The sequence below is a fragment of the Heterodontus francisci genome, chromosome 2 (genome assembly GCF_036365525.1).
Source record: "Heterodontus francisci isolate sHetFra1 chromosome 2, sHetFra1.hap1, whole genome shotgun sequence".
In the NCBI taxonomy this organism is placed as follows: domain Eukaryota; kingdom Metazoa; phylum Chordata; class Chondrichthyes; order Heterodontiformes; family Heterodontidae; genus Heterodontus; species Heterodontus francisci.
In genome coordinates this window covers 74,311,819-74,383,907 of record NC_090372.1, presented here as the reverse complement: position 1 = coordinate 74,383,907, position 72,089 = coordinate 74,311,819, and positions in this window count along the sequence as shown.

The window sequence follows — 72,089 nt, the reverse complement described above, 5'->3', positions numbered from 1 at the left end:
GCGTTGATTTTGAGGCGTCCTCGAGCTTTCCCTCTGCTTTCAGCAGCACCTACCTCTCCCAGTGGGGCTGCTGGCTGGCTGGTCTTGCATGCCCTCACATTGGGTCTCCTGCATCCATGTCCTGCCCACCGTCCTTACTTGGAGTGCAATTGTGGATGCACCTCTGATCTGTGTGGGGTCAGGACCTGCAAATGGTCCTGAAGCCTGAAAATTTTCAGAGCTGGTAAGATTCTGCCTGTTATCTCCTCTGTAAGAAGAAGGAAGCCTCTTCTATACAACGCAATCCCTGAGTTTAACATCAAATGGGTGACAGAAGGGTAAGTTGGAAGCTGGTTGCAGAAGGAAACAGGCTCAGAGTATTAGAACTCACAGATTTTATTATCATGCTGCTAGTCCATATCCCGCCAATAGGCCAGCCTCCAACCTAAGGTCGGTATAAAGGGTTCTGGGAGGGATTTGCAGGAGAAAGCCCAGGGATCTACCTTTTTAAAAAAGGACCGCGTCAGCTCAGGAGCCAGAGTGAAAATCACAGTCAGCAGGATCCGGATGACTTGCCAATGAGTAAGTAAACTGGGGCAAGGTGAGAGAGAGAGAGAGAGAGTGGAAGGAAGGAAGGAAGACTTGCATTTATATAATGCCTTTCACAACCACCGAACGTCTCAAAGTTCTTTACAGCCAATGAAGTACTTTTGAATTATGATCACTATTATAATGTAGGAAATGCGGCAGACAATTTGCATATAGGAAGCTCCAACAAACATCAATGTGATAATGACCATACAATCTTTTTTAGTGATGGTGATTGAGGGATAAATATTGGCCAGAACACTTCTTCAAAATGGTGCTATGGGATCTTTTACTTCCAGGTAAGAGGGGTGAACATTACACCTTGTGATTAAGGAGACAGAGAAAGTGGGTGGTAGTTATATCTGTGTGGTGCTTCGTAGGGCTGTCAGAATGACAGTGTAAGTGTTTAATCACTAATCTGGCACTAACAAGAATCTATTAACCTTGTCATCTCTGACAGCAGTGTCCCCAGCTGCTCCATGGGGAGCAAACAGTTTAAAGGTGGAGATGCCCCCTCTGGTGGCTTGCCTTTGGCAGCCATTGTGTGCCAATGTTTTCTGGAGGAAGGTACAGTGAACAAGGATAAGGCTAGCAGATGAGGAGTGTGTGCCAAGTGGCATGAGTAGCTGAACTAAGATATGAGGGTATGTTAAAGTGGAGGAAGGGATGTTAGGGTTGTGCATGTAAGTCATTCTCAGCAGGGAAGGCCACCAGCCACCCGGTTATCACTTCACTGCATGTGTATGACAGTGGAGAGGCAGGGTCCAGCAATCCATCAGATTTCTCTGCATTCCACTGCTACTATCACTGATCACAGGATAGTGCCTAGGGCAACAGCAGAATGTCTATCAATGCCCTTTTTGGAATAAGAGGACCCAGTGGTGAATCTCTCTCTCTTCTGGGCCCACAAGCTTACCTTTTTAGGTACTGGATCAGTCTGAAGCCGAAAAAAAGTTAAATCCTCAGATCTTTGGAATTCCTCTGTCCTCTTTAAGTGGCTTTCTCTTCCTTCTGGTTCTGAAGAAGATGTTCTTCCTTTCTTGGCAGCGTAGATCCTACTGGGAGCCCACCTTGAATGGTTAATGACCCTCAGCATGTTCAGGGCAGTAGACGTAAGTCCTGTCCTGATATCCTCCAGCAGGAGGATAGATGTCCAGCCCTCACTGTCAGCATGCTGTTTCACCAAAGAAAACGTCACACTTGAACAAAACCTTGTACTCACTTGATAACCATCTAATGGCAACAATAAATTTCAAGCTAAATGTATAATGAGGTTTATAACATGAGCACATCCAGTACAGATCACTGGATAGTGATCAGGAGCAGGAACCCTGACCAATTTTCTTCTCCCTAACCCAAGAAGGCTAATACAACACTCTCATTACCATAATAATAAAAGCAAAATACTGCGGATGCTAGAAATCAGGTCTGGCAGCATCCGTGGAGAGAGAAGCAGAGTTAACGTTTCGGGTCAGTGACCCTTCTTCAGAACTGCACCCCAGTTGAAATCAGTTAGTTTAGCAATAACTAGGAATAAAACCAGAATCTTCCGATCTACATGTTTTAGATAAACACTGAACTAAAAACTCACTAAGCTACAACAACTTGTATTTATATAGCACCTTTAACGTAAGATAATGTCCCAAGGTGCTTTGCAGGAACGTTATAAAGCAAAATTAGATACCGAGCCACAATGTTAGGCCAGGTAGCCAAAAGCCTGGTCAAAGAGGTGTCTTAAAGAAGGAAAGAGAGATAGAGAGGCAGAGAGGTTTAAGGAGGGAATTCCAGAGCTTAGGGCCTTGGCAGCTGAAGGCACAGCCACCAATGGAGGAGCAATTAAAATGAGGAATCCTTGGAGGCCAAGATTAGATGAGTGCAAATATCTTGGATATATAGATGGAGCTCTGTACACTTATTAAAATCTGGCTTAATACATGAGCTGCCATTTCTTTTTAAACATCACGGGGCAGAAAATCGCTCGCTGAGCGCTGCTTCAAGCACAACGCAAACTACGTTGATTCCCTGGGGGTCAAAGCATCGTGAGATGCTAGCTGCATGGCCCATGCAGGTTTCTTCCATGATATTAATAAGGAACGCTATGCAGGTCATGCAGGTACCAGCCGACAGCCCTGTATGTCCCCAGAGAATTAACGTAAATCTGCATAGCAATGTGAATGAATTTCTTCCCCCAGGTAACCAACAGGCAATGTGTTCCAGCATCTTCTGTTTTTATTTCAATTTTCCAATATGAATGTTTTTTCTTTTCATCCCTACCCGCTCAGAATGGTCACATGTTTAGTTAAAACATTATTATAATTATGTCAATAAAGCCAATGCATCCAGTAACACCAGTATCATCATAGAATCATTTTTATATTGCTCGCTAATCAAGCTGTAAATGAGTAACAAATATTTTAACGCCACCAACATGCTCACTCATTAAAACAGCAAATACATGATATGTGCAGTCGGTTGATCAGCATTTGAAAGGGAATGAAAGGTTAACATTTTGGGTGGGACAGTTAAGCAGAACATCATGATAAAAGATTCTGAATCTAATAGTACTCATAAACTATGAGGCATGTGTAAATGGAAATTTTTAACATACCACTCATTTTTTGGAGGGGGAGGGCAAGAAGGTAGGGTGCAATGAAGAACATATGGTCTGTCTTTTCAGCACCTCCTCTGAAATGATCTCCCTGAAACACACACCTCTGTCGCTGAGAATATTCACAAGCTGCCTTTGATGGCCATGATAGGCTGCATGCAGGGATATTTTGGTGTCATCCGGCATCCATCCTTAAGGAACTGCCTCCCATGGTGATGATTGTTCTAGCACTCCAAGTCATGGAGGAATTTTTAACTCCCAAGAATGGTTGGATTGCTAGCATGTGTTGGGGGGTAAAATTAATGAATTCTCAATTGGGACTGCAAACCAGCTCCAATGCACCCACTTTTGGGTTTAACAGAGGCACGTTAGGAAGGTGGCGAATCAGGGATTTATTATTGCAGGCAGGCGCTAGTTAGTGGTGCAATTAGTGTCCTTAAGAGATGTTGATGACGTCTTTGTGAAATGATTTTAACTTCACTCTAAATTTAACATGTACAGCGCGGGTTTCTTGGGGCTTAGGAAACCGACCAGTAAGGCAGGCGGGATTGAACCTGGTATTCAAACTTGTCATTGCCCCATTTGAATTAAAGCTCACTTATTGCAGCTGCTGTCTCAGTTCCCTCTGGCAACAATTTGGCAGGGAGTGCTTTCTGATACAGCTTTTTTTTCAATCTTGGAGTCTTTCAAACTGACAAGAGCAGGAAAGGTGGGGGGCGGGGGCGGGGGCAGGGTTGTTGGATGCTTTTGACAGCAAGGAAAAAGTAGCATAATGGTTATATTACTGGACTAGAAATCCAGAGGCCTGGACTAATGATCCAGACACGATGAGTTCAAATCCCACCATGGCAGTTTGGGAATTTAAATTCAGTTAATTAAATAAATCTGGAATTAAAAAACTAGTATCAGTAATGATGACCATGATACTACCAGGTTGTTGTAAAAACCCATCTACTTTCCTAATGTGCTTGAGGGAAGGAAACCTGCCTGGCCTACATGTGACTCCAGACCCACAGCAATGTGATTGATGCTTAACTGCTCTCTGAAATGGCTGAGCAAGTCACATCGTTGTATCAAAATGTATTATTGCAGTAGAAAAATAAAATTGGATAGACCACCCAGCATTGACCTAGGCAGCAGATATGACGTGCCAAAATTGGGAGACCTGCCCCATAGACTAGTCAAGCCTGACATAGTCATAATTGTGGAATGATACTTTTCAGCAAACCTCCCAGACTCCTCCATCATCATCCCCTAACAGGACACACCAACCAGAGGTGACAGCACAGTGGTAAATAGCGGGGAGGAAATTGCCCTTGAAATCCTCAGCATTGACTCCGGACCCCATGAATTCTCATGACAGCAGGGAAACGTCCTTCTGACCACCACCTACCACATTCCTTAGCCGATGAATGAGTACATGCTGAATACCACTTGGAAGAAGTGCTGAGGGTGGCAAGGACACAGAATGTACTTTGGATAGGGGACTTCAATATCCATCACCAAGAATGGCTTGGTAGCACCACTACTGATCACATTGGTCAATTCCTGAAGGACATCACTGCCAGGCTGGGCCTGCACAGGTGGTGAGAGAGGCAACACAAGGGGAAAATCTACTTGGCCTCGATCTCACCAATCTACCTGTTGCAGATGCAACTGTCCATGACAGTATTGGTAGGAGTGACCACCTTGTAGAGACAAAGTCCCATGAATGAATTTAAAAAATCAGAAGAGGAAGACCATCACTAACCACAGCAGTGGCGATGTGCTGTGGTATGATCAGCACGTGCACAGAAAAGAGGTGCAAAGGAAGAGCTGAGGTCGCAGCAGGCACTGTCTATGTCATACGTTTTTTTTATTCACTTATGGGATATGGGTATTGTCAGCAAGGCCAGCATTTATTGCCTATCCTTAATTTCCCTTGAGAAGGTGGTAGTGAGCTGCCTTCTTGAATTGCTGCAGTCCTTGAGGTGAAGGTACTCCACAGTGCTGTTCGGAGGGAGTTTTAGATGTTTGAACCAGTGATGATGAAGGTTCAATGATATATTTCCAAGTCAGGGTGCTGTGTGACTTGGAGAAGAACTTGGAGCTGGTGAAGTTCCTATGCGCCTGCTGCCCTTGTCCTTCTAGGGGTTAGAAGTCACGGGTTTGGAAGGTGCTGTTGAAGAAGCCTTGGCGAGTTGCTGCAGTGCATCTTGTAGATAGCATACACTGCTGCCATTGTGTGCCGGTGGTGGTGGGAATGAAGATTTAAGGTGGTGGATAAGGTACTAATCAATCAGATTGTTTTGTCCTGGATGGTGTTGAGCTTCTTAAGTGTTGTTGGAGCTGCAATCATCCAAGCAAGTGGAAAGTAATCCATCACACTCCTGACTTGTGCCTTCTGAAGGTGGACAGGTTTTGGGGAGTCAGGAAGTGAGTTACTCACCACAGAATTCCCAGCTCCTGGTCAACTGTAATGGCTAGGATGTTGACGGTGAGCAATTTGATAATGGTGATGTTACTGGATGTCAAGGGGAGGTGGTTAGACTCTCTCGTTGGAGATGGTCATTGCCTGGAACTTGTGTGGTGCGAATGTTACTTGCCTCCTATCAGTCAAAGCCTGAACTTTGACCATGTCTTACAATATGTGGCACAGACTGCAAATAGAACTGAACACTGTGCATTCATCAGCGAACATTCCCTTTTGTTTTGCAATGCTCCCTCCCCGTGTGGCGGAGGCAACACCTGCCGCTGGTTAGATCCCAGCAGCGGCGGTAACAGTCCCTTAAATGGCCATTAATAGGCCACTTAAGGGCCTCAACTGGTCTCTGGGTGGGAAGGCCATCGTCGGCCTATCCTGCCCCCGGCAAGATCGCTTGGCAAAGGTGTGGCTATGGGTCCTCCACCCCCACCACCTGGCGTGATTCTATGGGCCCCTCTGCCTCCGACCTTGCCTCAGGGGGGCCTATAAATTCCAGCCCAGAGTGTTAATGGCAGAATAATAAACAGCTCTGTCTGAAAGCAAAAACATGAAAAACAAGTTTAAGACTGGCACATGGTAAAAAAAATCAGAATTGTAGTCATGGTCTGAAGTTGTTGAACTCAATGTTGAGCCCAGAGGGCTGCAGAGTGCCTAATTGGAAGATGAGGTGCTGTTTCGCGAGCTTGCGTTGAGCTTCACTGGAACGCTGCAGCAGGTTGAGCACAGAAATGTGGGTGTGAGAGCAAGGTGGTGAATTAAAATGGCAAGCAACCAGAAAAATTGGGATCATGCTTGTGGACTGAGCCGAGGTGTTCGCAAAGCAGTCATCCAATCTGCATTTGGTCTCCCCAATGTAGAGGCGACCACATTGTGAGCAGAGAATACAGTATACTAAATTGAAAGAAGCACAAGTAAATCACAGCTTCACCTGGATGGAGTATTTGGGGTCTTGGATGGTGAGGAGAGAGGAGGTAAAAGGGCTGGTGTTACACCTCCTGTGATTGCATGGGATGGTGCCATGGGAAGGGGATGAAGTGTGGGGGGTGATGGAGAAGTGGAGCAGGGTGTCATGGAGGGAACAGTCCCTTCGGAATGCTGACAGGGGAGGGGAAGGGAAGATGCTTTGGTGGTGGCATCACGCTGGAGGTGGCGGAAATGACGGAGGATGATCCTTTGGATGTGGAGGCTGGTGGGGTGGAAAGTGAGGACAAGGGGAACCCTGTCACGGTTCTGGGAGGGAGGGAAAGGGGTGAGGGCAGAAGTGTGGGAACTGGGTCGGACACGGTTGAGGGCCCTATCATCCACAGTGGGGAGGGAATTCTCAGTTGAGGAAAAAGGAAGACATGTCAGAAGGATTGTTGTGGAAAGTTGCATCATCAGAACAGATGTGACAGAGACAGAGAAACTGGGAGAATGGAATAGAATCCTTACAGGAGGCAGGGTGTGCAAAAGTCTAGTCGAGGAAGCTGTGGGAGTCGGTGCACTTATAATGTATATTAGTTGACAGCCTAACCCCAGAGATGGAGACAGAGAAGTCGAGGATGGGAAGGGAAGTGTTGTAGATAGACCATGTAATGGTGAGAGAAGGGTGGAAATTGGAAGTGAAGTTGATGAAGTTTTCCAGTTCGGGATGAGAACAGGAAACGGCACGGATACTGTCATGAATATACTGGAAAAAGAGTTGGGGGAGGAGGCCTGAGTAGGACTGGAACAAGGAATGTTTGGCATACCCCACTAAAAGACAGGCATAACTAGGACCCATGCGGGTACCCATAGCAACACCTTTTATTTGAAGGAAGTGAGTGGAGTTGAAGGAGAAGTTGTTCAATGTGAGAAAAAGTTCAGCCAGGCAGAGGAGGGTGGTGGTGGTGGATGGGGACTGGTTGGGCCTCTGTTCAAGGAAGAAGAGGAGAGCCCTCAAATTGTCTGGTGAAGGATGGAGGTTTAGAGAGATTGGACATCCGTAGTGAAGAGGATGTGGTTAGGGCCAGGAAACTGGAAATTGTTGAAATGGTGTTGGGCATCAGAAGAGTCACAGCTGTAGGTGGAAAGAGACTGGACAAGGAGAGAAAAAGTAGTGTCAAGATAGGAAGAAATAAGTTTATTGGGACAGGAACAGGCTGAAACGATGGGTCTACCAGGACAGTCCTGTTTGTGATTTTGGGAAGATAGACGGAGGCTGTCTGGGGTTGTGGGAGAGTGAGGTGGGAAGCTGTGGAGGGAAGATCTTCAGAGGAGATGAGGTCAGTGACAGCCCTGGAGACAGTCACTTGATGTTTGGTGGTGAGGTCATGGGTGGCTGCTTACATTGCTGCCCAGGATACCCCAATATCACGTAGGTCCCACTGGCAAAGCCAGCATTTATTGTACGTTCCCAATTTGCTTTGAGAAGGTGGGCCATGATTTTATGCTTGTGACGGATCTTGAAGTCCGGAAAAAGCAAAGCCAAGATCTCCGCGTTGCCTCTTCTTCAGAAGGCCTGCGAAAATCTAGTGCCAATCAGGCCCTTAAGTGGACAGCAGCGGGCCTTCCACAGTATCAGGGACCCCAACGCCAGATGACCCACCCTTGGAGAGTTGCCAGCCAATCAGAGGCTAGCAGGAGGCTGCTGCCGGAGGAGCACTTACCAGAGGCCCAGGAGCAGCACTAGACCCAGGCCACAGGTAGGTCAGGGTGGGAGGGGTCTCACGGGCTGGGGGGTCACGGGGGAGGGGGGTGTAGGGGCAGTCGCTAACAAGGGCAAGGGGGTGGCTGTCAGCGGGCCCACTCCCCTTTCGGATGTTGGGTCCCTCATTCAGGCAATAAGTACCTTTTAACGAAGGCCTCCCCACCCACCCAGAGCCGGGAAGCAGCCCGCACAGTTTTTCATGCCAAACTTCCCGTGTAGCGACAGGGTTGCATGGCTAATTGTGGCAGCAGCAGGATGGGGCCCTTAATTGGGGATTAATTTCCCAGTTAAGGGCCTCAATTGGCAACGGGGCAGGAAGGCTGTTCACATGGCCTTCCTGTCCCGGACTAAGATTTTGCAGAGGCGGGAAGGTGGCAGGAATCACCGTGCACACCACCCCACCCCACACCCCCGCAACCCGCCTCACCACACCATCCCACCCGATTTTATGCTCTCTCTGCCTCCAAACCCACTGCGGGGGAGAGCATAAAATTCCATCTGTGGTGTTGAGCCACCTTCTTGAATACAACTAAATGGCTTGTTAGGTCATTTCAGATGGCAGTTTAGAGTGAAACACATTGTTGTGGTTCTGGATTTACTTATACAACAGACTGGGTAAGGAAGGCAGAGTCTCTCTTCTAAAGGCATTAGGGAACCAGATGGGTTTTTACGAAAATCCAGTAGTTTTATGGTCACCAGTACTGATACTAACCTTTTATTCGAGAGTTACATAATTAATTGAATTTAAATCCCCAACTATCGTGGTGGGATTTGAACGCATGTCAATGGATCAATAGTCCAGATACTGAATTATTACTCCAGTAACAGAATCACTATGCTGCGTCAGCCATGGCTCACTTGGTAGCAGTCTCACCTCTAAGTCACAAGGCTACGGGTTTGGGTCCCACTCTGGAACTTGAGCACAAAAATTAAGGCTGACACTCCAATGCATTATTAAGGTAGTGTTGCACTGCCGGAGATGCTGTCTTTCAGATGAGATATTAAACTGAGGCCCCATCTTCCCTCTCGGGTGGACGTAAAAGAACCCTTGCATTATTTCGAAGAAAAGAAGAGTTATCCCCAGTGTCCTGGCCAATATTTATCCCTCAATCAACATCACATTGTCTGGTCATTATCACATTGCTGTTTGTGGGAGCTTGCTGTGTGCAAATTGGCTGCCGCATTTCCTACATTTCAACAGTGACGACACTTCAAAAGTACTTAATTGACTGTAAAGCGCTTTGAGACGTCCAGTGGTCATTAAAGGCACTATATAAATGTAGTCTTTCATTTTTTTTTTAGTTATAACAAAAGGAAACCTAACAACATGACATTTTGTCAAACACCCATGTGCATAACCTTGTTGAATTACAAACACGATAACTTATGCTTCCTACCACTGCTATGTGCTGCATCACTTATGGCTTCCTATAGGTAGAGGCAAGCTATTCGGATCTGTGCCTGACTGCTTTTGACCTACATCTTCTGAAATTTGGAGCCCTTGAGGGCCCCACCAAAAAGGGCCCCACTCTCAACCATTGGGAGACAAGGCAGCATGTCAGGTACTGGTGAGGAGAAGGGGTAACCGGTGAGAAGCAGTAACTATCAATTCCATGCCCCCTTTCACCATCATCTCTCTCCAGGGCCAGCCCCATATCACTTCAACCACACAGCTGCAGACCAGCTTGGTGGAGATCCATGACTCATTGTAAGGTATCTGTCATCCTGTTTAAGAAGGTAGACATCCCTTGCACCACTGAAGTCATGGCCTGCATGGACTCATTTGAAAACCATGCTTGAAGCTCCTTGTACGAGGTCACTCTCTCCATGGCAGACATTCTCACAATTACTTGCAACAGCAATCCACAGCTAGACTCCTCTATCCTGTCTGTTATTGTGGAAAGTGTGTGGGGTAGGGCTCCCTCCCAATACTTTGCAAAGTTGCTGATGCACCTCTAGCATTCTCCTTCTCAACAATAGCCCCCAGAGTTCAGCATCTGCGCCAGCATTGGAAAGGATTGTGCCCTGGACGTGGAATCTGTGTCTGCTTGTGCTCGCTTGTAAATTGTGAATCACCAGGTGAAAACCCAACAAACTCTCAAACTAAATCCATTAAAGTGTGCATTTTTGTGCTGATGCATGGCTGTACATCTTGAGATGGTGTAACCTCAGAAGGAATGAGCTCCTCTGAGGAATTTTCCTAATGGATGTCCTGCGACACTTGCTCTACTCATGTAGGCCCTGGAGGACTATAGAAAGGGATTTGATTTAATCATGGCAAAGTCAAAATCTTGATAATCACCACACTTAAGGCTGAATTCTATGGGCCCCACTGAGATGGGTTCAGAGGTGGGGGGGCCCATAGAATTGTGATGGGAGGCGGAAGGGCCAGTCGCAACACAATTTTGTCAGGGGTGGGATAGGCCAACGACGCCCATCCCATCCCACCCAGAGTCCAATTGAGGCCCTTGTGGCCGTTTACCTCTTCCTGCTGCCGCTGGGATTTAACGAGGCAACCTCCTTGCAGGCTTGGCAGGGGGGTTGGGGGGGGGGGTGGCGGTTGTCTTTCTTTGTGGGCAATCTGTGGCCTACAGAGTGTCCCTGCTGGGAAAACCTGCAACTCCCTGAAACCCCCTCCCCCGGCAGTTAATTCTCACCCTCCCAACCCCCCCTCGCCGGGGCCTACTGGACTGGTCCCAGCAACTCAGCCTCACTTAACTTGGATCCGGGCTACAGCGCTGGGCCTGGGTTCAAGGCCACTTGTAGTACCAGCAGTGGCCACCACTCCTGGTGGCACTGCCAATACTGCTGAGCTGCCGGCCCTGTGATCCGCATCTTTAAAGGGATGAAGATCCCAGCACCATAGAATTGCTCTGGGGGGCTTCAGCTGGCCGAGGCAGGATACCACCGTCATTTTGGCATGGTGCCAGGAGCCCCACTGTGGGCACAAAATCCAGCCCTTAGTGTTCACATAGTTCAGTCACTGATGAAATATAGTGTGTAAGAAATATTTGTAATTCTGTCAGGAGTTGTCTGAGAGTTCCCTGTCTCGCCATCGCTAACTGTGAGGGACGCAGATGCAACACCTACTTCCAGGGCCTCCTCCTCTGTATCAGTTAACTGGACTATTTGGGATGCCCACCTCCAGTTCTCTCCCTCTCCCTTCCAGTTGAGCTCTCTTCTCCTACATGGGGCAGAAAAACAGACCTGAGAGTGAGTGAAGGTCAGGTATTCACTCAATGGATGCAGCACATTCAATAACGGTGACAATGGGACACTTGCATTATACTGCTTAACGATTGTGATTAATGGCAACAATGGATGATAAATGGAGAGGGGATGAAATGTATAAAAAGTAAAGGATGGATGCTGCTGAACAGTGAGTGAGTGCGAAGAGTGATGTGATGAAGAACACTTGGCAGGACAGTGAAAGTGGGGGTGGGGATTAAAGCACAGGATGTAGTTGAATCAGCAAATGTACTTACTTTTTCTGGCCTGGTTAGGTCATTAAACAGCTTCAAGATCCAAGACCAGGACACAATGCTGCTGCTGCTCACAAACACAGCCACCTCCAACCACAATGTCTTGGTGAGAGCAGAAGGTTTCGGTCATTGCTGAGGAAATGTATGTCCCTCCTCCTCCTAATTGCATCCAGCAGTAATTCCAGCGATTGGATCAGCTAGGTTTGTTTTCTTTAGAACAGAGGAGGCTGAGGGGTAATTTAATTCAGGTGTACAAAATTATGAGAGGCCTAGATAGAGTAGACAGGAAGGACCTGTTTCACCTAGTGGGGAGGTCAATGACCAGCGGGCACAGATTTAAGGTGATTGGTAGAAGGATTAGAGGGGACATGAGGAAAAACTTTTTCATCCAGAGGGTGGTGGGTGTCTGGAATTCACTGCCCAGATTGATGGTGGAGGCAGAAACCCTCAACTAATTTAAAAGGTACCTGGACCTGCATCTGAATTGCTGTAACCTGCAAGGTTACGGATTAGCTGCTGGAAGGTAGGATTAGAGTGGGCGGCTAGTTTTTTCAGCTGCCGCAGACACAATGGGCTGAATGGCCTCTTGCTGTGTCGTAACCTTTGTATGGCTCTATGCATCATTGGAGGTGGTGGTGTAGTGGTAACGTCACTGGACTAATAACCCAGAGACCCAGGCTACTGCTCTGGGGACATGGGTTCGAATCCCACCACAGTTGATGGTGAAATTTGAATTCAATTAATCTGGAAATTAAAAAGCTATTCTAATGGTGACCATGAAACCATTATTGTAAAAACCCATCTGGTTTCCTTCCCTAATGTCCTTTAGGGAAGGAAATCTGCTGTCCTTACCTGGTCTGGCCTACATGTGACTCCAGACCCGCAGCAATGTGGTTGACTCTTAAAATGTCCTCTGAAATAGCCTAGCAAGCCACTCAGTTCAAGGGCAATTAGGAATGGGCAATAAATGCTGGCCTAGCCAGCGATGCCCACATCCCACAAACAAATAAAAAAAAAATTTGGATGCTGCCTTTGCTCTATTTGCACTATCCATCTCCAACACGTCCAATTTCTATATGCGTACTGTTGAAATTGTGCCATGTGGGTGTGAATCATGCCCACTAAATTGAGTTGAGATTGCAGATTCCAACCTGCTGAGATGACTTCTGGGTTTCACCCGTGGAATTCCAACCCCCCTGCTCAGAAGTCATCTCCATATTAATATCAGGGCCATCATGTACCAGAATAATGACTACTGCTGTAAAATGCCTTGCCATGTATGTAAACACACAAAGTGTGGTAATAAAGTTGGTGAGCTGCAGGAGCATATAACCACCCAGGAGTATGATGTTGTGGCGATAACAGAGACCTGGGTCAAAAAAGGGCAGGACTAGGGACTAAATATTCCCAGATACAAGGTGTTCAGGAAAGAAAGGAGGAGGGATGGCAGTATTGTTTAAGGAAAATATTACAATGCTGGAGAGAGCAGATGCCACAGAGGGGATAAGCACAGAATCTATTTGGTTAGAGTTAAGAAATATTAGAGGTACCATTACACTACTGGGTGTATTCTACAAGCCAACAACTAATGTGAAAGATATAGAGTAGCAAACTTTCAGGGAAATTACAGAGAGGCGCAAAATAATGGAGGTTTTCAATCATCCTAATATAAATTGGGATAGTAATACTATAAAGGGCAGAGTGGAACATCTAACCAGTGGCAGGGAGGCCTCCGCCATGCGGTGAGGGCACTTTGTAAAATGAGGCGCCCTCCCTGCAGGCTTGGTGAGGGTCCCTCCTTCAAGGGCAATCTAATGCTCACAGAGGGCCCTGCCCGCCCACTGCCAGGGCTTTTCGGCCTGGCCCTGATGACCCCACCTCGCTTACCTGAGGTCCGGGGTTCCAGTGCTCGGCCTGTATCCAAGGCCTCTACAGTACCAGCATTGGCCACCACTCCCAGTGGCACTGCCAATTCTGCTGCGCTGCCAGCCCTGTGATTGGCTGTCAGCTCTTGGAGGTGGATCCCCGTCTTTCAAGGGACGGAGATCCCGGTACCGGAAACTTTGCCTCCAGAACAACGGAGGATCGCGCCTGGGAGGGGGCGCAAAAAGGCTGAGGCAGGGTTTCCCCCTGCCTGTTTGGCCTGGTGCCGGGAGCCCCGCATCCTCTGCAAAACCCAGTTCAAAGTGTGGTAGTTAACGTTCTCTGTAAGATGCGTGAGTGTGCAGCCATACAGCAATCAGGAATATGCTGCCCAGGGAACAAACAGGACACAGAGAAGCACCGTTCCCTTTAAGATACATGCATCTGTAGATGTGAATCAATCTTAAAGGGACTACGCAGTACAACAAGCTGGCTACAGACAGCAAACAAGAGTTAGAGGGAACATTGATGGTAGACGTTTGGAACTTTCTTCTGCAAATGGCAATTGGTGCTAGATCAATTGTAAATTTTAAACCTGTGATTCATAAATTTTTGTTTCCAAAGATAATAAGGAATATGGGGCAAAGGCAGGGAAATGGAATTAGATTGGAGATCCGCCACAATCTCATTGAATGGCAGAACAGGATCAAGGGTTAAATGGACTACTCCTGTTCCTATGTTCTGATAGTCCTGCAAAGATTTAACATTTTAGAGGACTGTGCCACTTTAAGTGTCAAAAGTACCCAGACACCCAATGACTACTGACCTCAGTTATGCTGTCCTGAGCATGCAAATCTATCGGAAGGAAGAGTTCGATCTTTTGGTCTTGCCTATAATTTGTGCAGCATAAATGCAGGCAGGAGTCAGCTGGGACTCTTTAACGACAGCACTGTCTATAATAGTATCATCAAGCAGGACATTGGCATAAATCATTTGGCACTTTGCAAAGTGTCACTACTGTCAGCCTTGCAGTGATGTGATCTTTAGTCTTTCAAATCTATAGACTGGCATTTGGATCAGCTAAGCACCTTGCACAATGCCTTGCATTTTAAAATCACTCCAGCGCATTCAAAAACCTGATTGTAAATATTTGCAAAGTGTTGACATTACATACTTCAACTATTCAAACATTTACTGTAACATATCAGTAAAGCAAACTTCCACTATGTTACTCACTAATAAGATTTATGTACCTCTTGTAAAAGTGTTTTTTCTTATTGACTATTGTGTACTCGGAAATTCATTTTAGAGCCATAGGGTTTAACCCCTTGAATACTGAAGCTCAAGTAGTTTAAAACCCCTTCAAATATTCCACAATTTCGATCAGAACAAATATATAAGTTACCATATTCTCTGAATAGATTATAAATAACAATCTTTAACATTTTGTATTTGTGAAATGATTATATAGGTTTGTCTGTTTTCTTCCTGGGTGCTTTTTTCAGTATTAGTTTAGTTTTGTTTAGTTTAGAGATACAGCACTGAAACAGGCCCTTCGGCCCACCGAGTCTGTGCCGACCATCAACCACCCATTAATACTAATCCTACACTAATTCCATATTCCTACCACATCCCCACCTGTCCCTATATTTCCCTACCACCTACCTATACTAGGGGCAATTTATAATGGCCAATTAACCGATCAACCTGCAAGTCTTTGGCATGTGGGAGGAAACCGAAGCACCCGGAGGAAACCCACGCAGACACAGGGAGAACTTGCAAACTCCACACAGGCAGTACCCAGAATTGAACCCGGGTTGCTGGAGCTGTGAGGCTGCGGTGCTAACCACTGCGCCACTGTGCCGCCCCTATTGTTATGTATTGTTATGTAACAAACCGGGGTTTGTTACATTTCCAGTGTGCAGTGCTTTGAGATGTTTCGACATTATAAGCTGTTACATAAATACAAGTATTATTATTTATTAACACTGAAACTGAAGCTCTGGCTGATTTATACGGAACAATGTTCAAATCATTTAGTTAACCTTTTATTTACAGCATAATGGGATTGTCCATTTATACATAATGACACTTAGGGGACAAGCAAATATATGAGAATTTGTGTGTCATTTGTAAAGCTCGCAATAAAGATGTTATTACAGAAGCAGAATACTTTGGATGCTGGAAATCATAACCAAAAAACCAAAAATGCTCGAAATACTCAGTAGGGCAGGCCGCATCTGCGGAGAAAGAGTTAACATTTCAGTTCAGTGATCTTTCGTCAGAATATATTATCAGTATTATGAACACAATTCTTTTATCAACTTGCACTTCCGAAAAATTATTGTAATCAATGCCAGAACTATATAAGAATGTGCACATTGCTTTCATGTAATTCTGCACCTTCAAAATTAGGTATGCATTGTGTTATCACACCTCTGGCATTGCACAGCTATTGTTCCAAATAAGAAATAGTCTTCTAACTTGTGTTATCAGCTCATCCCGATACAAAGCTGGTGGTTTTTCATGGCGAGGTAAGAAAAAGGTGCCTGTATATATGATCCACAATAATAGGTGGTTAGGGATGAATTACAGACATGTGTTCAGTCCCTTGTTGGCCAGGAGGCTCTATGTACACAGGTCCTGACTAACCAAAGAAAAATGCATATGGACATCAAGGAAGAAGTTGTAACATAGCAAAACAATCAAAAGGGGAAAAGTACATTCTATAATAGAGGTCACCTAACCCTATGATCAGAATTTTTAATTTAAACAACATAACTCAGTTAAGGTTTTATCTTGTTGTTTGTAAGACTGTCGTAGAACTATAGTGTTTAGAATTACTGTATGATTTTACTTAAAGCAGAAAATACTAGCACATGCATATATTTTCATTCTATCCATCAATTTTTTCATAACATATTCAAACTTAATTTTAGTCTTGCAATTCTTACTGGCTTGCTAAGAACTACTGCACTTCATTACAAAGTTAAAGGGATATTTACATTTGCAGCATTTTAACAAAATTTATGATACCACATCTCTCCTAACCCTTATTCTCTCTCAATCACAAATTTTGACTTCTCTACTGTTCCATATATTTCTCTTTTGTTATCTCATTCCCTTTTCTATATATTATTCTTTCCCACATTGGAATCTTTCATCATAAACTATTTATTTTCTGTTTCTTTTTGACTCATCCTCCCCTCGTTTCTTTTCCTCCCCTAAAGATGTCTGTCTTTATCCTTTCTCATTATCCACTGTCTTGGTTCCTTTGTTCTTTTTCTTTCTTTCCTAACTCATTTTCAATTTTATCCTTCTCAGCATTCCCTTGTACCTCTTTGACTAGAGTTCTTTTTATATCCTCATTCATTCTGTAACTCACACTTTAATCAGCAGCCATTTTATAAAAACATAAAACAGAGCAACCTTTTCACAAATTTTGCACCTTATCACCAAGCCAGCTGCACTCTTTTTTTCTTCTCTCTTTGTTCTTCTAACCCCACCTACTGCCTGAACCTCATGTCATTTGATCCCGGCTATGATTTGCTATAACCATATGTCCAGTTCAGGAATTGAGCAGTAGTGTTTGCAGACCTTGCACCATTTGTCAGTTTCACTGACTTCTGCCAAGAGGATGAGCATGTGACAAAACCTGCTTTTCTTCCCTCCACTTTAACTCCTCTTTCAAATCCTAGGAGTAAAATGGAAATGCCCAAAGGAATAGTCATGCTGCTTCAGGGAACATAGAGACACAGGAACAGGGGTCATTCAGCCCCTTCAGTCTGTTCCATCATTCTATTAGATCATGTCTGATCTGCACCTCAACTCCATTTATCCTCCTTTGCTCCATATTTCTTGATAGCCTTACCTAACAAAAATCTATCAATAAGTCTTAAAATTTTCATTGATCCAGCATCCACAGTATTTTGATGTTAGATTTCCACTACCCTTTGTGTGAAAATGTACTTCTTGATTTCACTCCCAAATGGCCTGGCTCTAATTTTAAGGTTACACCCTTTGGTTCCGAATTCCTCCACAAGAGGAAATAGTTGCTATTTATCTACCCTATCAGATCCCTTAATCATTTTAAACAACCTAAATGAGATCACCCCTTAATCTTCTAAACTCAAAGGGATACAAGCCAACTTCAGCAAACAGTCCTCATAATTTAACTCTTTAAGCTCTGGTATCATTCTGGTGATGTAACCAATACTTGTGGGAAAAGGACTCAGGAAAAATAATCTTGTAATGCATTGTAAAGCATAAAATCAGTAAGATGTAATACAGGAAGGGCAATGCAGATAAAGATTTCCGAAAAGGTGAAGCAATTTTTTGTGCTAATGCACTGAACAGGTGAAAAAGACATAATAGAAATAATTTGCATGAGGTTACCTTCATTTAGGAACTATGATGAAGTTCTTTCACACTCACTGCAAGGCTTACAAAAAGCATGATAACTTTGTCTCATTGAATTTGGTGCCTGTAAATCATACGTTTGGTCTGCTTGCCTAATTCAGTGAGTGCCATGATTGGATGTGTGGGCTCGATTATTAGAGAATACATGGAACTTGGAAAGGAAACTGAAAGAAGCTTTGTGCGTTTTTTTATTCATTCATGGGATGTGGGCATCGCTGGCTAGGCCAGCATTTATTGCCCATCCCTAATTACCCTTGAGAAGATGCTGGTGAGCTGCCTTCTTGAACCGCTGCAGTCCATGTGGGGTAGGGACACCCACAGTGCTGTCAGGAAGGGAGTTTCAGAATTTTGACCCAGCGACAGTGAAGGAATGGCGGGTGTGCGGCTTGGACGGGAACTTGCCGTTGTGTTCCCATGCATTTGCTGCCCTTGTCCTTCTAGGTGGCAGAGGTCGTGGGTTTGGAAGGTGCTGTCTAAGGAGCCTTGGTGCGTTGCTGTAGATGGCACATACTGCTGCCACTGGGCGTTGGTGGTGGAGGGAGTGAATGTTTATGGATGGGGTGCCAATCAAGCAGGCTGCTTTGTCCTGGATGGTGTCAAGCTTCTTGAGTGTTGTTGGAGCTGCACCCATCCAGGCAAGTGGAGAGTATTCCACTGCACTCCTGACTTGTGCCTTGTAGATCATGGACAGGCTTTGGGGAGTCAGGAGGTGAGTTACACGCCTCAGGATTTCTAGCCTCTGAACTGCTGTCTCTGAACGGACAGGGGGCATTCTGAAGGGGGAGGGTGAACAGCCAGAGGTTGTGGTACACATCGGTACCAATGACATAGGCAGGAAGAGTGATGAGGTCCTGCAGGGGGAGTTTAGGGAGTTAGGTATTAAGTTAAAAAACAGGACATCTAGGGTTGTAATCTCTGGATTACTCCCTGTGCCACGTGCCTGTGAGGCTAGAAATAGGAAGATAGTGCTACTAAACACATGGCTGAGCAGCTGGTGTAGAAGGGAGGGTTTCAGATATCTGGACCATTGGGCTCTCTTCAGGGACAGATGGGACCTGTACAAGAAGGACGGGTTGCATCTAACTGGAGGGGCACTAATATCCTGGCTGCAAGGTTTGCTAGCGTCACTCGGGAGGGTTTAAACTAGTGTGGCAGGGGGGTGGGAACCAGAGCAGGAGGACAGCTAGTGAAATAAATGTGGAGGACATAGTAACTAAGGCCAGTAGGACTAAGAGGAAGAGCAGGCAGGGAGATGTTGCTGAGCACAGCAGGGCTGGTGGTCTGAAGTGCATTTGTTTCAATGCGAGAAGTATAACAGGTAAGGCAGATGAACTTAGAGCTTGGATTAGTACTTGGAAATATGATGTTGTTGCTATTGAAGAGACTTGGTTGAGGGAAGGGCAGGATTGGCAACTAAATGTTCCAGGCTTTAGAAGCTTCAGGCGGGATAGAGGGGGATGTAAAAGGGGTGGGGGAGTTGCGTTACTGGTTGAGGAGAATATCACAGCTGTACTGCGGGAGGACACCTCAGAGGGGTCATGCAGCGAGGCAATATGGGTGGAGTTCAGGAATAGGAAGGGTGCAGTCACGATGTTGGGGGTTTACTACAGGCCTCCCAACAGCCAGCGGGAGGTAGAGGAGCAGATATGTAGACAGATTTTGGAAAGATGTAAAGGAAACAGGGTTGTAGTGGTGGGTGATTTTAACTTCCCCTGTATTGACTGGGATTCACTTTGTGCTAGGGGCTTGGATGGGGCAGAATTTGTGAGGAGCATCCAGGAGGGCTTCTTGAAACAGTATGTAGATAGTCCAACTAGGGATGGGGCCATTCTGGACCTGGTATTGGGGAATGAGCCCGGCCAGGTGGTCGAAGTTTCAGTGGGGGAACATTTCGGGAGCAGTGACCATAATTCCATAAGTTTTAAGGTACTTGTGGATAAGAATAAGAGTAGTCCTCGGGTGAAGGTGCTAAATTGGGGGAAGGCTAATTATAACAATATTAGGCAGGAACTGAAGAATTTAGATTGGGGGCGGCTGTTTGAGGGTAAATCAACATCTGACATGTGGGAGTCTTTAAAACGTCAGCTGATTAGAATCCAGGACCAGCATGTTCCTGTGAGGAAGAAAGACAAGTTTGGCAAGTTTCAGGAAGCTTGGATAACGCGGGATATTGTGAGCCTAGTCAAAAAGATAAAGGAAGCATTTGTAAGGGCTGGAAGGCTAGGAACAGACGAAGCACTTGAGGAATATAAAGACAGTAGGAAGGAACTTAAGCAAGGAGTTAGGAGGGCTAAAAGGGGTCATGAAAAGTCATTGGCAAACAGGATTAAGGAAAATCCCAAGACTTTTTATACGTCTATAAAGAGCAAGAGGGTAACCAGGGAAAGGGTTGACCCACTCAAGGACAGAGATGGGAATCTATGTGTGGAGCCAGAGGAAATGGGCGAGGTGCTAAATGAGTACTTTGCATCACTATTCACCAAAGAGAAAGACTTGGTGGATGATGAGTCTAGGGAAGGGAGTGCAGATAGTCTCAGTCATCTCATTATCAAAAAGGAGGCGGTGTTGGGTGTCTTGCAAAGCATTAAGGTAGATAAGTCCCCAGGGCCTGATGGGATCTACCCTAGAATACTGAGGGAGGCAAGGGAGGAAATTGCTGGGGCCTTGACAGAAATCTTTGCATCCTCATTGGCTACAGGTGAGGTCCCAGAGGACTGGAGAATAGCCAATGTTGTTCCTTTGTTTAAGAAGGGTGGCAAGGATAATCCAGGAAATTATAGGCCAGTGAGCCTTATGTCAGTGGTGGGGAAACTATTGGAGAGGATTCTTCGGGACAGGATTTACTCCCATTTGGAAACGAACGAACTTATTAGCGAGAGACAGCATGGTTTTGTGAAGGGGAGGTCGTGTCTTACTAATTTGATTGAGTTTTTTGAGGAAGTGATGAAGATGATTGATGAAGGAAGGGCAGTGGATGTTATCTATATGGACTTTAGTAAAGCCTTTGACCAGGTCCCGCATGGCAGACTAGTACAAAAGGTGAAGTCACACGGGATGAGAGGTGAGCTGGCAAGAATGATACAGAACTGGCTCGGTCATAGAAGACAGAGGGTATCAGTGGATGGGTGTTTTTCTGAATGGATGGATGTGACTAGTGGTGTTCCGCAGGGATCAGTGCTGGGACCTTTGCTGTTTGTAGTATATATAAATGATTTGGAGGAAAATGTAGCTGGTCTGGTTAGTAAGTTTGCGGACGACACAAAGGTTGGTGGAGTTGCGGATAATGATGAGGATTGTCAGAGGATACAGCAGGATATAGATCGGTTGGAGACTTGGGCGGAGAAATGGCAGATGGAGTTTAATCCGGACAAATGTGAGGTAATGCATTTTGGAAGGTCTAATGCAGGTGGGAGGTATACTGTAAATGGCAGAACCCTTAGGAGTATTGACAGGCAGAGAGATCTGGGCGTACAGGTCCACAGGTCACTGAAAGTGGCAACGCAGGTGGATAAGGTAGCCAAGAAGGCATAAGGCATGCTTGCCTTCATCGGTCGGGGCATAGAGTATAAAAATTGGCAAGTCATGTTGCAGCTGTACAGAACCTTAGTTAGGCCACACTTAGAATATTGCGTGCAATTCTGGTCGCCACACTACCAGAAGGACGTGGAGGCTTTGGAGAGGGTACAGAGGAGGTTTACCAGGATGTTGCCTGGTCTGGAGGGCATTAGCTATGAGGAGAGGTTGGAAAAACTCAGATTGTTTTCACTGGAACGACGGAGGTGGAGGGGCGACGTGATAGAGGTTTACAAAGTTATGAGTGGCATAGACAGAGTGGATAGTCAGAAGCTTTTTCCTAGGGTGGACATAGGTTTAAGGTGCGAGGGGCAAAGTTTAGAGGGGATGTGCGAGGGAAGTTTTTTACACAAAGGGTGGTGAGTGCCTGGAACTTGCTGCCAGGGGAGGTGGTGGAAGCAGATACGATAGCGACGTTTAAGAGACATCTTGACAAATACATGAATTGGAAGGGAATAGAGGGATATGGGCCCCGGAAGTGCAGAAGGTGTTAGTTTCGGCAGGCATCAAGATCGGCGCAGGCTTGGAGGGCCGAATGGCCTGTTCCTGTGCTGTACTGTTCTTTGTTCTTTGCTCTTGAAGCCACGGTATTTATATGGCTACTCCAGTTCAGTTTCTGGTCAAATGTAACCCCTGGGATGTTGATAGTTGACATTTAGCAATGGTAATGCCATTGAATGTCAAGAGGAGATGGTTAGATTCTCTCTTGTTGGAGATGGTCACTGCCTGGCACTTATGCGGCACGAATGTTACTTGCCACTTATCAACCCAAGCCTGGATATTGTCCAAGTCTTGCTGCATTTCTACACGGACTGCTTCAGTATCTGTGGAGTCACGAATGGTGCTGAACATTGTGCAATCATCAGCGAACATCCCCACTTCTGACCTTATGAATGAGGGAAGGTCATTGATGAAGCAGCTGAAGATGGTTGGGCCTAGGACACTACCCTGAGGAACTCCTGCAGTAATGTCCTGGAGCTGAGATGATTGACTTCCAACAACCACAACCATCTTCCTTTGCGCTGGGATTGACTCCAACCAGCGGAGAGTTTTCCAAAGATTTCCATTGACATCAGTCTTGCTAGGGTTCCTTGATGCCTAATTCAGTAAAGTGCTGCCTTGATGTCCAGGGCAGTCACTCTCACCTCACCTCTTGAGTTCAGCTCTTTTGTCCATGTTTGAACCAAGGCTGTAATGAGGTCAGGAGCAGCGTGACCCTGGTGGAACCCAAACTAAGCGTCATTGAGCAGGTTATTGCTAAGCAAGTGCCACTTGATTGCATTGTCGACGACACCTTCCATCACTTTACTGATGATTGAGAGTAGACTGATAGGGCGGTAATTGGCCAGGTTGGACTTGTCCTGCGTTTTATGTACAGGACATACCTGGGCAATTTTCCACATTGCTGGGGAAAACAGCTGACCTGGGGGTGTGTAAGGTCAGATAAGCTTATGCTGCTGTAGTGAGAACAGTGAACAGAACACTACAGCAGTCTTTAATAAAACAATTGTTAAATCTTTGTTAAAGTTAAAACTGGGATTTCAAGTGTGATTCATTTCAGCCTTAGATGTGACAGAGAGGTGTACTCCTGAATGCATGATTGAACTCAAAGGGGCAATCACTCCTATTGCTTTAAAGCTTTACAAAGTTGCTTCCTTCTCGCAATTGCAATGTAATAAATGATGCTGCACCTTTATTAAACTATAATTTTTCAAGTGAGTTCACCCCACTGCTTTTATTAAGAACATTATGAGGGAAGATCTTCAACAGCTGGCCACCCATAACCTTCCTCAATAAACTTTCAGATATGCCTTAAAATAGGCACCCAGCACTCCCGCCCAAGACCGGTGAGAGGCTGCTTAGTTATGCAAATTTAGGTCCTGTTCCTCTTTTAGGACCCCAAGTGCAACTTTCAAATAGTTATAGCCAGAGCATGAGAGGTACGTGCCATTTCTGTTTCTTTACACATTGAGAGGCTGAGCCAATCCTTAAAGGGACCTGTCTAAAACACTAGCTTTTGAGTGTATTTTAAAATATTTTTGTGAGGCCAGGAGAAGCAGGAATGTTCCACAGGACGCCACAGAAATCTTCTGGCCTGCTATCCACCTGTTCTCATGCTGCTCCCCTCCCTTGCCATCCACTGCCCCCCACTCTCCAACAGGCCTTACCTGTCTGCTGACTGTTTATCCGCCAGGCGAAACCAGCAAGCTGCAGCAGGGTGCCTGTTGGATGCTCACAACATGCCGACAGTACGTTAATGAGGCTCTTACCTGAAGCCCTGAACCTTCTGACTCAGAGGCGTGAATGCTACCACTAAACAAGAGTCTCACAGTTACAGGGATCAGAACAGAAACAGAAAATAGTGGGAACACTCAACAGGTCAGGCAATTTGTGTAAAGAAAACACAGGAGTTAACATTTCAGGTTGGATCCTGTGTCAAAACATTGGGATCGCAGTTGTATTTGGAACAGTTGACAAGGATTAAGAATGCTCTGTGGGGCATTTTCCATTGTACACACAACAGAAACTACATGCAGATGCAAACAGCAGCTTCTTCAGCTTTTTGATCTCAGGGGTTTAAAGATGTCCTCTTAAGCCAATTCTAAGGATTATACTGAATAACAAATAAATCACTGGCATTACACTGCGACTATTCCTTTTTATTTACTCATCTTTGAGTGCTGTTTGTTAATTACTGTGCATGGTCTGAGAAAATTAAATGTTCTGCAACAGTAAAGTAATGAACGTGCTTTATGAATTCTAAATAGCATATAGCAGAAAACAAGATCAGCCCTGTTCTTTTAACTGTCACTGCTCATTGATATGTAAAACAACACCACACCGCATTTATTTTAATCTTCTTGTTTTGTGATCTAAGCATGTCTTTTTACTCCAATGCATACAAAAGCTGTGAAATTCAAGCTGCTAAATTCTCTGGGGCTTCTGATCAGACAAGGAACATTAAAAGGAAACCATTTCCTAGAGAATGATTATTCCTCCTCGTGAGGAAAAACAGCAATCAGAATAGGTATTGATTCACATGCATATCGAAACATGCAAAAAGAAGAAAAAAAGATTGTAAGGTAAGACATATTCTGTAGAATTACACCCTGACTCATTACATGACCCTGTAATTTTTTATAATTTTGATCATGTTGGAGTCTGAATCGACCATCCCAGGTTCAAGTGTCACGGATTGGCTGTCAACAGATAAACCAGCAGCCTTTGCCAGACAGGCAGCCAAATGCCATATCGCTCAACAAGCACCCAGAACAGATTATCTGAACAACCACTTGCCCTCTGCTCACAAGTGCGGACCATTAACATGCGCAGATTTCACCAGTATACATGCTAATTCATATTGCCAAATGATTTCTGAGTTAAATTACTTTCTTGATTGAGAATATCATCAAGGAATATAAACAGCTATAAAGGAACAGCAACTTCATGGAAATGTAATTAGTAAACCTATTTCTTGCTTTGAAATACAAACACAATGATCAAAACAGATTTGAGGCAGATGTTCTGCTTTAGCTCCTGGGCAAAAAGCATTGTCTGGACAGTACACTAAAAAGAAAATGGAATGGATGATAGACAAGAAATTGCATGTCCACAATAGAGCCTGCTGGACTTTCTGAAAATTCAGGCTCTCTTATGAGCATGCATTGCTGAATTGTGAATCGAATATTTGAGGTGATCAGGTGCAAGTATAAACTAGAAATATTTATATATACATGTACATCATTAGGAGGAAGATGCCTGAGAAATCACAGGCAAAATGCATATGTAAGTAGAAGCGCAATTTGATTGTCACACTATGCTAGATGTTTGATGTAGGCTGTGTTTCAAGCTGTAAAAGAATATTTAGTACTATACTTACCTCATAGTCCTCTAGAAGCTTGGTGGTGCAACGCTCCATAATGCCACTCACTTTACTGTGGTTTTGTGAGCCTTGGCCAGGTTCATCTTCATTCCCAAAACCCCCAAATCTTAGCTGCACCTAACTCTGAACCCTCTGCATTTGTCAGCCCATAACCCTGGCCTGATTTTTTCTCCCACATTTGTCCTGATATGGGCCATGGCCTGCCGGCATAAAGTTTTGCCCTAATCCCTTCCCTCATTGACTTGCCACCCACGACATCCTGAAAAAGAAGCAGAACAAAAGAGAAGAAAACAGAGGAGAAACAGACAGACAGGAAAGGGAGACAGAAAGAGAAGCAGAGAGAGACCAACAGAAGGGAAGAGAAACATCGAGAGTGAAACAAAGAATAAAGAGGAAGAAAGGGACTGACCAGCACAAGAGAAGGAAGGGACTCACAGGAGTACAAAACAGAAGAGGGAGGTAGTGTAACAGGAAAAGACTGAGGGAACCAGATGAGACAGAGAAGCAAAAAGAGAGCAAAAATCGTCCAGAAAGACCCATCCGTGGCTCAGACAGGAAGTTAAGGAGAGTATTAGACTAAAAGAAGAGGCTTGCAATGTTGCCAAAAATAGTAGCAAGTTTGAGGATTAGGAGTGTTTTAGAAACCAGCAAAGGGCCACCAAAACGTTGATAAAAAGGGAAAAAAATAGAATGAGAGTATACTAGCCAGCAATATAAAAACAGATTGTAAAAACTTTTATAAGTACATAAAAAGGAAGAGAGTAGCTAAAGTAGACATTGGCCCCTTAGAGGCATAGACAGGAGAAATCATCATGGGGAATGAGGAAATGGCAGAGGCATTGAACAAATATTTTGTGTCTGTCTTCAGAAATAGTCAGTAACCTAGGGGCTAAAAAGAGTGAGGAAATTAAGAATTTTGATATCAGTGGAGATAAAGTATTGGAGAAACTTAAGGGACTAAAATCTGACAAGTCCCCGGGACCAGATGGCCTACATCCTAGGGTTCTAAAAGAGATAGTTGCAGAGACAGTGGATGCGCTGGCTATGATTTTCCAGAATTCCTTAGATTCAGGAATGGTCCCGTCAGATTGAAAGTTGGCAAATGTTATGGCTCTTTTCAAGAAAGGAGGTAGAGAGAAAACAGGGAACTACAAGCCAGTTAGTTAACATCAGTCATTGGGAAGATGCTGGAAACTATTATTAAGGAAGTCTTAACATTGCACTTGGAAAAGCATAGTATGATTAGAACAAGTCAACAAGATTTTACTAAAGGGAGATCCTGTTTGACAAATTTATTAGAGTGTTTTGAGGATGTAACTAATAGAGTAGATAAAGGGGAACCAGTAGATGTAGTATACCTGGATTTTCAAAAGGCATTTGATAAGGAGCCACATAAAAGATTAATAGGCAAGATAAAGGCTCATGGTGTTGGGGGTGATGTATTAGTATGGATAGAGGATTGGTTAACAGATAGGAAGCAGAGAATGAGCATAAATGGGATTTTTCAAGATGGAAGGCAGTGAATAGTAGGGTGCCACAAGGGTCAGTGCTGGCACCTCAGCTATTTACACATGAGGGGAGGCGGTGGCGTACTGGTATTGTCACTGGACTAGTAACCCAGAGACCCAGGTATTGCTCTGGGGACATGGGTTCGAATCCCACCACAGCAGAAGGTGGAATTTGAATTCAATTAATAAATCTGGAATTTAAAGCTAGTCTAATGATGGCCATGAAACCATTGTCGATTGTTGTAAAAACCCATCTGGTTCACTAATGTCCTTTAGGGAAGGAAATCTGCTGTCCTTACCTGGTCTGGCCTACATGTGACTCCAGATCCACAGCAATGTGGTTGACTCGTACATGCCCTCGAAATGGCCTAGCAAGCCACTCAGTTCAAGGGCAATTAGGGATGGGCAATAAATGCTGGCCTGGCCTGTGATGCCCACATCCCATGAATGAATTAAAAAAAACTCCATATTAATGACTTGGATGAAGAGACATAGAGTAATGTATCTAAGTTTGCTGATGATACAAAGCTTGGTGGAAAGGTAAGCTGCAGGGACGATGTGGAGAGGCTGCAAAGAGACAGGTTAAGTGAGTTGGCAACCAGATGACAGATGGATTATAATGTAGGGAAGTGTGAAGTGTTCACTTTGGTCATAAAAATAGAAAAGTAGAATTTTTTTATTTGGTATGAAACTGGTGTTGATGTTCAGAGAGACTTGGGGGTACTCGTACAAGGAACGCACAAAGTTAGCATGCAGGTGCAGCAGGCTATTAGGAAGGCAAATGACATGTTGCAAGGGGATTGGAGTACAGGAATAAAGAAGTCTTGCTAAAAATTGTACAGGGCTTTGGTGAGACCACATCTGGAATACCATGTGCAGTTTTGGTCTCCACATTTAAGAAAGGATATACTTGCATTGGAGGCAGTGCAGCGAAGACTTACTAAATTGGTCCCTGGGACGAGGGGTTGTCCTATGATGAGAGGCTGAGTAAATTAGGCCTATACTCTCTGGAGTTTCAGAAGAATGAGAGGCAATCTAATTGAGACATACAAGATTCTGAAAGGGCTTGATAGAGTAGAAGCTAAGAGATTGTTACCACTGGTCAGGGAATCTGTAACACAGGGACACAGTCTCAGGATAAGGGGCTGATCATTCAGGACTGAGATGAGGAGAAATGACTTCTCTCAAAGTGTTGTGAATCTTTGGAATTCTCTACCCCAGAGGGTTGTGGATGTTCCATCATTGAATACAGTTAAGGCTGGGATAGATAGACTTTTGGTTTCGCAGGGAATCAAGGGATATGGGGAGCAGGCAGGAAAGTGAAATTGAAGCCCAAGATTAGCCATGATGATATTGAATAGCGGAGCAGACTCGATGGGCCATACTTCTGCTCCTATTTCTTGTGTTCTTATATATATATTTACTTGGCATCAGGTGGCAGGACTGCATCACCAACACAGAAGTCCTCGAGGCGGCCAACTTCCCCAGCTTATACACACTGCTGAGTCAGCGGCGCTTGAGATGGCTTGACCATGTGAGCCGCATGGAAGATGGCAGGATCCCCAAGGACACAATTGTAGAGCGAGCTCGCCACTGGTATCAGACCTACTGGCCGTCCATGTCTCCACTTTAAAGACGTCTGCAAACGCGACATGAAGTCCTGTAACATTGATCACAAGTCGTGGGAGTCAGTTGCCAGCGATCGCCAGAGCTGGCGGGCAGCCATAAAGGCAGGGCTAAAGTGTGGCGAGTTGAAGAGACTTAGCAGTTGGCAGGAAAAAAGACAGAAGCGCAAGGGGAGAGCCAACTGTGTAACAGCCCCGACAACCAATTTTTTCTGCAGCACCTGTGGAAGAGTCTGTCACTCTAGAATTGGCCTTTATAGCCACTCCAGGCGCTGCTCCACAAACCACTGACCACCTCCAGGCGCTTATCTATTGTCTCCCGAGACAAGGAGGCCAAAGAAGATTTACTTTAAAATATATATGTGGATCATGCATTTCACTGAGAAATGTATGGAAACATTCCTTCAGGGATTCCTTTGTTAAAATATCTACAGGTAGCTGTGATGTTTTTACTGTGCTATTACATTGCAACCCGCCAGTAACTGACACTCCATAGGAATTTCCAGTTTAATTTTGATACTTGATTAATGTCTGATTAAAACTTTCATTTGAAACCAATTGCCCTCTGGCCTCCCAGACCAAGCCCATTTCTTTGCCCCATAGGTCATTTTTGCAGCATTATTGGTCTTTATTTGTGTCGCCAGCTCTGCTCCTTCATGCCCCAGGCCTTTGTTTCTTTGTCAGATGGACTTCCTGCTTATCACTGCTATGTCTCACAACTCAGCTCTTTCCCAGGTCCGACCTTCTTTCTTCAGTGTATTGATGACATTGATTGCAGCAGTGCAGATGTTTTTCTGGGCTCCAGCTCCACTGCAGAAATGTTTGATTCTGATCTGAAAACTGCACTTGACCATGACTCCCTGTCATGAATGCCATGGCGGATTAGATATTATTATATTAAATCTTGCATTTGGCAAGCATTTCCAGTTTTTCATACTTACTGCTATAGCATCAAGCTTTTGATACCACACATTCATCAGGAAATGTTGTTGATTCACCCAAAGTAAAACAATAGCAATCGAAAAGGTAAGGAACGTACAAATCAAAAGTTAGAAAAGTATCCAGAAAACTGTCACTGCAAAATGACTGATATCTTACAAAAACAGATAATTCTGAATGTTCAGACAGCCAAACTTACCAATAAAAAATAGTGCACCAGTCAAAACACTCGAAATGAATTTTGTCTGCTTTTTCTCTCTCATTTATTGGGACAAATGATCCAAAGGGGCCAATGGTAGTTTGGGCTCCAATCTCTCATGAGTCCTCTCTTGCATCAGTTCATTGGTAGTGCTCTTACCTCTGAGTCAGTAAATCATGCTTTCAAGCCCCACTCGAGACATTCAAGCATATGATCTAGGCTGACACTGCTGTGCAGTACTCAGGGAATGCTGCACTGTCAGAGGTGGCATCCTTTGTATGACAAAATTAGCCTGTTTGTTGCATTATTTGAAGAATAACAGAGCTTTCTCCTGCTGCTCTCGACAAAGAAAAGCTGCAGGACAAATTTCAAAAGTTTTATTCAGATAAAGTTAATTTGAAGTTTTTTTTAAATGAAGAGTTGGTGGCCCTGATAATGTTGTAAAGGAGGGCTCCATCTGGGGATGCAGATTGGGTACCCGAAGCCTGGAAGTGAAGTTAGTGGGGCAGATTCTCCGCTTTCATCGTGATTGAATCATTAAACCTTTTCTACCTGGTTTCTCATCTCCAAGCTGCGCAGTGGGTGCGATATGCACCCACATGATGTGATCTGAAGTCCACTACTGAAACAGCTAATGCAGAAATGGAATTTGGAGGAGCCAGGAGGAGTCTAGGTTGGATTCACAGGTCCGCAGGGAACAACTCTTCTTGAAAGAGGCTGCAGATGTCAGCAACCACCTGCCATGTCAATCAGAGCCTATGGAAGCATTGCTCTTCATATAAGACTAGAAAGCTGAGCCTCTGTCAGTACACCCTCTCACATGGGTAGTGCCTCTTGAGACCTCAACCTCTCTGTTGGTCTCCTCTGCTAAGCTGCACCTCTATCTGGTGCACCACACTCCAATTCTTCTCTCACTTAAGCACCTCTCCATCGTGTACCTCTCTCCTGTGCACCTCTCTCTTGTGCACATCTTTCTGGTGCACCTCTGTCTTGTGCACCTTTCATGTACTTCTCTCCTGCGTACTTCATTCCTGTGCATCTCTTTCATGAGCACCTCTCATCTGTGCACCTCACTCCTTTGCATTTCATTCCTGTGCACCCCTGTCTTGTGCACCTGTGTTTTGTGCATCTGTCTCCTGTGGACCTCATTGCTGTGCATCTCAGTCTTGTGCACCTTTCCCTTGTGCAGCTGTTGGTTCCACCACAGTAGGTTGCTGCTATGGATGGTGATTGACTTCCTTGACTGATGTAGTGTTGAAAACATTCATAATGCCTCCCATTCCAGTGGTGTCCATTTGAATGCCTCGAAGTTTCTCAAAAACCTCTCTTTTGGCAAGAATTCTCTGCAAAACATTTGCCAGAGGGATCTAACAAAGCAGCTGTTAAAACTGAGCCTCTGTTCAGATTGGGCAATCTGTACTTTAAAAATGACCACCAAGTTTTTTTTATTCGTTCATGGAATTTGATATTGTTGGCTAGGCCAGAATTTATTGCCCATTCCTAATTGTCCTTGAGAAGGTGGTGGTGAGCTGCCTTCTTGAATCGCTGCATTCCTAGTGGGGTAGGTACACCTACAGTGCTGTTAGGAAGGGAGTTCCAGGGAATTTGACCCAGCGACAGTGAAGGAATGGCGATATAGTTCCAAGTCAGGATGGTGTGTGGCTTGGATGGGAACTTGCAGGTGGTGGTGTTCCCATGCATTTGCTGCCCTTGTCCTTCTAGGTGGTAGAGATCGCGGGTTTGGAAGGTGCTGTCTAAGGAGCCTTGGTGTGTTTCTGCAGTGCATCTTGTAGATGGTACACACTGCTGCCACTGTGCGTCAGTGTTGAAGGCAGTGAATGTTTGTGGATGGGGTGCCAATCAAGCAGGCTGCTTTGTCCTGGATCGTGTCGAGCTTCTTGAGTGTTGTTGGAGTTGCACCCATCTAGGCAAGTGGAGAGTATTCCATCACACTCCTGACTTGTGCCTTGTAGATGGGGGACAGGCATTGGGGAATCAGGAGGTGAGTTACTTGCCGCAGGATTCCTAGCCTCTGACCTGCTCTTGTAGCTACGGTATTTATATGGCTACTCCAGTTCAGTTTCTGGTCAATGGTAACCCCCAGGATTTTGATAGTGGGGGATTCAGCAATGGTAATGCCATTAAACGTCAAGGGGAGATGGTTAGATTCTCTCTTGTTTGAGATGGTCATTGCCTGGCACTTGTGTGATTAGATTTTTTTAGATTAGAGATACAGCACTGAAACAGGCCCTTCGGCCCACCGAGTCTGTGCCGAACATCAACCACCCATTTTATACTAATCCTACACTAATCCCATATTCCTACCAAACATCCCCACCTGTCCCTATATTTCCCTACCACCTACCTATACCAGTGACAATTTATAATGGCCAATTTACCTATCAACCTGCAAGTCTTTTGGCTTGTGGGAGGAAACCGGAGCACCCGGAGAAAACCCACGCAGACACAGGGAGAACTTGCAAACTCCACACAGGCAGTACCCGGAATCGAACCCGGGTCCCTGGAGCTGTGAGGCTGCGGTGCTAACCACTGCGCCACTGTGTGTGATGTGAATGTTACTTGCCACTTCGCACCTCAAACTCACCTTCTTTTCACTAGTGAGTTTCCTGACCCCCATAAAACCTGTGCTGGGGGCGTCTAATTAAAATGCCTGTTTAATTCAATTGAAAATTCTCCCATTTCTATGTAATTTTGATGTTAAATGCTGTGTTATTTGCTGACTCACCTGTACTAAAAATCAAGCTGACTCCAGCGAGTAGCTTACACACACGCAGCCAGACCACCTCAGTTAAACCAGGAAGTGGGTGCGTTGCAGCCGGGTTGCAATTGGGCTTCAAATTTCCTGTATTTTTACTTCCCACCAGACCCCAACTCACCTGTTCTTGGGTATTACAATTTCCACCCCCACCATGTGTCTGTGTGTGTATATATTGTGCGTTTGTGGAGAGAGAAACCATTTAAATATGACTAACTGTACTGAATACACAGCTGTTGTAACTATTGTTTATGTTCCAAATATATACAACCTATTATTCATCTTTTCAGTTAAAATGTAAAATTCTATCACTAGGCATAACAATATTTCAATCTGTTTGTTTTTGAAAATTATTTTAATACAAACTGCACAATGAAGGTCCCAGGCTTTCAACTAAACATTTAAATAAAAATTATTCATTTTTTACTTCAAACAATGTTTCAGGCCAAAAGAGGGACAGAGGAAAATGCAGTGAGCTAAATATCTGTAGCCCTTTTGGTGCATTTCAGGCTGCCAAAGAATGCATGTGGCTGTAATCTGGGGACCCAAGGCCATGATTATGAAATTGATCAGAGAAGATAAAGAGAAAAGTATTTCTTTGTAATTTTTAAGGTGACCGAGCTACGGGCACAATAAAGAGTTGTTTCTGGAGGGGTTGGAAGCCCTTTGTTAGTATCCCTTGGTTGGCACACTTTCCCCACTGTTGTGGTCTCTCAGGGGCAGGATGGCACCCAAGATGAACCACTAATGAAACAACTTCTTTAAATCAAGGGAACTCCTCCAGACCATGCAAACTTTATCTGCCTGACAATGTGGAAAATTGCCCAGGTATGTACTGTCCATCAAAAGCAGGACAAATCCAAAACCGCAATTAACACCCCATTATGGAAGGGGTCGTCGACAAGTAGCACTTGTTCAGCAATAACCTGCCCACTGATGCTCAGTTTGGGTTCCGTCAGGGCACTCGGCTCCAGATCTCATTACAGCCTTAGTCCAACAATTCACAAAAGAGCCTAATTCCAGAGGTGAGGTGAGAGTGACTGCCCACATCATGGCAGCACTTGACCGAGTGTGGCATCAAGGAGACCTAGCAACATTGAAGTCAATGGGAATTGGGGGAAAATGCTCCGCTGGTTGAAGTCATACCAAGCACAAAGATGGTTGTTGTTGTTAGAGACCATCATCTCAGTCCCAGGACACCACTTCCGGAGTTCCTCAGGGTAGTGTCCTAGGCCCAACCATCTTCAGCTGCTCCATTATATGGTCAGAAGTGGGGATGTTCGCTGATGATTGCACAATGTTCAGTACCATTCAAAACTCCTCAGCTACTGAACAGTCAGGCCTGGGCTGATAACTGGCAAGTAACATTTGTGCTACACAAGTGCCAGGCAATGACTATCTCCAACAAGAAAAAATCTAACCATCTCCCCTTGACATTCAATGGCATTACCATTGCTGAATCCCCCACCATCAACATATTGGGAGTTACCATTAACCAGAAACTCAATTGGACCAGCCATATAAATACTGTGGCTACAAGAGCAGGTCAAAAGATGGGAATTCTGTGGCAAGTGACTCACCTCCTGACTCCCCAAAGCCTGTCCACCATCTACAAGGCACAAGTTAGGAATGTGATGGAATACTCTCCACTTGCCTGGATGAGTGCAGTTCCAACAACACTTAAGAAGCTTGACGTCATCCAAAACAAAGCAGCCCACTTGATCAGCATCCCATCCACCACCTTCAACATTCACTCTCTCCATCACCGGCACACAGTGGCAGCACTACGTACCATATACAAGATGCACTGCAGCAACTTCCCAAGCCTCCTTTGACAACATCTTCCAAACCGGTGACCACCTACCATCTAGAAGGAAATGGGCAGTAGACAATTAGGAACACCACCACCTGCAAGTTCCCTTCCAGGCACACATCATTCTACCTTGGAACTATATCACCGTTCCTTCACTGTCACTGGGTCAAAATCCTGGAAATCCCTCCCTAACAGCACTGTGGTTGTACCTACGCCACCTGGACTATGGTGGTTCAAGAAGGTGGCTCACCACCACCTTCTCAAGGGCAATTAGGGATGGGCAACAAATGCTGGCCTAGCCAGCGACACCCACATCCCATGGAAGAATTTTTAAAAATGAGTTAGTGACAGAATGTCCACCAGACCTTCATCAGCATGGATGCTGGCATCCACCCCTCCCATTTCACCCCAGAGTTTTTCTTCATCTTAATTTGAAATCTTTTCTCTTTTGCCAAAACAACAAACAAATTAATTGATGCTTCACAGGGAAACAGAGTAGCTCAGATCATCAGTGCTTTGTTGTTAGTTAGAAAATGTAATTATTCTAATTAATAACTGCAATTAGAGACAGAGGGTCAACTTTCATTTTTGGCACAGACAGATAACTAAAGGTTGCTGACCAGATGCCCGTTATACATTCCACCTGAATTTCCTGTTCATGATTTCAGGTGGCAGTCAATTCTGAAAATTGCTATTGAGTTAAAAGTTTGTAGCTAGCTACTTTTGCCCGTAAGAAACAGCATTTCATTACTTTTCATTCCTATTGCTTTTATACACACCTGTAGGTGAAAAAACTACGTGCCATTATACCTAGGGCTAATATCTGAAATGTTTCTCTGTCTGCTTTTTGAATGGAGGCATTAACATCTTTATTCAAATTGCAAGTGAGAAATTAAGCCTTGTATACTGGTATCCTGTGGAATAATTTCAAAACTGAAAATTAAACATTAATTTAACAGCTCTCACCTTTTCAGATGCTTCCAACATTTTCTGTATTTACTACATATTTCTAGCATTTTCCAGATTTTTATTATTTAGAATTATGCTAATAGTCAAAGAGTGAAGAATTAATATGATAGAGAGTTCATGGATTTATTATAGTAAAACAAATTAGTTTGTGACTCCCAATTAAGGTTACAATATTGGTTTTTTATGTTGTAACCTTTATTATTCAACCATGACAGCCAAATCACGCAAACATCTTACTTTCTCCTCTCCCCTCATCACAACAGTGCCCTTGTCTTTTTTTCCTTTCAGATACCTAAGAAATGCTCAGATAGTGGAGGAAGAGCAAATAGACAGTGATAATGAAGACACACTGCCACTCAATTTCAACCTGCAGCTACCAGCTCAGATATTGACACTGCACATAATATAGTGGATAGCATAGAGGCAGGATCTGCACATGGTGAGACATTGGGGGGCAAGGACGGTGCAGCTGCCAGCTCGCCAGAGAGTGAGGTTGCACATGAGTTCTTCTGCAGAGGACTTAGATGAGGACTTTCATGGACCAGGCTGCAGAAAAAGGCTGATGGGTGTTAACATCAAAATGCTTGCTGCATTGGGAGACCTGCCATAAAGCCTTCAATGCCAAGGAGCATGGCACTTGGCACAGGACTTTGCGCAGAGCTTGGAGCCCATCCGTTCTCCATAGAACTGGTGGCCAACTCCATCAATGCACTTGTGGAAGCAACATGATGCAGCATCTGATGTCTCAGCTTCCATTGCGGCACAAACAGCAGACACCCAATGGCTGAGTTATGCAATGGAAACTTAGGCTGCTACCATCATGGATCTGGATACCAGTTCAAAGGGCTTTCAGGGTATCAAAGCAATCCAGAAATCTGTCCGACAACAGATTACCAGGATTGCTGAAGCACACCCCGGGGAAGTGGCAGTGGCTGCATGCAGCATGAACCTGCTGTCCTCTCTCAGGATGATAGCATTCATCCTCCCACCACTGCCACTCTGCCAGTGACCTTGCTGTTGCCCCAGACTTCTGCCAAACATGCTGAGATGGGGCAGTCTGAAGTTGAGTCTTCTAGGCCCAGAGATGCTTGTGGCCATTCTCCACAGTCATCTGTAGTCTCCTCCACTGAACACCAGCAGCTTTCCACTAGCTTTGCTGCAACCATTGGGTAGCACTGCATAGGAGGCCTAGACCAGGCAAAGGTACACGGAAGACAAGGACTAAGGGAATGCACATGGGGATTAATTTTGTATACAATATGCCAAGATTTAATTTATAAATTTGGATTGGAATGTGTATTTTGTGGTGGCTTTTATTTTTGCATTGTGGCCAAGAGCTCAATGTAATGATCAGTGACAGAGAGAAGCCAAGGAGTGTGGGAGTGTGGTGAATGGGGAATTGGAGTTGAGTTTATTGGTACTTTCTTTACATACAGCCTGTGCAGAAAGTATCTGTCTAGGTTGCAGCCCCCTTTCCTCTTCCTTCTTAACCTTATCCTGTTCCTCATCCTTTCCTCCTCCTCCTCCCTTTCTTCCTCCGCATACTCCTGCTTCTCAACTTCTCGCATGACAGTGGTGGCAAGGGTTGTTCCCTAATGATGGTGAGGTTGTGCAGCAGACCACCACAAATCTTCAGACCCCTACAGCCAAGTACTGCAGGTCTCTTCTAGGCGGTCCAGGCAGCGGAATCATTGCTTTGGGACCCCAGTGGTCTGCTCAATCACATTTCGTGTGGCAACATGGCTGTCATTGTATGCAAGTTGCCATGTGTGCACGGATTACGCACTGGAGTCATGAGCCATTTCATCAGTGGACAACCTTTACTGTCCAGTAGCCATCCTATGGTTTGCGATGATGGCAGAACTACAGCTGGCACAGTAGACCCCTGGCCTTGCCAGTGATGCTGACATCTCATGAATGAATAACAAAAAAAGCTGTGCAAGGTTAAGAGAAGGTGCAGGCTGGAGTGTGGGGTTCCAAAATGGCAGCACTGCTATTGAATCTGTGTTGCATGTCGTCATGATCTGCCTACTCTGCATACTTCTGGAAGACATTAGAGCCTCAATTTTGTCAGCGAGGCAGGGAACCCGAAAATAGACCTGAAAACTGGGGGCAATAGCACCTCAGCCGTTTGAGACCCTGCGGTGCATTTTTCAGCCCTCTGGCAACTAATTAGTTGTCATCGGGGCTCCCATCCATTTAAAGGATGAGAGCCCACCTCCAAGAACTGCCTGCCAATCAGAGGCTGGCAGCTCAGCAATGCCACCGGGACCGGTGGTCACTGCTGCGACTACACCTAGCTGAGAGGATGCTATGGAAGCAGGCTGCCCTCGCAACTGGTAACTGGGGTCTGGGGTCGCTGGGGACAGTCAGGCAGGCTCTGGCAAGGAAGTGGGGGAGGGGTTGGTGAGGCCGGGAGGGGGAGTGTTGCCTCAGGGGTGGCCATTACCACCTGGGGGACTGTCTGTGGGCCAAGTGTTTTTTTTCATGCTTGTACTTGCTGCTGTTCAATTTTCAGTCCATTAACACCCTATCTGTACTAATGCTTTGTCTTTCAACACAGCATTAACATATTGTTTGCCTTTGCTCCATGACCTTCTGTTCAGCTAATCTGTGGCCTTGTCCTATCTCCACCTTCTCCTTTGTTATCTCTTGCCCCACCCCCGCTTTACTTGCTTATAACCTTTGACATTTCTAATATTTGCCAGTTCCGAAGAAGGGTCACTGACCTGAAACGTTAACTCTGCTTCTCTGTCCACAGATGCTGCCAGACCTGCTGAGTATTTCCAGCATTACTTGTTTTTATTTCAGATTTCCAGCATCTGCAGTATTTTGCTTTTATTTTAGCATTTGGTGTACTTCGCATCAGAAGTGTGCATGCACACGCTTAAGTGTTGGACGATATGTGGCAAAAAACCCAAAAAATGGGCATCACCAATCTCATTTTTGCCCCCACAGTGTTTACACAAGAAGTGTTTGGAAAACTTATTTTGTTTCATCAAGAAAAAAAAACACAAAAACTCCATCAAAATGATTTCACATGCAAGTAAAACAATGCATTTCAATATGATCTAATTTGTGTGTTTGTAAATTGATGAAAAAAGGCTTTCTTTAAGACAATGCTTTTTAATTAAAAGCACTTTACAGCATTTTTACAATTAACTATTTTATATTAGGGTATTTTTTTGCATGTGTCCTTTGTTAAATCATCCCAAATTTTTCCAATATCATTCATTGATGCAAACCGGTAGGGTGGTACCTTGTCTGAAGCTGACACCACTAATTATACTAACTTAAAGCTATAAGGTGGTTAAGGAGAAGAATGCAGATAATGTAATGGTAATCACTTATTTTAACAAAGGCCTGCTATAGATAAATACAACAACCTGACAATCCCTCTTTTTATGCCCCGGAACAATATTGTTTAAATCAAGGCTTCATTAATTGACCTTGATTAAATAAGGTCAACTTTTGATTACAGAAGCAGATTTCAGACTTGTTACTGTCCTACAGCTGTGACAGTTCAATGGAAAATTGTTCTTCAAACAGCATAAGTGTCTGATTGTGCAATACCTAAATCAGCCTCATTGATTATTCACACACCAATGGGCTGTTCAAAGCTGGTGGAGTAATTAGGTTTTTTTGTGGATTATCCATTGAGGAAAGGTCAAATAACTACAAATTGTGGCAGAAAACAAGAGTCGCCAAGGATTTCAGAATTCCTGATCTGTTAAGAAATGCTAGAGCAGGGTTTGATAATGATGTGCTTATGCCAGGTTCTCTCAGGTTTGATTGTTCTGTCATAGGAATTCAATGAAACATGAGTGATGGATACTTTTTTTTTGCAGCTTTCACTAAGTCCCAGACGTCTTTTGAATGGAGGGGTTTGTCTAGAAATTTAGAATTAGAAGAATGCAAAATCTTATTCCATCCAGCAAGTAAATACAGTTGGCTTTATTTCACATCACTCCATTTCACATTGTTTTACTTCAGATGGGGATTTACACTGTTTAACCAGAAATATAGCTCTGATTCAAAATACAAGACTGCAAATGGCACTGGGGTCTGGAATCTCCTTGAAGCTGTTCCCACTCTCCCGATGTAATTTCACCTCAAGTGCAACAGGAACCTAGAACAGGATTTTGCGTTTTTGGTCGGGCCCTCCGATGTCGGGGTCAAATGGGGGTTCCAGCCCCGCACTATTTTGGGAGCAGGCACCCGATAGTGATTTTTCCTGAACTGGCATATTAGTGGCCAGAGGCATGCTCGCCATCCAATTAAGGAAGGTCCAATAGGAGGCCCTCCAGCACTAAAGGAGCTGCAGCCTGCCATTGCAAGTAAGAGAGAGAGAGGGCGCCTCCTTCTTGAGGCATCCTCTCAGCACTTTTAAAACTGTTGAAGTAAAAATGATCACAGCTGCTGGGCCACCACTGTGGAGGGGAAGCTCCTCCACAGGGTGGCCTGTAGCCACCAGCTGTGGCTAGGTAGATGGTGTGTGAGGTGGTGTGTGGGGTGGGGGGGGCAGCCTCAAAGTGTGCCATGGTGCTGCTCCACGGGTGATGTGAAATTACATGCCGGCCTGCCTCCATTCTCACTCCCATATCAGTCGAAAATCCTGCCCCCAGTTTCCATGCAAAACTTTCTTCAACAACTCATGTAGTGGAGCTAACACTGTTCCAAGCTCAGGCAGAAACTGTGAGTAATATTGGATCATGCCTAGAACAGATTTAAAATCAGACATGTTTTTGGGCTTTGGGATATTAACTATTGCCTCTATCTTCTCTTTCATGGGCTGTAGTCCTTTTTCACTGATTTTCAGGCCAAGGCACACTACCTCAGATTTCATGAAAGCACACTTGCTCCTTTTCAACTTCACATTGTGATCATTGAACCTTTTTAACACTTCATCCAACACTTGAAGATTTTCTTCCTCTATTGCAGTCACGATCAACACATCATCCTGATCACACAAGCAATGTGGCACATCTTGCAAAATCTTATCCATTGTAGCTTGGAAGATTTTTAGAGACAACTTCACAACATTAGTTAGCTTCATGTAGGAGTATAAGCCCATGTGTGTGTTTGTTGTGAGAAACTGCTAACCCTCTCGATCCAAATTGAGCTATGCATAAGCATGGGACAAATCCAAATTCATAAATAGCTTGGATCCCATTAACTCCACATACAAATCTTGAGAGGTTAGTAGTGGATACTGCTCATCATTCACTGCCTGGTTGATTGTGACTTTGAAGTCCCCACATTGTCTTACGGTTTTGTCTGATTTGGGCACTAACACTGTTGGGGTTGCCCAATAACTGTAGTCAGTTTTCACTAGCACACCATTTCTCTCTAGCTTCTTTAGCTCCTCTTCATCGTGGGTTTTGAGAGGAACCGGCCTAGCCTTGCAATACACTGGTTTTGCATCAGGCCTAATTTGGATGTGCACTTTCACACCAATCATTCCTTCATAGCTGTCCTCAAACATGTTGCTGTAACTATTCAATAGCTGATCAAGCTTCTTGGTCATCTCAACTTGGAAAATATGCCTCCAGTCTATCTTCAGCTTACGAAGCTAGTCTGTGCCTATTAACATTGGTTTGTTGATATATCTCGCTACAACAATGGATAAGTTGAGGGATTTGTCCTTATGTTGGACATTGCACTCCATTTGTCCACACGTTTCCAACACCTTAGCAGAGTAGGTTTTCAACTGAGCTGTGCTCTCAGTTAGAGATACGTCACTGGATTTGCTCTCATAATAGAGCAATCTGCAGCTGATTTACCAACACCTTTGTTCAAAAGTCTCTGTCATTTGAGTGACTGCTAGTGGCATAACTGCTGTACAGCCCTAGCTCCTCTCCACTTAAGCACTCTGGTTTTACTTCAATAGATTGTGACCTCTACCGTTGCTATGCAATTGTATCCCATTACTACAAGAAAGAGTTCTCTTGCCTGCTTTGGCCTTCGCTTAGCAAGAGATACAAGATGGCCTATCTTTTGGCAGTTAAAGCATTTGGCATTTCTGTACTGACATGCCTGTGCCGTGTAGTTGCCATTACAGCGATAACACATCACTTAAATTTTTATCAGCACTCTTCTGATCAGGTCTCTCCACTTTAGACTTGGCAGAAGCCTTCTGACAGTGGACAGAAGCTGCACTAGTCACATGCATAGAATGAAATACCCGAGCATTCTTTGATGCCATCTCCATGGTAGAAGCAATCTTACATGCCTGCTCAAACATAAGATTTTGTGTGTGTAGTAACTTTGACTGAATTCTTTCATCCACCAATCCACACACGAACCTGTCTCGTAATGTACAGTCTATGAATGTACCAAAGTTGCGATGTAGTGATAAATTCTTCAGTGCCACAATGTACTCACCAACAGTTTTACTACTTTTCTGATTTCTGGTTCCAAATTTGTAGCTTTCTGCTATCTCTAGTGCGTTTGTATTAAAATGTTCCTCCAACTTAATGATAATTATTTTGTGTGGCACATCATTTGCCTTGTTGGGAGTTAAAAGGTTGGAAGCATGCCATTCACTTCCTGAACAATCTCTGTTAGCAAAATTGACTTCTTGTGCTCACGAATTGCCTTATTCTGAGTCTAGGCCTCTTCACTTTCACCTTTGAGTTCTAATTTATTATTAGCTCTGAAAAACATCTCCATTCTTTCAATGTATGAACTGAATGATTCTCGAGCTCTGTCATACATTCCTAGCTTTCCGATATATTCCGTAGGTGTAGCCATTTTATCCCATAAAATGTAATAATGACCCTGTCCACATTTGTACTGTGGCTGTCTGTAACAATGATACAGAAGCTAAGTCAGCCTAATCAGAACAAACTCACCAAAGTCAGTGCAGTTGGTAGTTGAAAAATATGGGCACTAGGACTAATGATTTAGATGTGAATATAGGAGGTATTATCAGTAAGTTTGCAGATGACACGAAAATTGGTGGTGTCGTAAATAGTGAAGAGGAAAGCCTTAGATTACATGATGATATAGATGGGCTGGTAAAATGGGCAGAGCAGTGGCAAATGGAATTTAATCCTGAGAAGTATGAGGTGATGCATTTTGGGAGGACTAACAAGGCAAGGGAATATACAATGGATGGTAGGACCCTAGGAAGTACAGAGGGTCAGAGGGACCTTGGTGTACTTGTCCATAGATCACTGAAGGCAGCAGCACAGGTAGATAAGGTGGTTAGGAAGGCATATGGGATACTTGCCTTTATTAGCCGAGGCATAGAATATAAGAGCAGGGAGGTTATGATGGAGCTGTATAAAACGCTAATTAGGCCACAGCTGGTGTACTGTGTACAGTTCTGAGCACCACACTATAGGAAGGATGTGATTGCACTGGAGAGGGTGCAGAGGAGATTCACCAGGATATTACCTGGGCTGGAGAGTTTCAGCTATGAAGAGAGACTTAAAAGGCTAGGGTTGTTTTCCTTAGAGCAGAGAAGGCTGAGAGGAGACATGATTGAGGTATACAAAATTATGAGGGGCATAGATAGATTAGATAGGAAGAAACTTTTTCCCTTAGCGGAGGGGTCAATAACCAGGGGGCATAGATTTAAGATAAGGGGCAGGAGGTTTAGAGGGGATTTGAGGAAAAAAACTTTCACCCAGAGGGTGGTTGGAATCTGGAACGCATTGCCTGAAGAGGTGGTAGAGGCAGGAACCATCACAACATTTAAGAAGTATTTAGATGAGCACTTGAAATGCCATAGCATACAAGGTTATGAGCCAAGTGCTGGAAAATGGGATTAAAATAGGTAGGTGCTTGATGGCCGGCACAGACATGATGGACCGAAGGGTCTGTTTTTGTGCTGTATGACTCTATGACTCTATGACTAGGAACCTGCAGAATTCTTTCAACTGTGTGCAGTCACACGTTTTCAGAAAAATCAGGCTCAACACAAACCAGTAGAATATCTTCACTCTGCTAGCAGGTAAGTCACTGGGAGCTAGCTTATTTTGTTCATCACAGTCTCTACTGCCATTTGCTGCAAAAAGTTTTGTACTTTCATCCAATTTCATTGCCAAAATTTGTTATATATTGGGAGAAACCTGTAAAGAAAGATAGACATCAAGATGGCCAGATCACATGTTTTATGACATCATCACACAGTTGGTATGCTCATAACATAGGAATACGTTGCACCATGAAAGCACAGCTTGATGCCAAGCAGCCTCAGATCAGTGCTCAAAGGGGCTTGCAGCATCTCACTGTAGTCCAGTAATCTGACCTCCAACAGATCACCATTGCTGAAGCATTGTCCCAGGAGAGAGGCAGTGGCTCCGTGGAGCATGAACCTGTTGTCCACCCTCAGGAAGACAGCATTCATCCTTACACCACTGCTACTTTGCCAGTACCCTCGCTGTTGCCTGTCAGCCAGCCAGCCCAGACTGCTGCCACCCTGCTGAGGTGATTCAGTCCGCTGCCCGGCCTTCTAGGCCCAGAGCTGCAACAGGTTGTCCTGGATGGGCTTCTGCAGTCTCCCTCATTGAAAGTCAGTGGCCTTCCATCAGCCATGCTGCAGCCACTGGGGTAGCACTGCATAGGAGCACGAGGTCAGGCAAAGGCACCCTCAAGACAGGCACCAAGAGAATGCACAATGGTGATTAGTTGACTTTTATATGGAATATTGAGTGGCTTGTTTGAAAAAGTTTGTTTTGAATGGTTATTTTGTCATAGCATCATAAAGACAGGCACAGAAGGAGGCCATTCAGCCCATCGAGTTCATGCCGGCTTTCTGTAGAGCAATCCAATCAGTCCCATTCCCCGGTTCTATCCCCATCCCCCTGTAAGCTTAGTTTCCTCAAGTGCCCATCCAATTTCATTTTGCAAACACTCATCGTCTCCACTTCCACTACCCTCGTAGGCAGAGAGTTCCAGACTATTACCACTCTCTGCACAAAAATGTTCGATCTCACATCTCCCCTGCATCTCTTGCCCAAAACCTTAAATCTGTGTCCTCTAGTCCTTGTACCATCAGCTAATGGGAACAGCCTTTCTCTGTCTAACCCTATCCAAACCTGTCAGAATCTTATACACCTCTATCAAATCTCCCCTCAATTTCCTTTGGAGAAATTAATGGGGCTGAAGGTTGATAAGTCCCTAGGACCTGATATTCTACATCCCAAAGTGTTGAAAGAGGGAGCTATGGAGATAGTGGATGCATTGGTGATCATCTTCCAAAATTCTATAGATTCTGGAATGGTTCCTGCAGATTGGAAGATGGCAAATGTCACCCCACTATTTAAGAAGGGAGGGAGAGAGAAAACAGGGAACTACAGTAGTAGGGAAAATGTTAGAATCTTTATTAAGATGGAAAGTGAGAGAGTTGATTTCGAGACTAGGGTCCTAAATCAAAGTAAAGGAAACTATGAAGGTATGAAGTGCGAGTTGGCTATGATAGATTGGGGAACATTACTTAAAGGGTTGACAATGGATAGGCAATGGTTAGCATTTAAAGAGCGCATGGATGAATTACATCAATTGTTCATTCCAGTCTGGCGCAAAAATAAAACAGGAAGGGTGGCTCAACTGTGGCTTACAAAAGAAATTAGGGATAGCATTAGATCCAAGGAGGAGAAATATTAAATGGCTAGAACAAGCAGCAAACCTGAGGATTGGGAGCAGTTTAGAATTCAGCAAAGGAGGACAAAGGGATTGATAAAGAAGGAGAAAATAGAGTATGAGAGTAAGCTTGCAGAGAACATAAAAACTGACTGTAAAAGCTTCTATAGATATATGAAGAGGAAAAGATTAGTGAAAACAAATGTTGGTCCCTTACAGTCAGAAACGAAAGAATTTATAATGGGGAACAAAGAAATGGCAGACTAATTAAATACATACATTGGTTCTGTTTTCACAAAGGAGGACACAAATTACCTCTCAGAAATGTTGGGGAACATAGGGTCTAGTGAGAAGGAGGAACTGTATGAAATCAGTATTAATAGTGAAATGGTGTTCGGGAAATTGATGGGATTGAAGGCCGATAAATCCCCAGGGCCTGATAATCTACATCCCAGAGTACTTAAGGAAGTGGCCCTAGAAATAGTAGATGCATTGCTAGTCATTTTTCAAAATTCTATAGACTCTGGAACAGTTCCAATGGATTGGAGGGTAGCTAATGTAACCCCACTATTTAAAAAAGGAGGGAGAGAGAAAACAGGAAATTATAAACCGGTTAGCTTGACATCAATAGTGGGGAAAATGCTAGAGTCCATTATAAAAGATGTAATAGCAGAGCACTTGGAAAACAATGACAGATCGGACAAAGTCAACATGGATTTATGAAAGGGAAATCATGCTTGACAAATCTACTGGAATTTTTTGAGGATGTTACTAGTAGAATAGATATGGGAGAATCAGTGGATGTGGTGTATTTGGACTTTCAGAAGGCTTTCGATAAGGTTCCACATAAGAGATTAGCATGCAAAATTAAAGCATATGGTATTGGGGGTAAGGTACTGACATGGATAGAGAACTGGTTGGCGGACAGGAAACAAAGAGTAGGAATAAACGGGTGTTTTTCCGAGTGGCCGGCAGTGACTAGTGGGGTACCGCAGGGATCAGTGCTAGGACCCCAGCTATTTACAATATATATTAATGATATAGATGAGGGAATTAAATGCAATATATCCAAGTTTGCAGACGACACAAAGCTGGGTGGGAGTGGTAGCTGTGAGGAGGATGCAGAGAAGCTCCAGTTGATTTGGACAGGTTGAGTGAGTGGGCAAATACATGGCAGATGCAGTATAATGTGGATGAAAGAAGGCAAATGGTATGTTGGCCTTCATAGCGAGATGATTCGAGTACAGGAGCAAGGATGTCTTGCTGCAATTATACAGGGCATTGGTGAGACCACATCTGGAGTATTGTGTGCAGTTTTGGTCTCCTTATCTGAGGAAGGATGTTCTTGCTACAGAGGGAGTGCAGCGAAGGTTTACCATACTGTTTCCTAGAATGGCAGGACTGACGTATAAAGTGAGATTGGGTTGATTAGGCTTGTATTCACTAGAATTTAGAAGAATGAGAGGGGATCTCATAGAAACCTACAAAATTCTAGCAGGACTGGCCAGACTAGATGCAGGAAGGATGTTCCCGATGGCGGGGAGTCCAGGACCGGGAGTCTAAGGATAAGGAGTAAGCCATTTAGGACTGAGATGAGGAGGGTTTTCTTGACCCAGAGAGTGGTGAACCTGTGGAATTCTCTACCACAGAAAGCAGTTGAGGCCAAATCATTAAATATATTCAAGAAAGAGTTAGATATAGTTCTTAGGGCTAAACGGATCAAGGGATATGGGGAGAAAGCGGGAAAAGGGTACTGAGTTTGGATGATCAGCCACGATCGTATTGAATGGAGGTGTAGGCGCGAAGGGCTGAATAGCCTACTCCTGCCCCAATTTTTCTATGTTTCTATGTTTTCTCTTATAAAAGGATGTGATAAATGGACAGTTGTATAATAATGACCTGACTGGGCATAGTCAACATGGATTTATGAACGGGAAATCATGTTTGACGAACCTGTTGGGGTTTTTTGAGGATATTACTGACAGAATTGATAAAGGGGAGTTGGTGAACATAGTATACTTGGATTTTCAGAAGGCTTTCAAAAAAGTTAGCAAATTTAAGGCACATGGAATAGGAGGTAATATACTGGCATGAATTAAGATTTGGCTAACAGGCAGAAAGCAGAGAGAGTAGGAATAAACGGGCCATTCTTGCATTGGCAGACTCTGACTAGTGGGTTACCGCAAGGATCAGTACTCGGGCCCCAGCTGTTCACAATATATATCAATGATTTGGATATGGGGACCAAATGTAATATTTCCAAGTTCGCAGATGATACAAAACTAGGTGGGAATGTGTGTTGTGAGGAAGATGCAAAGCGGCTTCAAGGGGATTTGGATAGACTTAGTGAGTGGGCAAGAATGTGGCAGATGGAATATAATGTGGAGAAATGTGAGGTTATGCATTTTGGTAGGAGGAACTGATGTGCAGCGCATTTCTTAAATGGTAAGAGATTAGAAAGCGTAGATGTACAAAGGGACCCAGGTGTCCTCATCAATAAGTTACTGAAAGCTAGCATGCAGGTGCAGCAAGCAATTAGGGAGGCTAATGGTATGTTAACCTTTATCACAAGAGGATTTGAATACAGGTGTAGTGAGGTCTTGCTTCAATTATATAGAACCTTGGTTAGACTGCACCTGGATTACTGTGTGCAGTTTTGGTCCCTTTACCTTAGGAAGGATATTATTGCCATAGAGGGAGTGCAACGAAGGTTCACCAGACTCGTTCCCAGGATGGCGGGACTGTCCTATGAAGCGAGATTAGGGAGTCTAGAACTAGGGGACACAATTTCAAAATAAGGGAAAAGCCACTTAGGACAGAGATGAGGAGAAATTTCTTCACTCAGGGGGTTGTGAATCTTTGGAATTCTCTATCCCAGAGGGGTGTGGAAGCTCAATCATTGAGTATATTTAAAGCAGAGATTGACAGATTTCTAAATACCAATGACATAAAGTGATATGGGCAAAAAGGCATTGAAGTGGATGATCAGCCATGATCATATTGAATGGTGGAGCAGGCTCAATGGGCTGAATGGTCTACTCCTGTCCCTATGTTTCTATGTACATGAACTCTCAGGTCTATCTGTCCCTATACACTCTTTGGAACTGTACCATTTAGTCTATATTGCCTCTCCCTATCCCTTTTGCCAAAATGCATCACCTCACATTTCTCTGTATTAAATTCTATTTGCTAATTGTTTGCCAATTCTGCTAGCCTATCTATGTCTTGTTGCAGTTGATTGGTATCAATCTCACTGTCAGCCATACCTCCAAGTTGGGTATTATCAGCAAATTTTGAAAGTTTTCTCTGTATGCCAAGATCCAAGTCATTTATGTATATCAAAAAAACAGTGGTCCTAGCACTGAACCTTGGTGAACATCACAGTCTACCATCCTCCAGTCTGAAAATTAACCATTTACCACAACTCCCTGTTGTGGAACAAAATTTGACACTGAGCCACATAAGAAGACATTAGGCCAGATGACCTTTTTTGAATTTGATAAAAACTGTCTGTCCTGCTGTCCAGCACCAAGACGGGGACTGAAACCTGATTGCAGGAACGCAAACAAGGGGTTCCAAAAAAGACAGGCATGGATTTGGGAGGCAGCAACATGTTCAAGGCTTTTGAAGAGGAAAAGGGAATTTGAGATGGGGAAATAGTTTGCAAGGACAGAGGGTTCAAGTGTTGGTTTTTGAGGATAGGGGCAAAGATGTCAAATTTGAAGTAGAGGGGGGTCAGTATCCGAAGACAGAGAACTGTTACTAATGTCAGCTAACTTGGAATCAGGAAGGGAAGTTTAGTGATCAGCAGTTTAGTAGAAATAGGGCCTAGAGAGCAAGAGGTGGGTCTCATTGACAAAATGAGCTGGAGAGGATACGAGAGGAGATAGGAGAAAAACTAGAGAAACATGCAAAATCAGGGTGAGGGCAAGGGTGGACCTTGGAGGAGGTTAGGCCTGGCAGGTTACAGGAAGGGAGGGAAGCAGCAGAGGCATGAATGGATGGTCTTGATATTTGTAACAAAAAAGTGATGGATAGTAACAGGGGGAAGGTAAGGTGTGGGACTGGTTTTGAACGGGGAATTGGGGTTGTGTTCACTGGTATCCACAGATGGGTGAGTCGATCGTGGACAGCCCAGTCGGAAAAGGGGTGTGTTGGTTGCCTCCTCCTCTTCTTTCTCCTCAGCTGCTCACCATATACCTGGTGGCAAGGGATGTGCCTTCATGATGGTAAGGTTGTGCAGGATGTGCAGACAATGGTGAAGTGTGACACACACTCTGCAGAGTACTGCAAGATTTCTCCAGAGCAGTCCAAGCAGTGGAACCATTGCTTCAGCAACCCAACGGTGCACTCTCTCATATTTTGTGTGGCTCTCATTGTATGAATGCTGCCCACATATGCTTGCGCATTGGAGTCATGAGCCAGGTTGTCAGCAGATTGCCCTTGTCCCCCAGTAGTCATCCTCTGGTTTGAAGTGGTGGCTCAAGTACTGAGGGAACAGCGGACTGGCACAGAACAAAGACATCATTACTATTACCAGGATAGTGGGCATTCATCTGCATGATGTACTGAGCATGTTTGCACATCAACTGCACATTCAGGGAGTGGAACCCTTTGCGGTTGCAGTACACCTCCACATTTAGATGCGGCACCCATAAAGATTCTGGGTACTGCCTGTGCGGGGTTTGCAAGTTCTCCCTGTGTCTGCGAGGGTTTTCTCCGGGTGCTCCGGTTTCCTCCCACATGCCAAAGACTTGCAGGTTGATAGGTTAATTGGCCATTATAAATTGCCCCTAGTATAGGTAGGTGGTAGGGAAATATATAGGGACAGGTGGGGATGTGGTAGGAATATGGGATTAGTGTAGGATTAGTATAAATGGGTGGTTGATGGTCGGCACAGACTCGGTGGGCCGAAGGGCCTGTTTCAGTGCTGTATCTCTAAACTAAACTAAAAAAAGCCACATGCATGCAGTCAATGGCACTCTGCACCATGGGGAGTTCACTATCCTGGTGAAGCCACATGCACACTACCCCTGTTTCACTCTGGTCAGAACGCAATGTCCTCCCCTCCCTTGCCATTCAGAGTATCAGACACCTCCCTTATACAGCAGTGGATGGCAAACGGGAGATGTTAGAGATGTCACCTGCTCCAGCCTGGAAGGATCCCGATATGAAGAAGTTCATGGTCAAAGTCAACTCACAGGCACTGGCAGTGCCATCCATGCTCTGCAATGAGGCTGCAGTTCTGCCTTCAAGAGGTGGTAGATTTCAGTGAGCGCCTCCTTCGTAAAATGGAGACATCGCACGTGCTGTTCCTTGTTGAGATTGAGGTAAAAGATTGCTACCTGAAGATCCTGGGTGGATATGGCCTACTGCTGGGAGCCCTTTTCCTCCTCGCTCTCCTTCCTCTGCAAGCAGCTTGTCCTTCTGTGTTGTCTCTGCTCAATCTTCCTGACATGATCTAGGTCAAGGGGGACGGTAACTACAGCACCTATGACTGGTTTGAGCAGAATCCTTGAAGTCAGGACTAAGGTATTCATCACGTGCAACACCACTCCCTGTCGAGTTCATCAAGTTAAAGTAGCAATTTAAAATTCACAGCGGTTCTACAAATTCAGCAAGAGTCAGTAGAACCAGGAGACACAGTCTCAGAATAAGAGGTAGACCATTTAGGACTGAGATGAGGAGGAATTTCTTCATTCAGAGATTGGTGAATCTTTGGAATTCTTTACCCCAGAGGGTGGTGGAGGTTCAATCGTTGAGTATGTTCAAGTCAGAAATCGATAGATATCTGGATACTCACAACATCAAGGGATATGGGGATAACATGGGAAAGTAGCATTGAGGTAGATCAACTATGATATAGTTGAATGGCGGAGCAGGTTCGAGGGGCCAAATGGCCTAATCCTGCTCCTATTTTCTATGTTCCTTAATCAATCAAAAACTAACCTGAAAGTAGTTGATGATCCCGCTAAATAGTGCAGCTGGAGGGTCCTTCCTGCTGCTGAATACGTGTTCAGCTGTGCAAGATTAAGAGAGGGCATCAGCTGAAGCGTTGAGCTTGAAAATGGCACTGCTAGAGCCAAATCATCGCTACGTGCTGACTGGCGACATGATCTTCCGACTGTGCATATTCCGACGTGGGCTCCTAACGCCGTGCTAACACTCTCGCCAAAAATGGTGTTGATGCAGATGGCACCGCAAGTGTGTGCATGTGATGCAGACACCATTTTGCACCCAAAACATCGCCTGTAGAGCCGAAAATATGGGTGCTACTGAGCTGAATTTTGCAGCTCATACCTTAAAACATGGCTCATTATTTATTTTTTGAATGTAAGTTCTGCAGTGCTTCATATATTACTTTATTTTTCAAAGTTTCGAAATTCAGGGGGCTAAATTAGACAGCCCCTGAAAACAGACGCAGGATCGCAATACGCGATTAATTCACACTCGTTGCTTTCGATGCAGGCAGCATGTCAGCTTCGTACTGCCTGCTAATTTGCATGATCGATACGTACAGCTAGCATTAAATGTGCAGATGAGTGGCTGCACACCTCAGCGGGGGCCCAAGTTTGTTCAAGACTAGAACCACTTAATGCTCTTAACCACTTAAAAAGTTCTGAAGAAGAGTCACTGACCTGAAACGTTAACTCTGCTTCTCTCTCCACAGATGCTGCCAGACCTGCTGAGTATTTCCTTCATTTCTTGTTTTTATACCACTTAAAGCTAGCCTGCACCTCTTGATAGTCATGGCAGTCAATGTCAGGAGTTTAGCCCTGACCATCTGGATGCAGTGCTGCAAGAAAATTCAATGACCTCACATGAGTGGTTAAAGTCAGTGAATGTATCTTCAAATGCCTTACCATACCAACAGCACAACTATTCTCAGCAACTGCTCAAAGCACCACACCCCCAGCTTTCAACTACCAACAATCTTGCTCAATCACTTAGCTTCACTTCACCCTCACACAATTAGCATTGCTGCAAGCCTCACACCCCCATCTCACATCTTGCACACACTGCCAGCTAGTCAACCGTGACAGGTCCGTCAACCAAACACACAGCACCACATTCACTGATACACTTCCCTCTTTACTGCATGACAAATTAGTGCACGACTGAAGGCAGCAGAACCTAACCAGCAGGGGACAGGCTCGACTCCATATCCTTACCTCAATGGGCGGCACAGTGGCGCAGTGGTTAGCACTGCAGCCTCACAGCTCTAGCGACCCGGGTTCAATTCTGGGTACTGCCTGTGTGGAGTTTGCAAGTTCTCCCTGTGTCTGCGTGGGTTTCCTCCGGGTGCTCCGGTTTCCTCCCACATGCCAAAGACTTGCAGGTTGATAGGTTAATTGGCCATTATAAATTGCCCCTAGTATAGGTAGGTGATAGGGATTAGTGTAAGATTAGTATAAATGGGTGGTTGATGGTCGGCACAGACTCGGTGGGCCGAAGGGCCTGTTTCAGTGCTGTATCTCTAAACTAAACTAAACTAAAATCAATGGAATAGCCATCGCTGAGGCCGTGGCCAGCAGTGAGGGTTAAACCATCAATGATGATGGTATCCTCATACCTAATCCTTCTTCTCACATCCCACTTCCCCCTCACCCCACACTCTCTTCTGATTTACAAGCTACACATGGTGTAGACATACACCTCTTGCTTCCCCACCCACCACCCTCCCAGCCCTCCCACCGCCCCTCATCACAACCCTACCCTTGTGCCTTTCTTGGTCTTATGCAAGCTCAGACTGCTGCCATCATAGCTGCTGATAACATGCTGAAAGGGGCTTGCAGGGTGTCACAGTAGTCCAGCAATTATTCCTGCAACAGATTATTAGGAATGCTGAGGCACTGCCCCTGGGGAGTGGCAGTGGTTCTGTGGAGCACAAACCTGATGTCTAGGATGACAACATTTGTCCTCCCACCACAGCCCCTCCATCTGCCTAGACTGCTGCTGTCCATGTCGGAATGTTGCAGATCCAAGTCGGGCCTTCTAGGCCAAAGTTGCTCGAGGGTATCCTCCAAGGCCATCTGTAGTAACCCTACTGAAAGTCAGCAGCCTTCCACTAGCTATGCTGCAGCCACTGGGATAGCACTGTGTAGGAACAGTACAATAGATAAAGGGACACAGAAGACCGGTACTAAGGGAATGCACAAGGATGTCTATTTGATGTTTGTATGTAGTATGGAAGTGTTTGATTAATAAATTTGGTTGCAATATTTATTTAATGTTGGCTTTTATTTTAGCATTGTGACTAAGCAATTGCTGTGATGATCAGAGGGAAGGGACTGTTGGTGAATGGGGAATTGGGGTTGCGTTCACTGGTATAGCAGTCGGATGAGGTGATCACAGACAACCCAGCTGTTGGTTGCCTCCACCCCTCCCCTTACTCGTCCTCCTCCTTAGCTGGTCACTGTATACCTGGTGGCAAGAGCTGTGCCTTCACGATGGCAAGGTTCTGCAGCATGCAGCAGACCACCATAAATCTTGTCATACACTCTACCAAGTACTGTAGGGCCCCTCCAGAGCAGTGCAGGCAGCAGAAGCATTGTTTCAGCACCCCAATGATCTGCTGCAGCACACGTTGTGTGGCAGCATGCTGTATTTATGCTGTCAAAGTATGCGTGAGTTGTGCACTAGAGTCATGAGCCATGTGATCAGCGGATAGCTCCTGTTGCCCAGGAGCCACCCTCTGTTTTGTCATGGTGGCTGGAATACAGATGGCATAGTGGATTGCCGCAGGATATCAGGCAGTATGATACGCTGCCTTATGGTCATGCACCAGTTGGACATTAAGCGAGTTCAATCCCTTTCAGTTGTGGTACTTCTCAGAGTTGACATGTGATGCCCATAAAGTGACGTGCATGCAGTCAATGGCACCCTGCACAGTCAGGAAATCTGCAATCCTAACAAAGCCACATGCTCACGCCACTTGCAAGACAGAATGACATTAGGGCTGAATTTTTCCAGCTCGCCACCGATCAGCTTCAAAAACGCTGCGGCGCACACGTGAAAAGTGCTCCATGGAGCAGCCATGCTCATTTACATGGCCGGGGCGGTCGGCCCGCCCCCAGTGACGTAGAGGGGGCAGACGCTCCGTCTCCAGCAATGGCGTCTGGTGCCACTGTGCAGGCGCTGCCGCCATTTTTAAAGGGCTTCAGGCCCTTCCGAATCATTTAAATTTTTAAAGTTATGGGGAGAGAAAATTAAAGCTAAAAATTTATTCAAAGTTTCAATCCCCTCTCCTACCCCCCCCATGACAAATCAATTTATTAATCGCCCTCTCCCCACAAAAAAAAACAATTCCGCAATCCCGACCTCACCCCGCACCAAAATTTAAAACCTTTAACCTTCAATTCCATCCCACCATCCCCCCCACCAATCGCTTTAGTTTTCCCCATTTTGCACCCTCCCGCCACCCCACCCTGAAAAATTAGCTGCTGCCCTCTCCCAACAAGTGTTCCACCTTGGATCTATGAATGGAGATCGAAGGCGCGGGAGTTCCGGCAACCGGCCGGAATATTGCAGCAGGGCAGCCTAAAGCCTGGCTTGGGTATAAAATTAAAACCCGACCCGGGCCCAACCTGACCAAAGCCAACCCGACCTTGACCCAAGCCCGAGCCCGAGCCCTTTAATTTTTTTCCGCACCTGACCAGACACGAATCTCCTTCATCTGTTCCGGCAGCAGGCTATTCCTGCAGCTGGAGTTGTAGGGAATCATGGGTAAGCCTGACCCCGTGACTTCCCGGAAGCAGTGTCCAGCCCCACTCGACCCGAGCCCGAATGCTGGACTCAGAATTTCAACTCAACCCGACCCGAGCCTGACACATGTAGTCGGGTCTAGTCGGGTTCGGGTCGGGTAGCCAGGCTTTAGGATGGCCGTTGCGACAAGGTAAGTAATTATTACTTTATTTAAATACATTAAAATATTTTAATTAGGCTCCCATCGCCGAGCAGGAGGGTGGGTGGGCGCCGCCACGAGTCCTCACCGCCGCCGGTAATATTGCGCAGGGCCTTCCCAGCATCGAGGCCTGTGGCGGGTCTCTCCCGGAAGTATTTTCTGTGCCCCCCGCCACGACCCGTGACGTCAGGGGGCTGGTAAAATCCAGTCCATATATTCAGCTGTCTTGGAATACAGAGCCTCAGTGACCTCCCTTAATGCAACAGTGCATGACAAACTGGGAAATGTTGTAAATATCGCCTGCTCCAGCCCGGAAGGAGCCCAAAGCAAAGAGGTTTATAGCCATGGTCACCTTCACAACTACTCGCAATGCCATCCTCGATCTGGTCTGAGCTTACAGTTGTGGCTGCAGCAGGTGACAGATTTTAGTTGAGGACATCCTTAATGAAGCACAGACATCTGACACACTGCTCGTTGCTGAGGTTTGGGTGGGAGAATCATTCCCTGAACACCCTGGTGGATATGGCCTCCTTTTGAGAGCCCTCCTTCCCCTCCCTCTCCCAGCAGCTTGTCCTGCTCTGTGTCATTCTCATTCTTCCTGTCATGCTATTGTCCGGGGGAATGCATACTACTGCACCCATGTCTGGGAGGAAGTGGTTTGTGCAGAATCCTTTAAGTCAGGACAAAATCCTTCAGGATGTACTGCATCACTCCCTGTAGACTTCACCAACTTTAAACAACGCTGGAAACCACCAAACACTTCTGCAATTGCAGAAACAACCAGTATTAGTCAATCAACAACTAACCTGTAAGGAGTGATAATCCCATTAAATAGCGGAGGTGAGGGGGTGACCCATCTGGCTGCTGAATAAATGTTCAGCTGAGCATGTTAAATAGACAGCATTAGCTCGAGCATTGAGCTCCAAAATGGCAGAGCTGGCATCAAATCAGGAAGTATTAAATGCTGACTGATGCCATGATCTGCCTACTCTGCATACATCTGGTGGATGCTCCCTATGTACACATTAATGTCCTCAGCAAAACAGCATGGGGCACGGTTCACAGCAGAAGTGTGCATGCGTGCCACGGATGGCACTTTGGAATCAAAATGGCACTTTTAGCACCAAAAAAATGGCTGCTAAGGAGCTGTATTTTGTGGCCCAATACTGTAAGCTGTCTTCCTAGTCAGTAGCAAACAGAATAGTGAGCCTACTGCATTTATTACTCTACCATCAGGTATGTGGGTATGCACTTAGGTTGCTGGCGTGCACAATATGCAGTGGAAGATTACTCAGCCCTGTCAAGTTAAAATAGTACACATCCACCATAATAGCAAACGTAATATATAAAGAAAGAAAGACTTGCATTTATACAGAGGCTTTCATGACTTCAGGATGTCTCAATGCATTTTACAACCAATTAAGTACTACTCAAGTGCAGTCACTGTTATAATATAGGAGACATTACGAGACTCTACCACTAAGAACATCAAATTAAGAAAAATGTAAGGATTAAAACTGTTTGAAAGTAAAGAGACAAATGAGAATAGCAATAATGCTTCTAAAATAGATGTTTTATGCTTTATTACTGAATTAAGTACTTATCCTGTGCATTAGCAGAAATAACAATCATAAGAACCTAGCTTTATTGATATTTGCAGCCACAACTGTAACCTCAGACCAGAGCGAGGATGGCATTGCCAGAAGTTGTGAAGATGACCATGGCTATGAACTTCTTTGCTTTGGGCTCCTTCCAGGCTGGAGCAGCACTATTTATCATTGCTAATATAGTTGAACTTGGCAAAATCCAGGCAAAATTTTAATACATGTATTACCAATATGGTCTGCATGTGGTTAAATTTTATTCCATTATACTATAGTTTACAAAATAATATCGCAATTGGAGCTACTTCTAATCCCACTGCAGCATTTGCAATTGTCAAATCTGAAATTTAGATGCAACAAATTGGTCACCTTGGACCCTATATATTACATTTCATAAAGCTGCCCATAACATTATTACAAACTTTGCATTTCAAACACTTTAAAATCTACAGTAATTATTAAAATTAGTTTCACTCTGAGTAAAATATGTGAACAGAAACTTGGAAGAGATTGATACATGGTGATTCATTTAGCGATTTGTTATATGGTACAATGTCTCAGACCAGATTAATCTTCCAAGCAAGGTTCTTCAATACCCATAGCAGCAAAATCAATGTTGTCAGGAATAAAGTAGGAGCAGAGTGATAATCTCTGCAGGTATATAGGGAAAAAGAACTAGCATCTATAATGGTCAATAAAATAGTGAGAAATAGCAAAACAGACTAAGACAGTTTTGGCACTCTCTCAGGACAGAAAAAGGAAAAAGGAAGCACATGCTTGTAGTAGCTGTAGAGCATTCTGAACTCTTAAGAGAGATATACTTTTTTTCTTCAAGGGTCTTCCTTCTAGCAAGCCAACTCTGGCTAGAGGAGCAGGAGGAAGAGCAGCCACAGGAGGAACTGCAAAGGGACCAAATAACAGAAGGCAGGCATGGAGAAATTCTTACCCTTCCAATAGAGTTTATAGATTCAGCATAACATACTTGCAGTTCTCTAAGGTGCAGTGGACAAGGAGGCTGTCCTTCTCCAGGGTTCTATCACAGAGTTGTATTACATCCTGGGAACAAGACCTGCAACCAAGTGCTCCAGCTAGCACAGCACTATCTGTTGCTGTCAAGGTCACTGCAATCTTCAACTTCTTTGCCTCCGATCCTTCCTGGCTACCACAGGAATTATAAATACCATCAGTCAGTCTATAGTTCATACATATACTGAGGGTGTCTGATGCCATGTTTGCTAGGACAAACATTTTCATAATTTTTTCCACGGACGTTTGGAAGCAATAGGATAGCAGTCTGAGCTTTGAATGGATTACCGGCTTTCCCCATGCATAGGACCTCATTGACTGCATTCACATCACCATATGAACTCTTTTAGGCAATCCCATGGCCTTGAGGACTCACAAGGACTTCCACTGCATTAATATGCAACTGTGTGTGATCACATCCTACATCCTAGGATTAAAAGAGGTAGCTGCAGAGATAGTGGATGCACTGGTAATGATTTTCCAAAATTCCCCAGAATTTAGAATGGTCCTGGCATATTGGAAGTTAACATATGTAACATTGCTATTCAAGGAAGGAGGGAGACAGAAAACAGGGAACTACAGGCCAGTTAGTCTGACATCAGTCATCAGGAAAATGCTGGAATCTATTACTGAGGAAGACTTAGCAATGCAGTAAGAAAATTGTAGTATGATCAGATCAAGTCAACATGGTTTTACAAAAGGGAAATCGTGTTTGACAAATTTATTAGAGTTTTTTTATTAGAGTAACTAGTAGGGTGGATAAAGGGGAACCTGTAGATGTAGTATACTTGCATTTCAAAACGGCATTCATTAAGGTGCCATATAGAAGGTTAATACGTAAGATAAGGGCTTATGGAGTTGGGGATAATATATTGGTAGCAGATTGGTTGACAGATAAGACACAAACAGCAGGGATAAACAGAGCATTTTCAAGTTGGCAGGCTCTAACCAGTGGAGTGCTGCAAGGATTAGTGCTGGAGCCTCAGATATTTCCAATCTATATTAATGACAGACAAAGTGGTTGAGAGTAATGTATCTAAGTTTGCTGATGATACAAAGCTAAGTGGGAATTAACGCTGTGAGGAGCACACAGAAGTTACAAAGAGATATAGACAGGTTAAGTGAATGGGTAATCAGGTGGCAGATGGAGTATCTCTCTTTGGCCTCCTTATCTCGAGAGACAATGGGTAAGCACCTTAAGGTGGTCAGTGGCGTGTGGAGCAGCGCCTGGAGTGGCTAAAAAGGCCAATTCTAGAGTGACAGGCTCTTACACAGGTGCTGCAGAAAAATTTGTTTGTCGGGGCTGTTACACAGTTGGCTCTCCCCTTGCGCCTCTGTCTTTTTCCTGCCAACTGCTAAGTCTCTTCGACTCGCCACACTTTAGCCCCACCTTTACGGCTGCCCGCCAGCTCTGGCGAATGCTGGCAACTGACTCCCACGACTTGTGATCAATGTCACAGGACTTCATGTCGCGTTTGCAGACATCTTTAAAGCAGAGACATGGACGGCCGGTGGGTCTGATACCAGTGGCGAGCTCGCTGTACAATGTGTCTTTGGGGATCCTGCCATCTTCCATGCGGCTCACATGGCCAAGCCATCTCAAGCGCCGCTGACTCAGTAGTGTGTATAAGCTGGGAATGTTGGCCGCCTCGAGGACTTCTGTGTTGGAGATACGGTCCTGCCACCTGATGCCAAGTATTCTCCGGAGGCAGCGAAGATGGAATGAATTGAGACGTCGCTCTTGGCTGACATACGTTGTCCAGGCCTCACTGCCATAGAGCAAGGTACTGAGGACACAGGCTTGACACACTCGGACTTTTGTATTCCGTGTCAGTGCGCCATTTTCCCACACTCTCTTGGCCAGTCTGGACATAGCAGTGGAAGCCTTTCCCATGCGCTTGTTGATTTCTGCATCTAGAGACAGGTTACTGGTGATAGTTGAGCCTAGGTAGGTGAACTCTTGAACCACTTCCAGAGCGTGGTCGCCAATATTGATGCATGGAGCATTTCTGACGTCCTGCCCCATGATGTTCGTTTTCTTGAGGCTGATGGTTAGGCCAAATTCATTGCAGGCAGCCGCAAACCTGTCGATGAGACTCTGCAGGCACTCTTCAGTGTGAGATGTTAAAGCAGCATCGTCAGCAAAGAGGAGTTCCCTGATGAGGACTTTCCGTACTTTGGTCTTCGCTCTAAGACGGGCAAGGTTGAATAACCTGCCACCTGATCTTGTGTGGAGGAAAATTCCTTCTTCTGAAGACTTGAACGCATGTGAGAGCAGCAGGGAGAAGAAGATCCCAAACAGTGTAGGTGCGAGAACACAGCCCTGTTTCACGCCACGCAGGATAGGAAAGGGCTCTGATGAGGAGCCACCATGTTGAATTGTGCCTTTCATATTGTCATGGAATGAGTTGATGATACTTAGTAGCTTTGGTGGACATCCGATCTTTTCTAGTAGTCTGAAGAGACCACGTCTGCTGACGAGGTCAAAGGCTTTGGTGAGATCAATGAAAGCAATGTGGAGGGGCATCTGTTGTTCGCGGCATTTCTTCTGTATCTGACAAAGGGAGAACAGTATGTCAACGGTCGATATCTCTGCACGAAAGCCACACTGTGCCTCAGGGTAGATGCGCTCGGCCAGCTTCTGGAGCCTGTTTAGAACGACTCGAGCAAAGACTTTCCCCACTATGCTGAGTAGGGAGATTCCACGGTAGTTGTTGCAGTCACCGCGGTCACCTTTGTTTTTATAGAGGGTGATGATATTGGCATCGCGCATGTCCTGAGGTACTGCTCCCTCGTCCCAGCACAGGCATAGCAGTTCATGTAGTGTTGAGAGTATAGCAGGCTTGCAATGTGGGGAATTGTGAGGTTATTCACTTTGGTATTGTCATGAGAACCCTGTATGCCAAATGGGAAATATTAATCCCTTCGGTTGGAAACTTGCACTCGACTTTTACTGGAAATTCTTATAAGTAACGTTTTAAAAAGTAAATTGGCAGCCAAGATGTCCGCTGCAATTTACATTTGAAATACCAAAAGATCAGACTGGAGACAAGTCTGATTCAACCTAGCCAGAACAATAGGTGCTCTCGGTGATTAAATTACCTGGAATGGCCTTATCAGCAGAGTTGTCAGGGCCATCTACACCCACTGACTTTGAAAGAGCCAACGCCCCTCCTTCCAAGTGTGCCTGGACAGCTTGAGGTGTGGCACCTTGAATCTCAGAGAAGATTCCAGAAAAACATCATATAAACAACAAAGGGGCTTGTTTGTGTCATGTGATGCCTGCGCAGCACTGGACAGACTGTAGACTTTGTCACAGAGAAAGCAGAGAGGGAGTAACTGAAAAGCCAGCATCGAAGCAGGTCTCTCTCTCTCCCTCTCTCCCCAGTAAAGATCAAGAGAAGACCTGGCTGCAACTGGGAAAGCCCCTCAAGCCTACAAATCGCCACAGCCAGCAACCAGGGGACAAGAATCAAACACCGCTTCTGCCTTCAAGAGTCCTGAGAGAAGCAAGCCCATAACTGTGCACGTGGCCCAATGAGGACCATGGGACTAAGATACCGTATTTAAATTCCATTTATTCCAGACTTTAATCCAACCACCAAATCTGGTTACCTTCTGTAATCTGTTTGTGCGTGTGTGTGACTCTCTGTGAATGTGTGCATGAACGTGTAGCATATTTTAGCATTTTAACCAGGTTAGAGTGTTCAGAGTAAAAAATTTACATCTTTCTTGTTTAAACTCAAGAAAACCTGTCTGATTAGTTCATTTGCAATTACATTAGAGGAACAGAAGCAAGCGCCCACGGAGGTGGTAAATTCAACTGCTGTGTTTAAAAAGGATAAACCCTGTTGCAGTCAAACCAGAGAAGGGGCGAAAGGGGAGCCTGAAACCCCCTCCTCACCTGGCCATTACAGTAGTAAGAATAGAAAACCAGACTATTTTTCAAAAGACATGAAACTTGTAAATGTTCATGTTCAGAGGGACTTGGGCATACTTGTATAAGGAATAGAGGAAGTTAGCATGCAGGTACAGCAAGCAATTAGGAAGGCAAATGGCATGTTGGCCTTTATTGCAAGGGCATTGGAATACAAGAATAAAGAGCTTTTGCTACAATTGTACAGGACTTTGGTGAGACCACACCTGGAGTATTGTGGGCAGTTTTGGTCCCCATATTTAAGGAAGGATTTCCTTGCATTGGAGGTGGTACAATGTAAGTTCACTAGCTTGGTTCTTGGGATGAGAGGGTTGTCCTATGATGAGAGGTTGAGTAAATTGGGTCTATATTCTCTGGAGTTTGGAAGAATGAAAGGTAATCTCATTGAAACATAAACAGATTCTGAAGGGGCTTGACAGGGTAGACACTGAGAGATCGTTTCCACTGACTGGGTAATCTAGAACACGGAGGTACAGTCTCAGGATAAGAGTTGATCATTTAGGACTGAGATGAGGAAAAATTTCTTCACTCAAACGGTTGTGAATCTTTGGAATTCTCTATCCCAGAGGGTTGTGGATGCTCCATTGTTGAACATATTTAAGGCTGAGGATAGACAGATTTTTGGTCTCTCAGGGAATCAAGAGATATAGGGAGTGGGCGGGAAAGTGGAGTCAAAGCCGAAGATCAGCCATAGGAGCAGGAGTAGGCCATTCAGCCCGTCAAGCCTGCTTTGCCATTCAATTAGATCATGGCTGATCATCTACTCAATGCCACTTTCCTACACTATCCCCCATATCCCTTGATGTCATTAGTATCCAGATATCTATTGATTTCTGTCTTGAACATGCTCAGTGATTGAGCTTCCACAGACCTCTGGGGTAGAGAATTCCAAAGATTCACCACCCTCTGAGTGAAAAAAATTCCTCTTATCTCAGTCTTAAATGGCCTGCCCCTTATTCTGAGACTGTGTCCCCTGGTTCTAGGCTCACCAGCCAGGGACATCCACCCTGTCACGCCCTGTAAAAATTTTGTAAGTTTTAATGATATCACCTCATTCTTCGAAACTCTAGAGAATACAGGCCCAGGTTCCTCAATCTTTCTTCATAAGACATTCCCAGGGATTAGTCTGGTGAACCTTCGTTGCACCCCCTCTATGGCAAGTATTTCCTTCCTTAGATGATATTGAATGGCGGAGCAGGCTTGAGGGGCCATATAGTCTACTCCTGCTTCTATTTCATATGTTCACCAGCAGCACATCATGCAGTTCTGTTACTGATTTCCTGACAGCTGCTACAATTGCACCAGTCCTCCATCTCCATTCTTTACCCCTGCATTGCAAAAATGAGAAGCTGGCTGCTTGGGGACGAAAGCTATCTGTGTACATTTGGCTCATGAGTCCTCTGAAGAATCCATTGTTGGTAAACAAACTGTCCCACAATTAGATCCACAGGTCAAATAGAACCCTCATTGAGTAGACCATTCCTCAAGTCTTCAAGCGATGATTCCAATGCCTGGACAGATCTGATAGCTTCTTGCAATACACAAAGAGTGTTCCATATAATAGTGGTTTTCTGTATGTTGCTGTAGATTTGCTCTGCAACAGGGCCAACACATGGTGCCATCATTGGACAAGGATCTTCAGCATTATGAGACAGACAACACTAATGACAGTGAGGAGGTAAGTAGGCTCCAACACCTGTTTGCAGCCAAGGTTCTTTGTCAGCAGCTCATTGCAGAGTGCATCAGCTGAACAATTCCTTCTTTTATGCATTACTGTTATGTCCAACAGCTCACCTAGTCCTTCTGCCCTTACATAAACTGCATCTTCTCAAAGACCAAAATTAATAATCAGGGCAACTAATATTGTAGGATTAATAACCAATTTGAAAAAGTATCAGCATTTTTCTGGAATAACCAAATGCCTGCACATAATTATCATCTTGGTATAAACTCATTACGCCCTTCTTAAGTACTTTCTTAACTTGTATTGTGTTTCTTTGAGGTGCGCCCAGTGACTTCAGGCTGAGAGCTGGAAAGCTCAGTCAAGGGCCATTGAGATGCTTGTTGTCAGTGACCTCTCAGAGCTCAAGCCTGGAAGCAGATCTTAGCAACTCAGTGGCTGCCAAGGCTTTCTGCCACCAGGGCAGGAATTGGTTGAGGGATAGCAAGGGTCCACACATGCTCTCATCCTGAGAGATGGCAACATTGCCATTCCACAACTGCTCTGCTATTGGGCTGTGGCTCAGCATTCCTACTGATCTGCAGGAGAGCAGATTGTAGGGCTTGTGTAATCCAAATGATGTCCTTATCCATGCTGTTTCCCAGCCTATTCAAGGCCAAGGAGATGGAAGAGCCCAGAACAGTATGGCACCAGTATTAACATCCCTGAGATGTGCTACTGCACGAATGGTCCAGCTGCAACTTTCACTGAGGTAATGACATACACCGTGGTAGATTACAGAGTGTTGATCCCATGCATGAGAACCCTACACAAGTTGGTAGTGGCATCCTCCACACTCTCCAACATTTGGCTGAAACTCTCTGGCAGGCAATCCAATACATACAGCAATTGCATTTTTCTTTTAAATGCAGGGCCCTTAATGTTTGCATCTTTGTCCTCTTCAGAAGCCTGCTGCAGAAACAATGAATGTGTAGTTGGATGTTGCCGAGGTGAGGAGTGTGGTGTCACACACCTGGATTCAATGTAGAAAGGGATTTAATAACCTCGGGCAGGAAAGATGAGTACAGTGCCACATTCATCTACAATCTACTGTGCGCATCACCCCACTCCCTCACTCTGCCTTCTCAAGCCTACTCCTCACATCCACTTAACTTGCAGGTCCATCCATCCTTCGCTTTGTATCCACTTCCTCACATTCCCATCTATCCAGCTACCATGCCCACTCACCTTCATCCTTATGTAATGTCATCATTCTCCCTCATAGAAATAGTAAGTTTCACCAAATATACTGCATCCATTACAATCACACATATGTCTCTTCTTTCCCGCCTTGCAGAACACAACACAGAACACCAGAGTGAGGGAGAGAACTGGAGTGGCCCTTCCACGGATCACGCAGCTGACAACTTCAGAGGAGGAAGATCTGGAGATCAGTGGCATTATGTTGCCCCTGACTGTAGGAGATGGGGAGACAGGGAGTGCCCAACTACCTTTTGGCACAATTAAATAAAAGCCACCCATATATCATACGGCACTCAGTCATGTTGGCTTGGTTTCAACAGTGAATGAAATATCATTGTCGTCATTATAACGTGCAACGTACTTTCCACTAACTCATGTCTTTTAATCTCCCAAAGGGACTTCATGCATGTAGCAGGAGTGGGTCGATGTAGGAGGTGACAAGTCATCAGGATGAGCAGAGCTGTAGTGGAGAGTGCATGTTGGATGGCATAGCCCTTTCCAAGGTCCGCTCAGCTGGACACAGATGCTGTACCTCGAGGGCTGTTGTTGAAGAGGAGGATCATTCAGCAAGAAGCATACAAAGTGCACTGCACTGACAGAACCTAAAGCACATGCACTTCGACTGCAGACAGATTGGAGGAGTCCACCTCAAGCATGAGGGGGCGTCTTATCGCAGCCATGACGATGATGTCTTTTTCCATGGATAGAGCTGACTCCTTAAACAGATTGACAGATACTTTAACCTTGGTCTTACAGGGCCACCCTGATTCTGCACCAAAATGTTCTCCAGCACAGTGGCAGCAGTGAAGTGTGGCTGAGCCATGAGAGGGAAGACGCCAAAGTGGGATATGGAATTCGGCTCAAAGTCCTTTGATTTCTCACCCACAACCCACCTCTCAGACAGTGTGCAATATGCTGCCTTATCATCCTATGGTTGAGTCTGCCCCTGTACAGGTGCAGGTTGGGCAATCTTTAGTGGGCCTTCACAGGCTCCAATACCCAGAGAATATCAGCCAAGGACACCTTAACAGTCAGGGCAGGGATCTGAACAGCCTGCCTCTACCTCTACTGAAGCCACACAGGTTGCACCTTGTAGGAACATCAGAAAAAGGAAGATTTAGGCTTTGTAATTGCACAAGGCTATGCACATGAGGGTCCAATAAAATGATGTTTTGATAAGTTTCTGTCCTTTATTTATCTATCCTAAATATTATTCTTTTCCACCACTTTCCCATCTTGTCCATTTATGTGTGCTGGGTGGTAAGTGGCCTTCTAAGTTGTTTGATGATGAATGTGAGGACATGAATTGTTGGGGACAAATGGGGGAACTGATGACGAGGTGGTTGGTTGGTTGCAGAACTGCTTTGTGTCAGTGGCATTGTTGGGGGGAGTGGTGGAGGGAGAGCAAGAAAAGTGGCGTTTGCATTTTCACCATGACATGGGTCCACTGGTGCAGCCTAAGTGAAGCTTGTATTAATAAGAATATCCCAGGCATCCTGGCCAGCAATGTGAAAAGCTGGGGGTGCACTGCCCTCATCACTCTCCTCATCGTATTCTTCCCCCTTGCTCTCCGATTTGTTTGAGGAGCATCTGAGCTCTTTGCCTTGTTCCTCCTGTAGGTCCAAGCATTGCCGTTGAGCATCTTTATGCAGAGCACAGCAAACCATGACCATTCTGGATACCTGGGCTGGTGCATACTAAAGAGTGCTTCCAGATCTCCCCAGGCACCTGTAGTGCATCTTTAGCATGCTGATGGCCTGTTCAATCACATATCTGGTGGTGATATGGCTTTCATTGTCGCACTGTTGGGCTTCAGTAGACAGGTTTCTGACAGGTGCCATAAGCCAGGTTTGCAGTAAGTATCCCTTGTTGCTTAGCAACCATCCCTTAAGACTGCTTCCAGGTCCGAAGAGATCAGAGAGCTTGGACTGCTGTAGGATGAAAGCATCATATGAACATATGAATTAGGAGCAGAAGTAGGCCATTCGGCCCTTCGAGCCTGCTCTGCCATTCAATAAGATCATGGCTGATCTGGTTGTGTTTCGAATTCCACGCTCCCATCTATCCCCGATAACCCTTGATTCCCTTTCCTAACAAGAATCTATCTACCTCCGCTTTAAAAACATTCAATGAACCGCCTCCAGCACCTTCTGAGGAAGAGAGTTCCAAAGTCGCACAACCCTCTGAGAGAAAAAGTTTCTCCTCATCTCTGAGAATCTTGTGCACAGCTGTATAAACATCTTATTGCAGTTGCACACCAGCTGCACACTGATGAAGCAGAAGTCCTCGCGGTTAACAAATACTCCTGGTTGTTCTGGGGGTGACTGGATTGCCACGCATGTGCAGTCGATGGCACCCTGCACCTCTGGGAAGCCAGCCAGAGCCGCAAAGCTGAGCGCCCACTCATTTGGAGTGGCATCATCGGTGACAAAATTGACATAATTGCCGGCTCTGGCAAACAACCTGGCAGTCACCTGCCTTATGCATCTGTGGGCTGCTGACTGGGAGATACTGGATATGTCTCCGGAAGAACCTTGGAAGGATCTGGAGGCAAACAAAATTGGGGGCGAAGGAGACTTTGACAGCCACTGGTTGCGCGTGGCCACCAGGTCCAGCAGGCAGCAGGTATTCTGTTAGGCTGCAGATTCCTGCCCTCGCCTGATGTGACATCCTGAGCCTGCTGAGACACTGGTGTTCAGATAACATTAAAGTAAAAAGCCTGTGTTAATATCGCTCTAATTGAACGATTAACATATGGTATAAAAACAAGAAATGCTGGAACCACTCAGCAGGTCTGGCAGCATCTGTGGAAAGAGAAGCAGAGTTAACATTTCGGGTCAGTGACCCTTCTTCGGAACTGACAAATATTAAAAATGTCACAGGTTATAAGCAAGTGAGGTGGGGGTGGGGCAAGAGATAACAAAGGAGAAGGTGTAGATTGGACAAGGCCACATAGCTGACCAAAAGGTCATGGAGCAAAGGCAAACAATATGTTAACGGTGTGTTGAAAGACAAAGCATTAGTACAGAAAAGGTGTTAACGGACTGAATATTGAACAGCAGCAAGTGCAAACATGAAAAAAAAACCAGTGGGTAAGCAAATTGAACAAACTAAGATGAAATGAAATAAATGCAAAAAAAGGTTGTAAAAAATGTAAAAAAGAAAAAAAGAAAAAAGAAAAAACAACTAAAAATGAAAGTAAAATGGGGGGCTGTCATGCTCTGAAATTATTGAACTCAATGTTCAGTCCGGCAGGCTGTAGTGTGCCTAATCGGTAGATGAGATGCTGTTCCTCGAACTTGCGTTGATGTTCACTGGAACACAGCAATCCCAGGACAGAGATGTGAGCATGAGAGTAGGGGGGAGTGTTGAAATGGCAAGCAACCGGAAGCTCAGGGTCCTGCTTGCGGACTGAGCGGAGGTGTTCCGCAAAGCAGTCACCCAGTCTGTACTTGGTCTCCCCAATGTAGGGGAGACCACATTGTGAGCAGCGAATACAGTATACTACATTGAAAGAAGTACAAGTAAATCGCTGCATCACCTGAAAGGAGTGTTTGGGGCCTGGGATAGTGAGGAGAGAGGAGGTAAATGGGCAGGTATTACACCTCCTGCGATTGCAGGGGAAGGTGCCATGGGACGGGGACGAGGTGGTGGGGGTAATGGAGGAGTGGATCAGGGTGTCGCAGAGGGAACGATCCCTTCGGAATGCTGACAGGGGAAGGGAGGGGAAGATGCGTTTGGTAGTGGCATCACGCTGGAGGTGGCAGAAATGGCGGAGGATGATCCTTTGGATATGGAGGCTGATGGGGTGGAAAGTGAGGACAAGGGGAACACTGTCACGGTTCTGGGAGGGAGGGGAAGGGTTGAGGGCAGAGGTACGGGACATATGGTAATTGGTAACCTGCTTCTCCAGAGGGGGTTGCGTGCATGCAACCTAACACATTCAAGTTAAATGCTGAAGTTGGCAGGTTGGAGCCAGCCTCCTGACGCACTGTCACTTTTCCTGTTTTAATCCCCCAGCTATTCAGCCTAAAATCTCAGGTTTCTGTCGCTGAATCACATGCCCTATTGAATTTACAATTTCTTTCCAGAAGCTGGATGACACCTGATCAGAACTGTTCACAGTACTCCAGTATGGTCTAATCAGGGCTTTGTATAGCTGAAGCATGACCTCTAGATACAAAGGCCAGCATTCCATTAACCTTTTTGATTATTTTCTGTATCAGTTCATGACAGTTTAATAATCTATATACCTGGCCCCCAAGTATCTTTAGACCTCCACTATCTCTAGCTTTTCACTATTTAGCAAGTACCCTATTCTATCCTTTTCAGGTCCAAAATGGATGACTTCACATTTGCCTACATTGAAATTCCTTTGCCACAGATTTGCCCATTCACTTAATCTGTCAATATTTCTTTGTAAATTTATGCTTCCATCTACACTGCTTACAATGCCGCCTATCTTTGCGACATCGGCAAATTTGGATATGTGGCTTTCTATCTCATCATCTAAGTTGACAATACAGTGAATATATAAGGCCCCAACACTGATCCTTGTGGGACACCACTAGTCACATCTTGCCAATTAGAGACTAATATAAAAGAAAAATACTGCGTATGCTGGAAATCTGAAACAAAAACAGATAATGCTGGAAATACACAGCAGACCATGCAACATCTGTGGAGAGAAAAACAGAGTTAATGTTTCAGGTCTGTGTGACCTTTCATCAGAACACAGCTTCGAGATAGAGTAAGTCAGTGCTGCTTAAGAGAGAGGTCCAGGGTATGCACGTGGCGGCACACGGCATTGAGAGTGCATCTTAGGATGTGACAAGAACAGCGGTTTGAAGAATTCTGAATGTCTAGAAGATATCTGTAATCATGGGTGTATCCAAAACACAAAGGGCAGAATTTCAGTTGGAATCCAAGTGGAATAAGTTGGAGCTGGAGATAGGTGCTGAGGAGACGTGGCTGTGAAAGTGAGTTTTGATAGTTACCTGATCAAGCAGAAGAAAGCAACGAAAGTGAGCAAGGTAGAAGAGACAAACAGAAATCCCATCAGAGAGAAAAGCAGAATGTCTTCAAGGTGAGCATTCCTGGAAGAGAAGTAGCAGTGAATTAAACACTAATACAAAAGTAAAATACTGCGGATGCTGGAAATCTGTAATAAAAACATGGGCTGGATGTTTAGTAGTGCTGGCGAGGCTCCGGGTGCCAGGCCAAAAAGCCAAGGGGAACGGCACCTCAGCCTTTCAGAGCCCCCCCTCTCCCCACCGGTGCGATTCGACAGCACTCAGGCACTTAAGTGCCCACTGCCAGGATCCCTGTTCCTTTAAGGACAGGGATCCCACCTCCAAGGGCCGCCAGCCAATCAGAGGGCTGGCAGATCAGTTGTATCGGTGGCCACTGCAGGTACTACAGGAGGCCTGGGACTAGGCTCAGCATTGGAACTCAGGACAAGAGCTGAGTGAGGCAGGGTAGCCAGGGCCAGCCTGGCAGACCTCAGCAATGGGCGGGGGAGAGGGGGGCGCATTGAGGGTGGGAGGGTTGTCTGCCGGGGGCCTTTTGTAGGCCATAGATTGCCCACGTAGGGGCCACCCCCCCCCCCCCCCCCCCACCCCACCCGCCTCACCCAGGCCCCAAGGGACCTTCTAACCAGGTCAAGAATTTATCTTCCATTTCATGAGCTTCAACTTTAACAGTCTCTTATGAGGGACCTTATCAAATGCCTTCTGGAAGTCCATATAAATAACATCCGTAGACATATGCAAGTCCACTGTTTTAGTCAGCCTTTAGAAAAATTCAATCAGATTCATCAGGCACATCCTGACATGCACTATTTACAAACTAAAGGAATAGTTCCTGAGTCAAGAGAACTTTGGAAGATTATAGTTAGGGCTTTTGTAACACTCCTACCCTCTTCCTTTAAAGCCCCTCAGATGGAATCTATCTGGTCACTTTTTAGTGCCATTATTTTGTTCAATACTGTTGTTTTGCTTCTGTTGATTTTGGTGAGTCTATGTGCCTGAGTCAAAATTAGTTTCCCTGGGATGTCCAGCATGCTGACCTCTTCCTCAATTGTAAATACTGATGCAAAGTAATTATTCAACATGTTCACCATTTCCTTATTTTCATTGACAATATCACTGTCATAAGTTTTCAAGAGGCCTGCATTGCTTCTGACCACCTTCTGTTTCCAAATATAATTGTAAAAACATTTTGTGTTGATTTTGATATTCCTTGCAAGTTTCTTTCCAAACTTCTTTTGTAGCTCTAACTATCTGTTTTGTCACCCTTTGTTGTGCTTTGTATCTTTCCCTTTTACCAGGATCTGTGCTATTTTTTGCATTTTTGTATGCTTTTCCTTATAGTTTTATGTTGTCTCTTATCTGTTTAGTTGTCCATGGCTTTTCTTTTTTGGCAAGTACAACTTTTGTCCCTTAGGAGTATAAACTGATTCTGCATCACATGACACTGTTTTTTTGAACACTTCTCAGTGATCTTCTGTTGTTTTGCCCATTAACAGTTTATTGTGGACAGTTTCTGTCGTATTGCACTTAAGCCAGCCTTACCTAAGTCTAGAATCTTAGTAGCCGTTTTGCATTTCTCCTTTCAAACACAATGTTGAACTCGATCTTATTATGGTTGCTATTCGATAGATGTTCACCTATCATTAGGCTGTGAACTAAGTCTGGCTCATTATCCATTACTAAATCTACTATGGCATGACCCCTTATTGCCTCCAGGACATATTGTTGCAGAAAATTATCCCAAACACACGCAAGAAATTCACTACCTTTCTGACATGTGCTAGTCTGCTTATCCCCATCTATATGAAAATTAACATTCCCCATTAAAACCATTATGCTTTTGCTACGTGCTTGGCTAATCTCTGCATTTATAATATCTAACACTTCACAGCTGCTCCAGAGGCCAATACACAACTCCCCCTACAGTCTTAAATCCTTTCTTATTTCTTAATTCCCATAAAATCTCCACTGCCTGCTGACCTTTCATTTTGTTCTCTCATCATTGAAGTGATTTCATCCTTAATCATTAAGGCTAGTCCTTCCCCTCTCCCATTTTGCCTATCTTTCCTGTAGAACTTGTAACCTGATATATTTACTTCCCATCTGACCATCTTGCAAACATTTCTTAGTATGGCTACCATGTCATATCCTCCAAGTCAAATCTGCATCTGGAATTCACTCAATTTGTTTCTTATCCACTGTGCATTTGTATAAAGAATGCTTATTTGGATCACACTCCCTAACCTGGCCTTCTGCTCTAATCTCTTGTTTTTTATTTCTCTCTCCTAAATACTTTACATCTTTTAGTTTTCCCTTTACCTAAAACCCAATTTCAGACTGTTACTCTACTCCCTTTTCTTTGTTTTCAAACTATTATTCGACTATCTTTTCCACCTAAGCCCTCCCCTCCCACTTACTAGTTTAAATTCCTTGTGACCGCCCAATTTATCCTTTGCGCTAGCACACTGGGTCCTAGTCAACATTCCCTGTAAAAAAACGTTTTTGAGTGTGCGGGTGATTTCTTTAAGGGCACAGCCCCTTTAAATTTTTTTGTGCAATAATTTAAAAGAGCCAACTTGTGCGCAGCCTGTCCAGGGACTCTCAGGTTACTGCGAGGCCATGCAGCTTAGAGGGAACATTGGTCCCAGCCCATTTCAGGTGGAGCCTGCCCTATTGGTAAAGTTCCATCCTATCCCATTACTGGTGACAGCGTTCCAT